We start from the raw sequence: 60,948 nt of genomic DNA on the forward strand, positions 1-60,948 counted from the left end.
ATTTGTCGAAATTTTGACACAAAACGGTCAAGGGCCGATACCACAGGAGTGTGGATACCAAATTTGGTTGCTCTGGCTCTTATAGGTTCTGAGATCCTTGAACTCATATTTTGCAATTGGCAAAAAAGACCATAAAACCTGTGTGTTAGAGAGAGACAGAGCGAGAAAGAATGAAATTGTTTTCTTGATTTTGGCTATAATAATTACACGATCTGGTTCAGATTTTGCACTCTGGAAGAAATAGTCAGCCTCTACGATTCTGCATTTTCTCGTATCTTTGAATTTGTGGATGCCACAGATTTTCGCCATTTGTGGGGGCGGAAGTGGGCGGGGCAAAGTTTTGAAATATACTTGTAGCAGTGACATATCACAGAAGTCCGGATATAAAACGTCGTTGCTCTAGCTCTTATAGTCTTTGAGCAATAGGCGCTGATAGGGACCGACAGACGGACGGACGGACGGATGGACAGACGGACAGACAGACAGACAGACAGGGCTCAATCGACTCGGCTATTGATGCTGATCAAGAATTTATATACTATGTGGGGTCGGAAACGATTCCTTCTGGACGTTACACACATCCATTTTCACCACAAATCTAATATACCCCAATACTCATTTTGAGTATCGGGTATAAAAATGTATATATGGATCAAAGTTAGGGGGCCAGAGCGAAGTTTGCATACGCTGCAATCGAACAAAACTTTCGCGATAAAAAGCAATCAAAGTGTTTAAAAGTTATTGGCTAGAGCGGGGCGGAGACAGGGTCGAGACATGGCCAAGAAGACCTCACAGGTGTCGCAAGGCAAACGATCAAAAGTCATCAACTTCAAAGAGGAATCGCGTGCCTTAGTGGCTCGAAGTAATTTCCCCCACGAAAGCACAGCACCCACATCCATATGGCAACACTTTGCCGCTGACTACGCTCCCTCTCGGCCCGTGCTCCTTGACTGTACCCCGCCGAGTTGCTGGTGGCAAACGTTTGTGCGTACGTAAATCTGTAAATCACAGTCTAATCGAAATATCCATCTTCGTACGTGCTTCTTTTTCTATACAAATTATTTGCTCGGGGAAGTCTTTATGACTTTGTTACCGAGATATTGTTTGCGAAGATATTTCAACCAATCTGTAAAAATAGCTACTCTAAAATTGATCACTCCTTACAGTGATCACTGTTGGCGATTATGGTGGCACAGTCGTGTCACGCTGCCATCACCAAGCCTTCCGCCTTGCGTGCCGCCTATCATAAATCCAAATCAGAGCGCTCCAATTGTAACCCACCGGTGATGGCGGTGGAGACGTGGGTGTCATCGCCACCAGCAACTCGGTGGGGTACAGTCAAGGAGCACGGGCCGAGAGGGAGCGTAGTCAGCGGCATATGGCATATGGATGTGGGTGCTGTGCTTTCGTGGGGGAAATTACTTCGAGCCACTAAGGCACGCGATTCCTCTTTGAAGTTGATGACTTTTGATCGTCTGCCTTGCGACACCTGTGAGGTCTTCTTGGCCATGTCTCGACCCTGTCTCCGCCCCGCTCTAGCCAATAACATTCAAACACTTTGATTGCTTTTTATCGCGAAAGTTTTGTTCGATTGCAGCGTATGCAAACTTCGCTCTGGCCCCCTAACTTTGATCCATATATACATTTTTATACCCGATACTCAAAATGAGTATTGGGGTATATTAGATTTGTGGTGAAAATGGATGTGTGTAACGTCCAGAAGGAATCGTTTCCGACCCCATATAGTATATATATTCTTGATCAGCATCAATAGCCGAGTCGATTGAGCCCTGTCTGTCTGTCTGTCTGTCCGTCTGTCCATCCGTCCGTCCGTCCGTCTGTCGGTCCCTATCAGCGCCTATTGCTTAAAGACTATAAGAGCTAGAGCAACGACGTTTTATATCCGGACTTCTGTGATATGTCACTGCTACAAGTATATTTAAAAACTTTGCCCCGCCCACTTCCGCCCCCACAAATGGCGAAAATCTGTGGCATCCACAATTTTGACGATACGAGAAAACGCAGAATCGTAGAGGATGACTATTTCTTCCAGAGTGCAAAATCTGAACCAGATCGTGTAATTATTATAGCCAAAATCAAGAAAACAATTTCATTCTTTCTCGCTCTGTCTCTCTCTAACACACAGGTTTTATGGTCTTTTTTGCCAATTGCAAAATATGAGTTCAAGGATCTCAGAACCTATAAGAGCCAGAGCAACCAAATTTGGTATCCACACTCCTGTGGTATCGGACCTTGACCGTTTTGTGTCAAAATTTCGACACACCTCTTCCGCCCCCGCAAAGGACGAACATCTGGGGCATCCACAAATCTCTGAGACTATGAACGCTAGAGTAACCAAATTTGGTATCCGCACTCTTGTTAGATCTCACTATAAAACATATATCTCAAAATTTCGCCCCACCCCCTTCCGCCACCACAAAGGACGAAAATCTGTTGCATCCACAATATTGCAGATTCGAGAAAACTAAAAACGCAGAATCATAGATAACGACCATATCTATCAGATTGTTGAATCTGGATCAGATCAGATAATTTTTATAGCCAAAACGAACAAATCAATTTGCAGTGGCTACGCAGCGCCCGACGTCACGCTCAGACTGATTTTCTGTCTCTCTCGCACGCACTCTTTGTCGTGTCGTTTAATATTAGCGGCGTATGCCGGAGGAGAGCCATACTGACTAAGTATCGGGTATAAATGTAGAGGGTGTAATAGTTTTGGTAAGCAACTGTTAAGACTCCAGAATTGTTGCTGGAAAGCTCATGTTAGTTGATAGCTTTCAACGGCACTATAAGCTTTTCATGTGAAAGCTTTGACGTAACATTATACAAGTGAGTGCTTTAACTGTAACAGTAGTTCCTTAAAGCTGTATAAAGCACCATCCTAATGTTATGCTAACATAAAGCTTCAAGAGACGGTTACTTTTTGCAAAGGACCTTCAACGGTACTTTAAACTTTCAGTATAGAGTACTTCCAAGTCGAATGATCCCAACCAAAAATAGTAAAAACCTCACTTTTTATACCCGATACTCAAAATGAGTATTGGGGTATATTAGATTTGTGGTAAAAGTGGATGTGTGTAACGTCCAGAAGGAATCGTTTCCGACCCCATAAAGTATATATATTCTTGATCAGCATCAATAGCCGAGTCGATTGAGCCCTGTCTGTCTGTCCGTCTGTCCGTCCGTCCGTCCGTCCGTCTGTCCGTCCGTCCGTCCGTCCGTCCGTCCGTCCGTCCGTCCGTCCGTCCGTCCGTCCGTCCCCTTCAGCGCCTAGTGCTCAAAGACTATAAGAGCTAGAGCAACGATGTTTTGGATCCAGACATCTGTGATATCTGTAATATGTCACTGCTACAAAAATATTTCAAAACTTTGCCCCGCCCACTTCCGCCCCCACAAAGGACGAAAATCTGTGGCATCCACATTTTTAAAGATACGATAAAACCAAAAATGCAGAATCGTAGAGGATGACTATATGTTGTATATATGGATGACTATAGAGTGTAAAATCTCAACCAGATCGTATAATTATTATAGCCAGAATCAAGAAAACAATTTCATTCTTTCTCGCTCTGTCTCTCTCTAACACACAGGTTTCATGGTCGGCTTTGCCAATTGCAAAATATGAGTTCAAGGATCTCAGAACCTATAAGAGCCAGAGCAACCAAATTAGGTATCCACACTCCTGTGATATCTGACCTTGACCGTTTCGTGTCCAAATTTCGCCACACCCCCTTCCGCCCCCGCAAAAGGACGAAAATCTGGGGCATCCACAAATCTCAGAGAATATTAAGGCTAGAGTAACCAAATTTGGTATCCGCACTTCTGTTAGATCTCACTATAAAACGTATATCTCAGAATTTCGCCCCACCCCCTTCCGCCCCCACAAAGAACGAAAATCTGTTGCATCCACAATATTGCAGATTCGAGAAAACTAAAAACGCAGAATCATAGATAACGACCATATCTATCAGATTGCTGAATCTGGATCAGATCGGATCATTTTTGTAGCCAAAAGCAAGAAATCAATTTGCAGTGGCCACGCAGCGCCCGACGTCACGCTCAGACTGATTTTCTGTCTCTCTCGGACGCACTCTTTGTCGTGTGGTTCAATATTAGCGGCGTCTGCCGCAGGAGAGCCATACTGACTTAGTATCGGGTATAACTGTAGAGTTGCGGTGTACGCAGCAACTCACAACGTTCCCCTCGTTCATTATCATGTCGACAATCATTTTATTTTCTAATCAGCCACTTCGTGATTTGAATGATTATTGAAACAATTATTGGGGCAATTGAAATATATCAATGGCTGGCAGAAGGCGTCAGTTGGCAAGCGCCATTAATAGGCACCATTAAACTGCCCCCAGGAAAGCAAATAACAGAAGTTTGGCTTCAGGGGAAGGAAAACACACAGAAACGAGGGGGAACGTTGTGAGTTGCTGCGGACACCGCAACTCTACATTTATACCCAATACTTAGTCAGTATGGCTCTCCTCCGGCAGACGCCGCTAATATTGAACGACACGACAGAGTGCGTGCGAGAGAGACAGAAAATCAGTCTGAGCGTGACGTCGGGCGCTGCGTAGCCAGTGCAAATTGATTTGTTCCTTTTGGCTATTCAAATTATCTGATCTGATCCAGATTCAGCAACCGTGTAGATATGGTCCTTATCTATGATTCTGCGTTTTTAGTTTTCTCGAACCTGCAATATTGTGGATGCAACAGATTTTCGTCCTTTGTGGGGGCGGAAGGGGGTGGGGCGAAATTTTGAGAAATACGTTTTATAGTGAAATCTAACAAGAGTGCGGATACCAAATTTGGTTACTCTAGCGTTCATAGTCTCAGAGATTTGTGGATGCCCCAGATGTTCGTCCTTTGCGGGGGCGGAAGAGGTGTGTCGAAATTTTGACACAAAACGGTCAAGGTCCGATACCACAGGAGTGTGGATACCAAATTTGGTTGCTCTGGCTCTTATAGGTTCTGAGATCCTTGAACTCATATTTTGCAATTGGCAAAAAAGACCATAAAACCTGTGTGTTAGAGAGAGACAGAGCGAGAAAAAATGAAATTGTTTTCTTGATTCTGGCTATAATATTTATGCGATCTGATTCAGATTTTGCACTCTAGAAGATATAGTTATCTTCTACGATTCTGCGTTTTTAGTTTTCTCGTATCGTCAAAATTGTGGATTCCACAGATTTTCGCCCTTTGTGGGGGCGGAAGTGGGCGGGGCAAAGTTTTGAAATATTCTTGTAGCAGTGACATATCACAGAAGTCTGGATCCAAAACACCGTTGCTCTAGCTCTTATAGTCTTTGAGCACTAGGCGCTGAAGGGGACGGACAGACGAACAGACGGACGGACAGACGGACGGACGGACAGACGGACAAGAATATATATACTTTATGGGGTCAGAAACGATTCCTTCTGGACGTTACACACATCCACTTTTTTCACAAATCTAATATACCCCAATACTCATTTTGAGTATCGTATAAAAAGTAGAACACCCCTAACATCGAATTTTTAAGGGATAGGCCCCGGCGAGATTCGAGCTCACGATCTCCTGTTTACTAGACAGGCGCTTTAACCAACTAAGCCACGGCGCCCTCGAAAGCTGCTCGGCCAGAAGAGTGCACAGAAGTTGCCCTGCCGAAAGCGACCGTGCTGAGTCAGAGAAGAAAATTCATAACTGTAAATACAGAATACCCTGTATGTGCGAGAGAGTCAGCATACACTTATCTTTCGAAGAGGCAAAAAGTTCTATTGTGGCAGAGAACTAGTTGTGTAATCTATGCCATATTTATCTACAACTTGTGCCGTATCGTTTGCCGAGACGACAAAGTATTTATAAGTAGACGACGACGTATCTGTTTGCTATTTAAATACTCGCTCGCTCGTTCGCTCACTAGTTGCCCTCTTTGTGCAGCTGGGAGGCATGTTTGCCTATTTGAGGCAGGCACTGGGATTGGGAATGGGAATGGGCTGGGTCTGGGTCGGGCTCTATGAAGAACTGAAGAAAAATGCAAATGTTGTCGCTTTGGCCAAATGGAAATTATTTGTACTTTTGCGGTTGATTCACACACACACACACACTCACGGAGAGAGAGAGAGAGAGAGAGAGAGAGAGAGAAGAGTAGAGCAAAGTTGGGCACTTGAAATGTATCTTTGAAATTGCTAGAAAACAGCCCAAGGCAGAAGGCTTCTTTCTCTACTGCTGCTACGTCTGTTGATTCCTTCTTTTGGTTGGACAGCGGCTTTTTAGCAAGTTGGGGAAGCGTTTTTGGTTTTCAATGGAGCAGGAAAGGCACGAACCGCCAAGCAATTGCTGGAACGCCGTTAGAACTGAATGCCATTTCATCAGGAGAACGGCCATGGGTCATTCGCCTGCCTGGGAATTGTGTGGCAGCAAAATGGGGAAAAATGGCCGATCAATCGGACGGCCCTTTCGGGGGCAGAGCAAACGTGTTACTTGGATCTGTATCTGAGCTTTGGATGGCCCCAATAAATCACACGATTCTCTACGCACAACTTGCTGAGCCCTGTTAGGCACATTACAGAACTGAACGGCATGCGGATGATGGCTCGGCTCTATTCCCCCCTCCCAGCAACAGTTTAGCTGGACGTGGACACGACTAACTTCCGAACGTTTACAAAACTAATTGCCCGAACTTAGTTGCTCATCAAATTGCCGCATCATTTTACGCAGATTTTTATCGAACTAACCCCTGTTCAGACCCAGTCTCAGTCTCAGTCCCAGACCCATTACACCAGACACAGTACAAGCTCTAGACCCGGCCCCGGGCCGCGTACTCTCTATGACTACCACTAGGGCCAGCCAGCGAATGAGCCAAAAAGTATCTAATGTGTTTCCTGTGTTTTAGCCATGTAACAGCCCGTTGATTGTCTGTGCCTGCCCCTGTGTCGGTGTCCGTAGCCGTGTATCTGCGTACCACCCTATTCCAAGGGGAGTATCGTCATCTGATGGAAAGGAAACCTCGGTTGCATATACTCGTTGCTCTCTTCTGTGGCATAGAGTATACGCTGTTCGTTTTGTCGTTAACCATTCCCCAGGGCCTCTCGCCGCTTGTTAGAGCATTGTAATTTGGCATTGGCATTGGTATTGGGAAGCTAGAGCCGCTTTTCAGCACATGACTCCAATAATTCGTATTCGCTCTTCTGTCCCCTTGCCAACGCACTCCCGCTCTCCTCCTCGCGTTATCTTGCATCTTACTCAATGCGAGACCCATGTCGATCCCTAGTCCAGGACCTCCTGCTTCACCGCACCCTCTCACCCCCTCGTCAAATGCGCAGCAATTGAGTTTTTACGCATTTCGACAACCTCCAAAAAGGATATGGGATGCTGGAGTCATGAGCTGGAGCTGGAACTGGAGCTGGGGCTCGGGCTAGAGAAGGACGATGAGGAGTGGAGCCAGAGCACGATAAGGATTTCAGCCATTCCTGCCGGCGCTAAGCTTCGGGCTGTCAGCTTAGCTTCCTCGCTATGTCTTTTTCTGTGGTGGGGATTTGCTTCGTTTTTTTTCGAATGGGAGGTAAAGGAAAAACAAATCTGCTTTTGTTTTATCTGATGCCGCTTCCTATTTAGCCGCTGGCCATCTTATTCTGGTGGGAATGCGTGCACATTTGGGTGGCGTCGAAAGTCGGATTAGGAAGCCTCGAGTGTCCATGATATCCCCACTTTAAGGCCATTTTCGAAGAGTTGAAATTTTGTAATTATAGTACGAGTATTATGGGGAAACAGACACGGGAATGGGCCTCAAAAGAGCCATTAACGCCGCAAACGTCTATAACCCTAATTGGGCGACAGTTCCAAAGCAATTACAAACAGACCCTACCCCTACAGCCCTCCGCCAGCACGGCGGAAAGTCCCTCAATAAAGTCGGAGAATAAAAATCAACATTAATTGCCAAAAGTTTAGAGTTCAGGGAGAGGGCGGAGAGCACTCCAGGAGCACTCAAAGCTCACTCGAATCGCGAAACTCAGAGCGGAGTGAGTTGGGTGGGGAGGACGGTGCGACGGAGGTAATTGACTTTTGGATGGCAGTCCATGTGCTGGTCCTGGAAAGATGCAAGCGAGATTACATAGCTGGCCGCAAGATCAGAAGCAGTCAGTCAGAAAACTCACCTGAGGCTGAACTGGCGGTTGAAGAAATGGAAGTAGCAGAGCATGCTGTCGAAAAGATTGTACAGGAAGAGGCGGGTTTGTATTATCTCCATCCGCACCTGCTGGAAAGTTTGGTGGTGGCAGTGCATCGGGACCATCTGCACCCGCCTGCCGTCGATGTGCTGGATGAGCTCCCGCATCCGCCGCTGGTACACATTGCTGTCCACCTTGCAGGCCTTGTGCTGCTCCCAGCGCTCGATGCACAACCCGAAGTGGTGGATGGCCTGCAACTTGAACTCCTCGAAGGTGTCCAGCTCCCGGCGCATCCGCTGGATGCAGGTGGCGACCAAGCAGCGCCACCCATCCATCTCCTTCAGCTCCTTGCGGCTACTGTTGAGGTGTCCGGCCATCGACTGGAGCTGACACCTTAGCACACAGTTCTGGCGCCGCAGGGCTACCAGCTGACGGCTCTGTGCTGTAAAAAACGACTCGTCCGTGTCCTCCATCGCTGCCTGCGCATGGCACTGGTCCTTGGGGCTGGTCACCAACTTGCTGCGCAGCAACAATAGACGCTGTTTCAGGGCCTCCATCTCGTCGTAGAGGGCGTCCAGGTCAAGCTGTTCCTCCTCCTCGCCGCCAGTGCACGCGGGCTCGGGTCCGCTGGTCAAAATCTCGCTCTCCTCCTGCTGCAGTCCCGGGGCCCTGCACTCTCCGTAGTTCCACATGCTGACTTGGGATTTATTCGAACTATTTTAGAGTGATTTGAGGGTGTGTGTGTGTGTGTCTGCTGGGGGTCTAATCAAAATGAAATTCAAATGAAAGTGGTTGACAACAACTGCACGGATCGTTAAATCAAAGTTAAACTGATTTTCCCTTTCAACGAGTGTCGGGCCCGTATGTCTCCCCAGTTGGCGCCTAATTTAATTGAGTTAGGAAAATCCTGGGTCTGCCGCGTTTCGGTTTCAATTAGATGAACAACTTTTCAGCGGATGCCCCTGCCCCTCCCCTAGACTGACGTTGATATGGCATTTTAACCCCTAATTTATTAATGACTGCCGGCATTCGTCAGAGCAAAAAGTTCATATTTCAAAAATTCTGCGAAGAAGGGTCGGAATTTATTGGGCGGCATTTGATTAATGACACTTGTGTCGGGTCTGTGGGGAGCTTGGGGGATGAAGACAGCCCCATTTTATTTCCTCTCCGCTTTCCACAGGGATAGATTATTTTGCCAAGTTTCACTTTTCGTCGAGTCCTGTCACGTGCAAGTTGGAGCAGCCTGGCAGAACTAGGACGGATGCCAAGCCAGAGCTTATCCATAAGGTTAGAGTGCTTGCCCGTCTCCAAAGACCATCCCTGGGATATTTCTGCATACCGTTGCGCATTGTGACATGGCAGATGAATTTGTCGGAACATGTGTTCAGCTCCTGCTGCAGCTGTTCAGCAAGAGGTCCTACCGCCGTGCCATCCATTCCATTGGGGTGCTGAAACTGATACAGATAAATTTAATTTCGTAGCCCTGCTTACAAGTCTGCCAGGATGGCGATGGCAGGAGCAGGAGCCGCTTGAACTTGCATGCCAGCACGAATTTTGATTTCTATTCCTGTTCCCTGTTTCCTGATCCCTCTCCCCATTCGTCCCATATTAGTTGTGGCCGCCTGACGTGCGGGCATCCGTCCTGTCAGAGGTTATTGGCATTATAAAGCATTATATCATTCCAAAAATGGTTTTATTTGTGGTCTTAATGGGGGTTTTAGTTTCTGGAAAGTCCGAAATAAAATTCTGATTCGAAATGGTGTTTTCGTTTACCAATTTTGTTGGGAAAAAGGTAATCATTTCCGATAAATGTATACGAGTTTTGAGTGTGTGGAAATTTCCACTTCCTGAATATTAATACTACAGGTAAAGTAGTAATTTGTAATTTGGAATGTAAAATGGAATGGAAAAAAGGATGTCAATTCCTATTCTTTCTCCGCTTCTGTAGCGTTTCCCATTCAATCTATTCCATTCGCAGTGGAGACTTTACTATGCATGCGAGTTTGTCATTTCCATGAATCAAACGATGCCAATTCCCAATAACTTTCCATCGGCGGCATAAATCTGAATATTTTCGGTACCCCACAACCAGTGCAGGGAACCAACCTAATCCCTAATCCTTATATGGCCAACAATCTCTCTGCCATCTCCCATCTCATGTGTGTATGGTCGGGCGACGGCGTCCTACTCAAATTTCATATGATGTTTTTTATACAATGCATAATTTGGGGAGAATTTTTGTGGAAAACAATAAAATTGAATCGTTTTCGCATTCAGCATTCAAAGGCGGCAGGCAGGCAGCACTGACTCTGGCTCTGACTGGCAGCTGCTGTTCGCATAATGAACTCATCTAGACTAGAATAATAAATTTACCAACGGAAGCAGAAAGAAATGGCCCTGGCAGAAGCAGCAGCAGCCATTTTAAGGCGTCCTCCTTATGCTTCATGCCCCATGCAGCAGCCCCTTGTTCCAGCCCCATCATCGTCATCCCCCGGCCACTGGAGCCTCGGTTCCTTCCTGGCAGTCGTGTGTGATTTTATTTCTGCTAGCAGCATCCCTCTCCAGGACAGGTCGTAAACCACAAGTGCCTCGACTCAACGCGACTCGACTTGGTTTGGTTTGGTTGGATTCGGCTTGGCTTCTGTGTGGCAGCGACTTTGTCACATTGGGGCTTCCGTTGCCTGGTGCATGGTGCCTCCTGCCTCCTGGCTCCTCGCTCGTGGCTCGTGCCTCGTCGAGTGTTTAACTCATGAACGCCCACTTTGATTTCAATTTGAATTGTGCGCACAGACGGCGACGCGAGCCACTTGTAAAGTTGCCATATGTGCCACCGATTTATGGACGTCGCAAGTGCCCAAATGTAACGGGGGTGTAAGAAACCTTTAAGGGATCTAGCAGGAAGCTTTAAACAGTGCCAGAAATATAGAGAAGTAATCAGGAAAAAGCGAATAAGCTTATCTGATAGTCTAACCATTAGTAGTGTTTGATGTGCCCCGCGCCAGCTCCTAGTCGATGAACTCTTTCCACAGATGCTATCAGCTCATCCAGAGCCCAGTGCTTGCCAGGACCTAGCACCAGATCGTCGAGAAGTTATATCAGACAACTGGGAACATATCCTGCATCCTGCAGCGACATGAAGCTGCCATTCGCCTATGCGCGATCGTTGCCCCTGTCTTTTGCCTCGTCTGAAGGTTGCTTTGAGGCGATTCGAAGACGGAAAGTGTTCTAGAAGGGGAAATGGAAATGGCAAACAACGAAATACTTTCACCTGCTGCTCCAGACGATTCAATTAAATGCAATTCGCACGCACACATGGGACTGCCTGGGGTTCGGGCGTTTGAAAAATAGATTTCTAAAACGTTTAAGCTGCTGCATGTGTCTTGAATTTTAAACTGCTGTACGGCACCCACACCCCCGCCCGCCCTCTACATAAACATATTAAAATTGCGCCAAGGTAGGATGCAAGCTAGACAGCCACCCCCAGGACTCGGGACCCAGGACGGACCCACCCTGATATGCTCCCGGAGCATATGTCTGGGCCGACAAATAGCACAAACGTCACCAAAGATTTTGTGACTCTTTATGCATTGTTGGCAGGCGATCAATTATCTTAAATGCCAGGCCATGGATACGGGGCCCCAGGCTGGAGCTGGGGAATGGAGTTGGGTGCTCCTTTGTGCGGTGCTAACGTCTTCTCTCTTATTTTTTTCCAACTCAAATATTTAAGTGAAGTATGGTAGGGAGGGAGGGCTTTTATACACTCGTTCTTCCAGAAAAGAAATCAAACTTATATTGAAGTTTTACTTCAATATACACATAGTTTCTCCCCTCCACATTTGCATCGCAGCTGAGGCTCGTAAAACTTTTTGACAAAACAATTACAACAAACAATGTATAGTCACTCCACTACAGACCTCTCTCTTTAGTTCTGTGAATCTTTAAACGAATATAACCCCCTTTTTCTTGCCTTTGTTTAAAAGAACTTTTTGAAATTTTTGTTTGTTTGCCCAGCGACTTTGTCTGGCGGAAGGTTCCGTTCCTGCTCCTTGGACGGATATTAAAATTGCAAAATTTGTTAATCTTTTTTGAGGGAAACGTTTTACATATTCTATAGATTCTGGCGCACGACATAATGTCCCTATTGGGTGTTCAGCAGCCTCGCAGGGCATCCCATCGCATGGCATCCCAACGCATTCAGGAGCAGGATCACATAAGGTTGAATTTATGTATGTATTCGGGCATCACAATTCCCCATGCCACTCGCATGGCAATAAAAGGAATATCCTGTATAAGGACGTTTCAACCAACACCCAATCGCAGCCAGTTTCAGCTCCAGCTCCATCTCCAGCTCCAGTACCAGCCCCAGCCAGGAGCTCCGTCTGCTCCTGTTTCTGGCTGGGAAAAGTTTTTTGTCCTTGCCGATGCCAGCAACTTAAAATTTTTATAGACACGTAGGTGAGTGAGGGAACCGTAACCCAGTCCTAGTCTGAATGTGTGTGCGTGTGTCCCTGTATGTGGGAGGATGCTTAAATCCCATTTTACTACTTTAGGTGTTTACCACACAAAAGGCCAGAATCAGAAGGCGGGAAGCGGGAATCCAATCCTCGAGCAATCGTCGAATTATGCAGAAGAAGTTGAGACCAAGTTGGGACTGAGATTGAGATTGTTTCTGGTGATGCCGCTTGATGAAAGATTTTTATCATGCAAATAGTTAAGGGGCCGCATGGAGTGGGTGTGGCTGTGGATGTGGCTGTGGATGTGGCTGTGTGGCATTAGTCCTACATTTTATTGGCTTTACTAAATTGGCAGCATCTGCTGCCACCCACCCGCTGAGAGCTTTAGGCCAGATACAGGGGCACAGGGCTGCAGAGAGACAAAAGCAAGTGCCAGACAAAAGTTTGTCGCATTTATCACTCGATGGCTTGGGAAATATGTTTTAATCATAGTTATAGCTTGGAAAAGTTGCTCAGCCTTGACCTGGTGCCGGGCGTGACCATGCCCCCTTAACTTATTGACATTTGACCTCTGTGAAATCGTTGCTGCCCCAATACAAAGGATGTACGAGAAGAGTGAGAGGGGCTGCTTGACTGGGGGTAATCCTGCGCGTGCTGCGGTGTGCTCTCGGCATTGTCCTGCTTCGAGTCCTGATCCGAGTCCTGCTGCTGGTCCCCCGCCACTTTTTAATTTATTTTCCTGCTGCGTATTTGCATTCGACTCCTGCTTGTTGTACATTTAAAGCATCTTCCATCATTTATTGCTCTCGGCTTTAACAATTTATCCCATTGTCGATACTTTCCCGGGCCATTCCCTTTCGATTTCCTGCCCATTCGTCTCATCCAAGGGCTGTTGTTGTTTGCCATTGACGATGATGATGGCATTATTATGTGTTGGCCCCCTGTTCGCTTTTCCACTGCTCGCCTTTTTCCTGCCTTTTCCCCCCATTTGGCATTGGCATTACTTCCGCTTCCGCTGGCAGTGGCGGGGCTTGTAAAACTTTTCCTTTTTATACCCGATACTCAAAATGAGTATTGGGGTATATTAGATTTGTGGTGAAAATGGATGTGTTTTTCCAGAAGGAATCGTTTTCGACCCCATAAAGTATATATATTCTTGATCAGTGCTCAAAGACTATAAGAGCTAGAGCAACGATGTTTTGGATCCAGACTTCTGTGATATGTCACTGCTACAAAAATATTTCAAAATTTCGCCCCACCCCCTTCCGCCCCCACAAAGGACGAAAATCTGTTGCATCCACAATATTGCAGATTCGAGAAAACTAAAAACGCAGAATCATAGATAACGACCATATCTATCAGATTGCTGAATGTGGATCAGATCAGATAATTTTTATAGCCAAAAGGAACAAATCAATTTGCACTTGCTACGCAGCGCCCGACGTCACGCTCAGACTGATTTTCTGTCTCTCTCGCACGCACTCTTTGTCGTGTAGTTTAATATTAGCGGCGTCTGCCGGAGGAGAGCCATACTGACTAAGTATCGGGTATAAATGTAGAGTTGCGGTGTACGCAGCAACTCACAACGTTCCCCCTCGTTCGGTTTTCCTTTTGACATTTTTCATTAAAATGAATTTTTTCTCTCGTTTTTTTGGTGTCCCAAGTGAATTATGTGTCACGATGTAGCAGCTTCCTGAAATTAGAATTCTTGATAATTATACCCGATACTCAAAATGAGTATTGGGGTATATTAGATTTGTGGTAAAAGTGGATGTGTGTAACATCCAGAAGGAATCGTTTCCGACCCCATTAAGTATATATATTCTTGATCAGCATCAATAGCCGAGTCGATTGAGCCATGTCTGTCTGTCCGTCTGTCCGTCTGTCCGTCCGTCCGTCTGTCCGTCTGTCCGTCTGTCCGTCCGTCCGTCTGTCCGTCCCCTTCAGCGCCTAGTGCTCAAAGACTATAAGAGCTAGAGCAACGATGTTTTGGATACAGTCTTCTGTGATATGTCACTGCAACAAAAATATTTCAAAACTTCGCCCCGCCCACTTCCGCCCCCACAAAGAACGAAAATCTGTGGCATCCACAATTTCGACGAAACGAGAAAGCTAAAAACGCAGAATCGTAGAAGATGACTATATCTTCTAGAGTGCAAAATCTCAACTAGATCGTATAACTATTATAGCCAGAATCAATAAAACAATTTCATTCTTTCTCGCTCTGTCTCTCTCTAACACACAGGTTTCATGGTCGGTTTTGCCAATTGTAAAATATGAGTTCAAGGATCTCAGAACCTATAAGAGCCAGAGCAACCAAATTTGGTATCCACACTCCTGTGATATCGGACCTTTACCGTTTTGTTTCCAAATTTCGCCACACCCCCTTCCGCCCCCGCAAAGGACAAAAATCTGGGGCATCCACAAATCTCAGAGACTATTAAGGCTAGAGTAACCAAATTTGGTATCCGCACTTCTGTTAGATCTCACTATAAAACGTATATCTCAGAATTTCGCCCAACCCTCTTCCGCCCCCACAAAGAACGAAAATCTGTTGCATCCACAATATTGCAGATTCGAGAAAACTAAAAACGAAGAATCATAGATAATGACCATATCTATCAGACTGCTGAATCTGGATCAGATCGGATCATTTTTTTACCCAAAATGAACAAATCAATTTGCACTGGCTACGCAGCGCCCGACGTCACGCTCAGACTGATATTCTGTCTCTCTCGCACGCACTCTTTGTCGTGTCGTTTAATATTAGCGGCGTCTGCCGGAGGAGAGTTATACTGACTAAGTATCGGGTATAACTGTAGAGTTGCGGTGTCCGCAGCAACTCACAACGTTCCCCCTCGTTTATGTTTGATTTTATTGAATTTTAATGATTTCGTAAGGTAATAGGATTTGCATTTCATTAATTGAGATTGGGTTTCATAATTTAAATTCATGAAAATTGCAATAATGAAATAGCGTGGCTATTGGGTAACAAAGCACTTAATATTTCGCATTATTTACCATAATATTTTTCCTTTATATTCAGTGAAAATATTTAGCGAAATATTTTTAGTGCAACAACAAAATCTGGTTTTGTGGCACAACAGATTTCAATGCGATTTTCTATGAAATTTAAATGAATTTTCTCTGTCAAAGCCTCGTACGGAACAGGGCTGCCAGAGTGCCGGAGCAGAGTTACGCGCCAAACGAAATTTGAAATTTCAAATTAAAATCGACCCCAGAATTAACTGGAACATCGAACAAGAGGAATGGAGGAGGACGAAAACCTGGCTTTCATGAAGGGCAGCAAGCTCGCCCGATCGCCGGCAGCTGCGTCAGCTCCAGGAGCAGAGTTACAGAGCATGGGCCCGGACGCCCGGGAGACCCCTAAGAGGGTACGGGACCCAGCCAGCCCAGAGAGTTTGCAAAGAAAAACGCCGCCTAAGAAAAGTAAGGCCTGTCAGGAGGCAACCTGCCTCGAAAACCTCCAAGAGCTGGGAAATATCTTGGATGAAGTCCATAGCAGAATGATGGAAAGGAATACGCGCCACATCAACATGGCGACGAGAAACATGTTCGTGCGAATGAAGGAGCTTCACACGAGAATCAATGAAGCAAGCCAAGCATCAGCAGCGGGCAGAAGCGTCAGGCAGGAAGGCCTCGACGCCGCAGTCCTGTGCTCAAAATGCTCGCAGAGCACTAAGAGCAGGAGCATGGACAACGAGCAGCAGACAACGACAGTCTGGAAGAAGGATGCCGCGGCGCAAACGGAGCCTTGGCGTAGGCTAAGCCAGCCACTGGTGGATCCGGGTCACCCCCCCCCCCCCCAATTTGCCATCGAAGCCAACTCGGTGAATGTGAGAAGCCTACGCCCATCATACCGGGACACCCAGACTGCCGTAATTGGACTGCCGAGCAAGGATGCTCAAGTGGTCCTCGGCAAGGGCAAGGTCAAGGTGGGATGGACGGTATGTAAGATCAAGGAGAAGGACTCGCAGCCTAGGTGCTACAAGTGCTTGGAGATTGGGCACATTGCGCCAAACTGCCATAGTGCAGTGGACCGAACTGGGTGCTGCATTCGCTGCGGCGTCAATGGGCACAAGATAGCAGACTGTCCAAACAAGGCAACCTGCTTCGTCTGCGCCGGGAGAGGCCGAGAGGACAGAGGCCATCAATCGGGAAGCCAGCAGTGTCCCTTTTCGAAGCTAGGAGAGGTAGCCGGAACAAGAGGATGGAAGTGATCCAGCTCAATCTGAATCACTGTAGGGCCGCACAGGACCTGCTCCTGCAGACGGTGAGAGAGCTCAAATCGGACCTGGCCATACTCAGCGAGCCGTACAAATCAGGTGACAACGAATCCTGGGCGACCGACAGAACAGAGAAGGCATCCCTGTGGGCATGTGGAGGCGATCCCTGCAAACTCAGCAATGTGCTGGCAGGAGACGGATTTGTGCGCGCGAGAGCTGGCAACCTATGGGTATACAGCTGCTACCTAGCGCCCAGTTTACCCCTCGAGTCATTCGCCCGAATCATTGAGGATCTAGCTGAAGACGCAAGAAACCGCGGGGCAGTCCTAATCGCCGGGGACTTCAACGCGTGGGCACACGAGTGGGGCTGCCAAGTCACCAACGCAAGAGGCCGAATCCTGCTAGAAACTTTAGCATCGCTAGACCTAGCGCTGCTGAACGAGGGCTCCCAGCAAACCTTCTGCAGGGGTGGCGCTTCGCAGCTGCGCAATGCAAGGTGGCGAATAGGAGACGTGTACACCGGAAGCGACCACGAAGCCATAGTATGCACCATTGGCGAACGCCCCAGACCCAGCATGTCAAGCGCGAGGAGAAAAGCCTACATCGTGGACACGCTCAACACCAGCGCTCTGGCCAGAAGCCTCGAGACGTGGGAGGCCCTCGGCGACACAAGCGCCAACGAATCGGCCAACCAGCTCGCCTTGCGAATGGAGGAGACCTGTGACAGGAGCATGAGACAGCGGAAGCCATTCATGCGGCACCACGAGCCAATCGTGTGGTAGAACGCCGACATCGACTGGCTCCGGACAACGTGTCTAAGGGCCAGACGAGCTATGCAGAGAGCGCGACGCACGACTCGGTTCGACACATCGCATGAGGAGTATAGGACCGCCAGGAAGGCACTGAAGCATGCAATTCGGAGCAGCAAGCGGGAATGCTTTCTCCAGCTCTGCGGAACAAGACCCCTGGGGCAGGGCTTACAAAATCTTTATGAAGAGGCTAAGTGCCGGGAGCAAGGCTCCAACGGACCCCAGCACACTCGAGGACGTAGTGAACACCCTGTTCCCAAGCGAGCAACAGAGGCGTCCAAGCCCCTTAGAAAGCGACGCTCCGATCACGGGCATCAAAATGATCACGGAAGCGGAGATCCTGGAAGCCGGTAGCTTTAAAGCTGGCATTGGCACTACAGCTATCCGCCTTCGCCGAGGTTTTCAATAAGTGTCTGCTAGAAGGTACCTTCCCCGATAGGTGGAAGATTCAAAAGCTACTGCTGCTCAACAAGCCAGGGAAACCACCAGGTGAGCCTTCCTCGTACAGACCAATTTGTCTCCTAGACAACGCGGGGAAGGTATGCGAAAAGCTCATTGCACGTAGGCTCAGCCGTGCCATTGATGATGCCGGCGGCTTGTCGCCCAACCAGTATGGCTTCCGGAAAGGCAGATCAACCCTGGATGCCATTGGCATAGTCACCAACATAGCGGAGAATGGCATAAGTGGGACTCGCTGGAGAGCGGGTCAAAAGCAGTACTGCCTGTTGGTTACCCTAGATATAAACGAGGGGGAACGTTGTGAGTTGCTGCGGACACCGCAACTCTACGGTTATACCCGATACTAAGTCAGTATGGCTCTCCTCCGGCAGACGCCGCTAATATTAAACGACACGACAAAGAGTGCGTGCGAGAGAGACAGAAAATCAGTCTGAGCGTGACGTCGGGCGCTGCGGTGCCACTGCAAATTGATTTGTTCCTATTGGCTATAAAAATGATCTGATCTGATCCAGATTCAACAATCTGATAGATATGGTCATTATCTATGATTCTTTTTAGTTTTCTCGAATGTGCAATATTGTGGATGCAACAGATTTTCGTCCTTTGTGTAGGCGGAAGGGGGTGGGGCGAAATTTTGAGATACACGTTTTATAGTGAGATCTAACAGGAGTGCGGATACCAAATTTGGTTACTCTAGCCTTAATAGTCTCTGAGATTTGTGAATATCCCCAGATTTTCATCCTTTGCGGGGGCGGAAGGGGGTGTGGCGAAATTTTGAAACAAACTCGTCTCGGTCCGATATATTGGGAGTGTGGATACCAAATTTGGTTGCTCTAGCTTTTGTAGTCACTGAGATCTTGGCGCTAATGTTTTACTCTAAGCAAAGCCGCCTATGCTACGTGTGTGTTAGAGAGAGACAGGGCGAGAAAAATGAAATTGTTTTCTTGATGCTGGCTTTAATAATAACACGATCCCATTCAGATTCCGCAGTCTTAAAGATATGGTCATTCTCTATAACTCTACGTTTTTGGTTTTCTCATATCTTTAAAATTGTGGATGCCACAGATTTTCGTCCTTTGTGGGGGCGGAAGTGGGCGAGGCGAAGTTTTGAAATATTTTTGTAGCAGTGACATATCACAGAAGTCTGGATCCAAAACATCGTTGCTTTAGCTCCTATAGTCTTTGAGCACTAGGCGCTGAAGGGGACGATCAAGAATATATATATATTCTTTATGGGGTCGGAAACGATTCCTTCTGGACGTTACACACATCCACTTTTACCACAAATCTAATATACCCCAATACTCATTTTGAGTATCGGGTATAACAATGGGAGAGTCCGTGTGGAGTGTGTAGGGTGCAGGGGGCAAGGGGGGCTGAAACAGCGAAGAGTTAACAACTTAATTGGATTTGCATGTAATTTTACTGTCCAGATTGAAAAAATCGACAGTTGTTGGCAGTTTGTTTGCAGTACAGCATCGGAGATAAGCGCAAAGGGCCCAAAGGATGCCAGGCAGGGGCGAAAAAAGTCGCACACAAAACGCACTCAAAACGCTGGCGAAACGCTTGCAAAACGCAGCCAATTTGGCTTAGCTTTTTTTCTTTTATTCATTGACAAATTAAGCAACTTTCCATACAGTTTGCTTAAGTTAGTTGTAGACCAATCAAGTGGGGCAGTGGGGGTAGCCGGTGGGCGGCAGTTAACAGGCTTTTCCACCAAGTGGAAATCCAGTCTTGCCGGTTTGTCACCTTTGGTGTCCACTGTGCTACCGAGTAATGCCATTTGGCGTAAATTATGTCTCTGGCGCTTAGCCAAATGGACAGTTTTTGACCAGAAGTGATACTAAAGCTGTTCAAAGTGACCGCCACGATAATTAGATATTGATCTCTAACAACACTGCTCATGTTCCCTGCTGCATATCGATGTTCTCATATCGATGTTCTCATATCGATATTTTTCTTTCGGCGTCTGTCTCTTGCGTCTCGGAAGCACATATAATTCTGTATACTAATCTTCTGCTGTCTTACAAATAAAATAACTTTAACAGGTTATGGGCCCAGACACCAATTCACCCAGAAACAGTATAAAATAGAAACAGTGAGAAACAATAAACATTGTTTGGTGCTTAGTGAAAAGCAGTGCTAAAAAAATGGCATAGACTCATTAGTGTATGTGTGTACATAGAAAGGCAAAAGAACAAGTTGAACAAATTCGCATTGTGTTTTTTTGATTCGAATTTTGCAGCGAATCGGACCGTTGCCGTGGTTTAAAGTCCAAAATAAAGCAGTCCCAACGGATCAAGAAACACAAAAGCGAACGGAGACTCAAGTGTGTATACCAAAAAGTGCGAATGCCAAGCCGCACAAAACCGCGAGTGTGTATACCCAAAAGTGTGTATACCAAGCCATAGAAAATCGCGAGTGTGTGTGTGTAAATAGCAACTCGGAGGGATACTTAAAAGAAAACGAAAAAACAAAAGAAAGACACGGACAACAGTATTGTCGTCGTAGTTGCTTTGTGCATGAGACGATCGACAGTTACAAATTTTGCACTGTGGGACAATAAGTATCAAAAATGAGTGGAAATATGAATTTCAATATTGAGAAACTGGACGAAAACAATTATAGCACATGGGAAGTTTTAATGAGAAGTGTTCTCATACAAAATGATTTGTGGCCAATCGTCAGTGGTAAAATTGAGCTTAGTGAAAGTGCAACAAATGAGCAACGTGCAGCTTTTGAACTAAAGGATCAAAAGGCGTTGGCGTCAATTTTACTTTGTGTTAAATCGACCCAACTAAACAATATTAAAAATTGTGTATCGTCGTCACAGGCATGGCAAAAGCTAAATAAAATTCACAGGCCAAGCGGACCAGCAAGGGTAGTGCTTTTAATTAAACAATTGTTGACGTTAAAAATGTCGGATGGTATAAGTGCACAGGAATATTTGCGGAAATTCCAGGTGGTACACGAGGCTTTAGCAGAGGTCAACATAAAGGTTGATGAAAAGATCTTATCAGTTGTGTTGCTAAATGGTTTGCCTAAATCGTATGAAAGTTTTGTTGTTGCGATTGAGACGCGAGATGATTTGCCGAGCTTGAGCATGCTAAAAATAAAAATTTCTGAAGAAGCGAATAGGCAGGAAGATAGCATTAGCAAGGAAATTACAAGGGCATGGAACTGTTCAAGTAAAGTTCGGTGATAGATCCGTTACGCTGGAAAAGGTTATCTTGTTACCAGATTTGCAGTACAATTTTATATCGGTCACAAAACTATTAAAACATGGAAAAAAAGTTGTGTTTGAGACAAATCAAGCGATGATTTTTGAAAACGGAAAAATAGTTATAAAGGCACATCTGGAAAATGGATTGTTTATGGTTCAGGACAATCAGGAAAAGTGTATGAACATTGTAAATGTTGAGGCAGATGCATTCAAATGGCACAATAGGTTCGGCCATGTACATTTTGACGCATTAAAGGAAATGGTTAGCAAGGAGATGGTAATAGGTCTCAAGGGCATATACAAGCCAAAACAAGTGTGTGCAACATGCGCAAAAAGTAAAATTTGCGTGCAACCATTTCAATCGAGCACAAACAGGTCAAAGGGCGTTCTAGACTTAATACATACTGATGTATGCGGTCCAATGCAAAAGCAGTCAATGGGAGGCAATCGATATTTCGCCACATTTATTGATGATTGTTCAAGATGTGTATCAGTAAGTTTCCTAAAAACCAAAGATCAGGTTTTCGAGGCTTTTAAAGAATTTAAAAGTCAAGTTGAGTGCCAAACTGGGAGAAAAGTCAAGGTTTTACGAAGCGACAATGGCCGAGAATACATATCAAACGTTTTTGATAATTACCTAAACCAAAATGGAATAAAACGAAACTTAACAGTGCCATATACACCTCAACAAAACGGAGTTGCAGAAAGGGCCAACAGAACATTGGTAGAAATGGCAAGAAGTATGCTGCTGCATGCTGGGTTAAGTGAATGCTATTGGGCAGAAGCGATTCGAACTGCCACGTATTTGCGAAATAGAGTGGCAAGCAGCTGCTTGAGCGGGGTGACACCTTTTGAAATATGGACAGGTAGAAAGCCAGTGGTATCGCATTTAAGAGTTTTTGGCTCAGTAGCGATAGCTCTAGATAAAACAAAGAAATCAAAGTTCGCACAGAAAGGCTTAGAGTATATAATGGTGGGCTACTCGGATACGGCCAAAGCATACCGTTTGGTCAGTAAAGAAACCAGGAAACTCGTAGAGAGTAGGGATGTCATTTTTGTAGAACCTGAAGGGGGCAAAATAGATGCATCATGTTCCAATGACATGGCATCAATTGAGGTTCAACAAAAGCAGGACTCTGAACCCGAAATGGATAGCGAGCAATTTAAAGATCCAGAAAATGAGCCAGAAAATCAGGCGGAGATTATGTCTAGTAATGACATTCTTGTAATTCCAGAACCAATAAGAGGACCAGGACGCCCAAACATAGTGCGGATGGGAAAACCAGGACGACCAAGGAAGCAGTATCATATGCTCAATGCGATACTGGCAGCAGACGTACAAGTTCCACAAAACTACGCACAAGCTGAACGGTCTACTGAAGGCGAGATATGGAAAGCATCAATGAAGGACGAGTACGAATCTCTCGTGAAGAACGGCACGTGGTCGCTTACTAAATTGCATAGCGGGAAAAAGTCCATTGGATGCAGATGGGCTTATGCAGTTAAGTCCAATCCGGATGGAAGCGTGAACAGGCTCAAATCACGTCTGGTGGCGAAAGGTTGTAGCCAACGCTACGGGATCGACTACAAGGAAACATTTGCACCAGTTGTACGCCACGCAACTATCAGGTTGATAATTGCACTTGCAGTCGAACATGGTCTCCACCTACATCAAATGGATTTTGTCACGGCGTATCTCAACGGCGAATTGGAAGTTGAGGTTTTTATGAGATAACCTGAGGGCTTCATCAGCGAAGTTCACCCAAATCACGTTTTGAGGCTTCACAAAAGTATATATGGCCTAAAACAATCAGGAACAGTGTGGAACTCTACGTTGGATGCAACGCTGAGACGCATTGGTTTTATACCGACTGTCAACGAACCCTGTCTGTATTGTAAGCCAGGTAAAAATATGTGTCTAATAGCTGTCTACGTAGATGACATTATTTTGGCGTGTAAGGACCTAGATGATATATCTGATATCAAGATAAAGATCGCAGCAGAATTTGATGTGGTTGACATCGGGCCTATGCAATACTTTTTAGGTATTGAGGTGAAACGTGAAGGCAGTACGGGTGCGATTTCAATCAGCCAACGGAAGTATATTAGAGAGTTGCTCGAACAGTACAATTTGAAAGATTGTCGACAGACGTCCACGCCTCTTGAAGCTGGTTACCAGGTGGCATGCAACAAAGAGGACTGCCGCAGGGTCGACATCACATCGTTCCAAAAGCTAATTGGAGAGTTATCTTATCTTGCTGTTATGACTCGTCCGGACATTGCGCATTCGGTGAATAAATTAGCACAACGTAACAAGGATCCTCATTCCGAGCATGAAGCGGCAGCCAAGCACATCCTTCGATATTTGGCAAAAACTATCGACTGGGAGATATGCTACACAAAGCAAGGAAAGGCAATTGAGTGTTTTGTTGATGCAGATTGGGCAAGTGATATGACGAACCGAAAGTCATTCACTGGCTATGTATGCATGTTGGCAGGAGGAGCGGTTTCTTGGGAGTCAAGAAAGCAATCGACGGTTGCCCTCAGTTCCACGGAGGCAGAGTACATAGCCTTATCATCTGCAGCAAAAGAGGCGATATACTTTCGCAGCCTACTGATTGACTTGAAGCTGATGTCCAAGGAGTCAGCTATTCAGATGTACGGCGACAACATTGAAGCACAGCAGCTTGCTAGAAACCCCATGTTTCATGCACGTACAAAGCACATCGACGTCAAGATATATCATATTCGAGAGGTTCTCAAGAGAGGTGAAGTCAACATTGCGTATCTGCCAACCGATGAGATGATAGCAGATGTCCTCACAAAGAACTTAGCCAAGGTTAAGCACCATAAATTCGCATTTGGTTTAAAAGATCGTTTATAAGTGCTTGACATGTTATTGGATATTATTTATTTATTTATTTATTAAATTAACAAATTATCTGTTAATAATGGTACTTAGATTAAAGGCGGAAAAAGATAAGTTAAAAGTTAGCTAAATTTAAATGATTATAAATATTGCGTGCAATTAGTTTAAGAGACAGTTCAGGGGATAGGGTTTGACAGAGGGAGTTATAATTATGGCATAAAACCCTAAAAGGTTCATGATCAGCATAATTAGACCTAAATATGGGTAGACGGATAGGCCTAAAAGTACGGGTAGGTCTGGATGGAACGGCCAAGTCAATCTGACCCAAGAGAGTTTGGGAGTCAACAGTCCCAAGAAGGAGCTTGTGCACGAACATTACGCCATTGCATATTCTGCGATGGTGCAACGACGCAGGTCGATAAGATTTAGCCTAGACCGGTAGGGTGGCAAGATTCTACCCGAGTCCCAGTTAAAGTTCCGAAGGGCAAAAATTAAAAATAGCTTTTGCACGGATTCAATAACAGCCTGCTGCTCTTTATACTGCGGGCTCCACACACAAGAACAATACTCCAATATAGGACGTACTAACGAGATGTACAGTTGTTTCGTAACGTACGGGTCGTCAAACTCCTTGGACCAACGCTTGATGAACGCTAAAACACCCTTAGCTTTATTTACAGTTGCAGCTATATGGGTGTTGAAACACATCTTATGATCAAAAAGGACTCCGAGGTCATTTGAACTCGAAATTCGCTCAAGGACATCATTTCCTAGAACATATGAAACAAAATGAGGAGCGCGACGGTAAAATGTCATAAGTTTGCATTTGGAAAGGTTCAGAAAAAGAAGATTAGTTGAACACCACAATAGTAGTTCACTTAGATCAAGTTGAAGGCGTGTGTGCAAATACCAATCAGAGTAAGAAAGACAGATTTTGACATCATCAGCATACATTAGTGTAGTAGAGTATGTTATAACTTGAGGAAGGTCGTTCACAAATAAAATAAACAGAAGCGGGCCCAGATGACTTCCCTGTGGCACACCTGAAGTAACATTAACAGTATTTGACAACACGTTAGAAAACAAAACACGTTGAGTACGGTTAGAGAGATAGGACAAAATCCAATCCAACCCTAATAAAGAGAGCTTTTGAATAAGCAGAGCATGGTTCACAGAATCGAATGCCTTGCTGAAGTCCGTAAAAACTACATCCGTCTGCAAACCAATTTGAAAACCACGGTGGATTAGGTTAGAAAACTCAAGAAGGTTAGTCGATGTTGAACGATGTCTGAAAAAACCGTGTTGCGACGGAGATATCAAGCTGCAACAAAGATGTTGCAGTTGCCGGGTGACCAGGAACTCAAGAAGCTTCGGGATGGCGGAAAGCTTTGCGATACCACGATAGTTTTCAATGTTTGATCTTGAACCTGTTTTGTGAAGCGGAATGATGTAGGACTCATTCCAAATTACTGGGAGACAAGACTGTTCCAAGGAGAGGTTGAAGAGAAAGGTCAAGGGCTTGCAAAGGGACTGGGCACAGTGTTTTAAGATGCAACTTGGTACCTTATCTGGACCCGCAGAAAACGATATGTCCATAGATGACAAACCTTCCAGAACAACGCTTTCCTCGAAAAAGGACAGAAAAATTAGCTTGAGGTAGCTGGTACGGATACGGAGTGGATGCGTTGTAAATATGAGACGAGTACGTTGTTTGGAAAAAGTTAGCGAATAAATTTGCAATACCAACAGCAGAAGCTTCTGTTTTGTTCTGGTAATGAAGGGACGGAGGAAAAACGTTTGACTTGCGCTTAGAATTAACGAACGAATAGAATTTTTTAGGATCACTACGAAAGTTACTACTACATTGTGAAAGGTAATGATTATAACACTGACTATTGACGGCAAGGAAAAGAGAGCGAGCGGAGGAGTATAGAGCTAAGGCCAACGTGGAGCCCGACTTCTGGTACTTTTTATAGAGCCGGGATTTATTATTTTTTAAGTATGACAAATACTTGGAGAACCAGGGAGGCTTGGACGATACAGGTACAGTGATATCTGGAACAAACGTATTAAGGGCGGAGTAAATAGAACTATAAAACGAGTTAACAGTTGCATCTATGTTCGGTAAGGAATAAAAAAACGACCAATCAACACGCGAGAGATGTAGATCTAAATCAATAAAGTTTGTTTTGCGAAAACACTTTATGTGACAAGGAGCCATGGAACTGTCAGCACCTCCAGATTGTGTACACTCCAGTGATATCAACAAAGTTGGATGGTAAGGATCTGCAGGGAGAGATATTGGGCTTGCTCTAGATACAGTAGCACGAGAACCATCGTTAACAAAAACGAGGTCAAGAAGTCTGTCCCTAATGTTTTTAACGGCATTAATTTGGAGAAGGGAAATATCCGTTAGCCCATTGATAAAGTCATTATGGCAATTGGGAAACAACAGGTTAGCGTCATCACAAGGCAGCCAAGAAAGAAATGGGAGGTTAAAGTCCCCCATGACAATAATTCGATCATTGCACCCTAATGTAGAAACAACATTATTAATTGCTGAAAGGTGGTGTAAGTAAAGCTCATCATCAGACCTGGGAGGAATGTAAGAGCAGGTTAAATAGAAAAATGCGGAGCCAACACGAACTTTGACTGCAACAAATTCAATTCCATGAATGTTATTGAATGGGAATAACTCAGATGAGAAAACAGATTTAACTGCAATCAGAACCCCACCTGCAAAAGATGGGCGGTCCATTCTATAAATAGTGTAACTATCAATGAAAATTTCGTGATCATTGACAGAGGAGTTAAGCCAGGTTTCGGTAAACGCGATGGCATCGAAATCAAAGGACGCGCTATTAGTATGAATTTGACGCAATTTTCCCAGCAAACTGCGAACGTTCTGATAGTGCATGGAAAAATAGTACATCAGTTTTTTGGAGCATGTTCGGTAATTCTTGGATTCGAGTTCGAATCTTTGAGAAGGAACTCATGCACAATTGTATGCTCAGGCCATATTGACGGTTCTAGAGAACAGGATAGTAAAGAATCAGGGAGAAGAATTTTAAAGGATGATATGTTGCGCTTATGTTTAAATGTAAATTTAGTCACAACTATATCAACAGGCGAAGTGTTAAGTTTAGCGGCAAGATGTTGTTTAACATCCTCCGTTGTAGCCTCAGGAATAAGAAGAGAAACAAATATTGCTTTCCGAGGGACCACTGCTTTAAGTTGAAGTCCCGAGCGAGATCGAGATGGTGGAGCCACTCCTAAAAGAGATCTCGGTACAAGGGCAGAGGAATTGGCAGCAATGGCTGTAGCAGGAATTGGAGTAGGAATTGGAGCAGGAATTGGAGCAGGAATTGGCAAGACGTCGTCAGCAACCAGCGCACCCGCACTAGGAGCACTCACCGCGTCAGAAGTGACGGCCACAGAAACTACAGGGATGGGATTGATGCTGTTGGGGAGTTGGGTGCTCGAAGGAAGCACATTGCTCGGTGTAAAGAACTCCGGAGCCACCGTTGGCGGATTTACAGACAACGGCGTGGCATGACTACACGGAAATGCTTCCGATGGATGAAGGTGGGAGGCAGGCGTACCAATCGGATTAGGTTGCAAGAGATTGGTATCATTATGCGGAATTTTCCGTCTAGGCGATTCGCTCAAGAGTTTGAGCCCAAGAAACTGTGATTCAAGGGCAAGAAATTTCTCGGTGAGAGCCACAAATTGTTTCAGGACATCCAGAAACCCAGTTCGAGTCTGTCTCATAAATGTGCGCATTTCGGCCTCAATCTCCTGACAAACCAGACATGACCAAGACAGGCCCATGCGTTTCGGGATCAGATCATTCAGCCGGCCAAAATTTCCACCACCAGCACATTTTATGTGGGCAAAATTGTCGCACAGCCAGCAGCTAAGAAATGAATCACCAATGATAACACCACCGAATTCACATTTCTTTGCACTGCAAACAATTGCCATTATGGACAGTAGAAGAATCACTGTGCACGAGTAAAAGAAGAACGGAGTGAGATAGCAGGTAAAGTAGGAGAGCAGACAGCAGAGCGAGCCAGACAATCAGCTGCAGCGGCAATAATTCGATTAGTTAAGTATATTTAAAGTTTGTAAACATGCGTTGTGTTGAGGAGGAGTGTTCAAAGTGACCGCCACAATAATTATATATTGATCTCTAACAACACTGCGCATGTGCCCTGCTGCATATCGATGTTCTCATATCGATGCTCCCATATCGATATTTTTCTTTCGGCGTCTGTCTCTTGCGTATGTTACTCGGAAGCACATATAATTCTGTATACTAATCTTCTGCTGTCTTACAAATAAAATAACTTTAACAAAAGCCAATGTCCACTGTAGTCTGGCTTGAACAACAGCCTGGTCATACCCAACGCCGGCTCGTATCCACGACCACACGTCAAGCGGCACTCAAAGCTCCTTCGATTTCAATTAACTCTTCGCTTAATATTTTCCTGGCCAAATATTTAAGCAACCGATAAGTGTTATTTTCGCGTCTTCGGTTCCCTGATAATTACCATTTCTGGGCCGCTGACAGGCCATACAATTTTGTGCTGCAGAAGCTACCATCATTTGTCGCTGTAAATGCGACTTTTCGGATGGAAAGTGGATTTTTCGGGCGATTTTCGACTGTCGCTTACCGTGTGGCTTAGCAGGTAAAAACTTCGCGAGGGCTGTTCTCAAAGTTCACCTTACACCTTAAGCGTATTCAGGAGGAAACCTCTAGAAATTGGTAGATGTAGATTCTCTCTGCCCTTGTCCAGACGATCCCAAAAATACCTGTGGTCTTTCTCAAACTCTCAAATCAACTCTCTCTCTCCTTTAAAGCCTTTTGCTTTGACAGTGACCAAACTTCTTATCGTCGGTGCTCGAAAATTAAACATGTCAGCGCTTTAGGAGAGGCCTGATAAGCCTCGCATCCACTCTCGATTGAGGACAGTCCTGTTGCGTCTCGAGGTCTCCTGGACCTGTCTCGACTCAGGGGATCAGGGATTACGCAATCGGAGCCTCGCCGCGCCTTATATGGCATGTCCATTGATGTGGTCCATAAATTTGACTGCCTTTTTGATTATTTCTATAAAAATAAATACTCATAAGCAGTTCATAAGTCGCTGGGGCCTTTTGTTTCTGCTTCAAGCTGGCTTTCCGTTGCGGCCCATGTTAGGCCCCGAGTTTTTTTGAGTTGAGTTGAGTCGAGTCGAGTGTGCATGTGCCATAAATTAACGTCAATTGGTGGCAGGGCATATACAGATACAGATAGAGGCTCGGGAGCAGACACAGATACAGACACAGACGCAGATGCGGACGCAGTTGCAGTAGTGGAAAAGTGCAGCCAAGACAGGCCGGGCAGGCAGGCAGGGCCGCCAGTAAGCGGCGGCGCATGCGCCCATAAATCTCTTTTTTTTTTGGCTATGGAACGGCGGCGGCGGTCAGCAGAGTTAATGTATTTATTTCTGACAAGCCTACATTCGAGTGGAGAAGTACGTGTATGTGTACGTGTATGTGTGCATTCAAATTGTTAAATTAAAGTGAATATTGGCAACAGAAAACATAAAGCAGAGAAGCCACAGGCCAGGGGCCAATTTATCGGCATTGTTTCCACATCTCTGGCTCATTTTGATTGAATTCAAATCGCAATTGGCCAAAACAAAGGAATGCTTCGCAGCTCTCAGCCTGCCCGGTGGAATGTCACAGTCATTTCGGGTCTGGCTCTGAGCTCACTGGCTCTCAGCTGCAAGACGAACAAGTGGGCCCAGCTGTGTCGGGTACCCTGTAAAATGTTCATCAAATGAACGCTTAAGCGGTCCGGCCCCGTCCAAGTCCCCACTCACGCGCACAATACAACATTTAAACAAACAGAGGGATCCACCAACAGCAGAAAAGAAAAGGAAAGAAAAAACCCAGAGACCCAACCAACTGCAGCGTTAGCATAAGAGAACCCAATTTAAAATGTTGTTCTGGAGCCGAGGCTGTCGGTTCTGGTTTTTGTTCATCCGCAATTTTTCACATGCCTCGTCAGATACGTCATTGTCAAGTGCGCAAGCGGCGGGCCTAATGAAAGTAACGACTGGCAAAGGCAACAGCAGCGGCAGCGACAGCGGCTGGTTGCAGTCTTGGGTTCTTAGATCCCTCCATGGTATGCGCCGGACCTGGCGGAGACGCGCTCATGGCGGCCCATGAAGTAGATGACATCCTCCGATCTAACTAGGAACAGGAACGGGCTCGTGGCGCAATCGAATGTGTGGCTTGTGTTGAAGAAGTGCAATGGATTGACAGGCTCTGTTGGCGGGAAGGCAGGACGGGTTGAGCTAACATCATTATGGTAATCGCTGGACCAAAGGGCAGGCGATCGTGGCACGAACCTGCGAATGGGGACTGGGAATAGCCACCTTGAGCGTGGATACGCATGCTGATCCGCTGCACGAACCGTTTGATTCGAGTGGTTTGGTTGTTGAGCACGCCGTGGTACGGCAGCTTCGTGTCGAACAGCCAGCTCATCTAAGGGACGCGACCCAGGTTTCAAGCTTATTCCAGCTACAGGAGCTACAGCCACTCACCTCCTTCATTAAACGTTCCATGGTAACCTTGCCGGAAAACTGCAGGTTGGGCAGGCGCACAGAAACGAATGTGATGCTCAACTGCTTGGACAGATCCCGATAGTTGCGCTGATCCGGACCCAGCAGCAGCGCCTCCAGATTTTTCAGCGACATTCTGGGTCCAGGCATCAGCAGCAGCAGCGTGAGGAGACCACGGCTGCTCTCAGTTTCGAGCGGCAGCTCCAGGCCCATGCACGGAAAACGCTTCCGTCCCACCAGCAACCTTTCCGCGAAGCGGAATCGGCCTTGGGCAAAGCTGAACTTCCCAACTGAACGGAACTGCTCGTCCAGATAGGCATGGAACTTGATACCGTTGTAGAGCTGCAGGTCGGACACTGCGATCCCCGTCTCTCGCAGCACAGCATTGTGCCTGGACAGGACCTCAATGTTGAAATACTCCCACACAGTCTTGTGGAAGCTGCTGGCAATCTCGTCGCCGTCGTAGATGAAGAAGTTGCGGACCAATATGTCTGCGCCTAGCTCGGCGAAGTCCTTCGCAAAGAAGCTCAGTACGTTTCTGGGTGCAATGTAGCCGGTTATCAGTTCGACAGTCACTTGGCGAAAGCGGACCGGCAATGGGCCCGCTAGGAGCTCCGCAACTGAACTTTTCATAAAAAAGTTGCCGTCGATCAGACACAGGTCCTCGGCCAGCATACGCAGGTGGTCCTGGCAGGTGAAGTTGTAAAACGCGACCAGAAACTTTTGCAGCGAAGCCGGCGAGAAGAGCACCACAGGCTGCGCCGGTGATTCCGGTGGCACCGGTCGAAGCAGAGTAAGAAACAAATTATTCGCAAAGACATCCCGGGCTTGCGGACTGGGCTTGATGACGATGACCGCCCCGGCTCCACCGTAGAAGGCACTCAAGAGCAGGACAATGGTTATGTCTGAATAGGAGGTGATCGGAGGAATCAAGGCAGAGGCAAAGGTTATCAATTTGTGAAAACTCACCCAACTTCATGCTGAAACTATTTTGGCACCCTTTCATCTTGGAAAATTGATGTGAAATTACTTGAATGAAACATACATATGTATGTACGTCAGAATGAGTGATATAATGTATGCCAAGACAACAACAAACAATTTAAATCAGGTTGGCTGTGGCCATATGCTAACTGACTAACAGCAAAAACAGAGACAGCCCTATGGGAAAGGCATGCAGTTATGGCGAGAAAGATACATGTGTCATTTTGTTCTTCCAGTTGAGCTGGGTGTGAGTGTTGGAAAACGTAATTTGTCATAAACAGTGCCTCGGTTCTTCGACTGACAGCCGGTGGACGTCTGCAAACACTATTTTTCCTTGCTGCCTCTCACGGCTTTTATCATAAAACGATTACAAAGCTGTTGAGAAAACAAAGCCTAAATTAAAGCTTAGAAATGTATCCAAAAATCTACAATCTACAAAATAAAACAAACCTTCCAACACTTTATAAATTCGGATTATTTTATACATTTAAGTCGGTATACACAAAAGATACCAATTCATAAATACTATAATTTATCTGCTGGAACAGCTCAAAAATTTTCGAAATTTCTTTAATAACTTTGCTTATTTTAATACCCGAACAACGAAATCTGTGAAATTTTTGATGCATGTTAATGCCCCCGAGCAACGCTTCCAATGCTTATGCAACAACACATGCCACCAAAGAGGATTATCTATCCCACATGCGATACGCAAAAAAGTGTGGGGGAGAGTTGGAAAGCCGGGCAGGGAAAACTTTTTGGCTTTTGTGGAAAATTTCCGAATTTATATGCAAGTTCATAAACAAAGCACTAAAAAGGATTTAAGTTTGGCAAGCAACAATGGGCCACAATGATGCCATAAGCAATAAACAGCCAAGTTTCGGGGGAAGCCGGAAAATTGTTTTTGCCAAACAGGGGCAGCCTAATCGGTGGCACCAGTCCCTCTGCTGCCTCCGCAAGTCGCAAAGCTGCACACAAAACTATGCCGCACACACTCGACTCCATTCCACTCCACTCGACTCAAACTCAACTCGATTCGAGTTGGGGGGAAAGTTGGAAAGTGCCGGGGATTTGTTGCAGCCAAAAAGTTTCACTATCTGTGTGTGAAATTAATTGTTGGCTGCCTCCGACTCGACTCGACTCGGCTCGACTCGAATCTCTTCTCTGCAGCCATTTTTAAGCCAAAACAAAGCTATCACTTACACGCCGGGCAGGGATTAGTCCAAGGATCCATGGAGACGAGGACGAGCCAGCCGAAATTCAATTAGGCGCCATGACGCGCTACATTCGCAGGGGCAGGATGGTGGAGCGAGGAAGCTTGCTGTGGCAATAAAACACAATGCAGATAATTTGGCGCTTTTTCAATTCTTTCTTGGAAGCCAAAGGCGCTGTAATTTGCCACATAAGTCACAGAGTCAACAAAAGTCGCTGGAACGGAGAAGGAGCAGGCAGAAGACGACCAGGTCCAAGCCAAACTCGAATTCCAAGTCCAAGTCCAGACGGCCAAATCTAACAACTCAATCCTTTCTCTTTTCGCCAGCCAAGACCACATCAGACACTGACCCTGACCTCTTTGCTCTCTGTCCCCTCCCGCGTGCCATTCGTACCGCATGAAGGGGGATAGAGGCGTGGCTGCTGCATGTTCCACACCCCAGTGGAAGACCCAGAACACGCAAGGCACTCCGATCTACTCTCCACTTCACTTTCAGCTGCTAGTCGTCGCATTCGACTAACAAGATTAAAGTTGAAATTGATAATTGCTTCTTAGTCTAATTACGATATGTTGTTACTGTTGCTGATCACCGTGATCATCAAGAAGCAGCCACGGACGCATGGAGCGGGAGATCGAGAGCTCCATTCTTCACCCTCCTCTGGGGGGCCGGGACCTAATCGACCATCTTGTTCTGGCTGCTCTGGCTACTAGCTGTTGGTTGTTGGTTGTGGCTGCTGTTGTTACCCGTTCATTTTCGTACTTTAATTAGAAACAACTATACGGAGTACAAGACTCCGTGGAGGCAATTACCCACGCCGACAAGTCGCGGTGCAAGAAGCTCACATCTGTGGCAGTTTGCTTTATTAAAACATTCTAATCATTTCTGCAGATTTACATGGAGATAAGGAATTTCGATTGTTGGAATGCCCTGCTCATAGAGGGATGGGCGGCGTATCAAGAAGGGAGCCTGAGTATGGCATCTGTCGAGCAAAGTGAAAGGCGGGAGAGTCGCTAAGGTAATCCAGGAATAAAGGAAATATCCAGAGATATAGGAACATTTTGTCAAGCGATTCAGAGAAGCCTCCTGCCCTGTAAATCTCTGAATTGTGTGCCGCCACATTTCTCAAATGTCAAACGGGGCTTTCTGCACTTTTCACATTCAAGTTATGAGTCTCTGCCACCGAACCGAACCCTAATCGAGCCCATACAACGGTAATTGCACTCGCAGATAAATATCACTGTTAGAAGCCCACACGACGACGGACTCTGTGGCTGCCTCTGTACTCGGAATCGGCCTGGGACTCGGTCTCGGAGTCTGTGGCAACATTGAAGTTGTTTGCTTAGTTGCAAGAGGAGAACACACATACAAACGAGGGGGAACGTTGTGAGTTGCTGCGTACACCGCAACTCTACATTTATACCCGATACTTAGTCAGTATGGCTCTCCTCCGGCAGACGCCGCTAATATTAAACTACACGACAAAGAGTGCGTGCGAGAGAGACAGAAAATCAGTCTGAGCGTGACGTCGGGCGCTGCGTAGCCAGTGCAAATTGATTTGTTCCTTTTAGCTATAAAAATGATCTGATCTGATCCACATTCAGCAATCTGATAGATATGGTCGTTATCTATGATTCTGCGTTTTTAGTTTTCTCGAATCTGCAATATTGTGGATGCAACAGATTTTCGTCCTTTGTCTGGGAGAAAAGGGGTGGGGCGAAATTTTGAGATATACGTTTTATAGTGAGATTTAACAGGAGTGCGGATACCAAATTTGGTAACTCTAGCCTTAATAGTCTCTGAGATTCGTGAATATCCCCAGATTTTCGTCCTTTGCGGGGGCGGAAGGGGTTGTGGCGAAATTTTGAAACAAACTCGTCTCGGTCCGATATGTTAGGAGTGTGGATACCAAATTTGGTTGCTCTAGCTTTTATAGTCTCTGAGATCTAGGCGCTAATGTTTTACTCTACGTGTGTGTTAGAGAGAGACAGGGCGAGAAAAAATGAAATTGTTTTCTTGATGCTGGCTATAATATTAATACGATCCAATTCAGATTCTGCAAATATGTTAATTCTCTACGATTCTGCGTTTTTGGTTTTCTCATATCTTTAAAATTGTGGATGCCACAGATTTTCGTCCTTTGTGTGGCGGAAGTGGGTGGGGCGAAATTTTGAAATATTTTTGTAGCAGTGACATATCACAGAAGTCTGGATCCAAAACATCGTTGCTCTAGCTCTTATAGTCTTTGAGCACTAGGCGCTAATAGGGACGGACAGACGGACAGACGGACGGACGGACGGACGGACAGACGGACAGACAGACAGGGCTCAATCGACTCGGCTATTGATGCTGATCAAGAATATATATACTTTATGGGGTCGAAAATGATTCCTTCTGGACGTTACACACATCCATTTTCACCACAAATCTAATATACCCCAATACTTATTTTGAGTATCGGGTATAAAAAGTGGTCAGTGGTCGAATGGAAATGGTTAAACGAGTCCCAGATAGACTGGTCGCCAAGTCTCTCTCTCTCTCTGTCTCTGTCTCTCTCACTCTCACTCTATCTTCCCTGCCTCTGTCTAGCTGTGTTGGCGAAAGCCAGAGCAGAGGAGGAAACAGCCAAGGCAAAGATGCTTTATTAATTTTAACCGTTTGCTGCGTGCCAGGCAGCCTTCTCCGCTGCTCCCATCCCAACCCATCCCATCACTACCCATCGATGGGGAAGGAGGACTTCGTTGCCAGGGGTACCGTACCGAGAACCGACTGTTGTCTCGAGACAAGTTTATTTGGCTCAGTGCCGTGTTGACGTTTAATAAATTTACGAATTGTGGCCGTGCGTGGCATGTGGCCAAGACATTGGCATTGGCATTGGCATTGGCCATGGGATGGCGATTGGCATTGGGATTGGGATTGGACGACTGGACGATGGGAGGATGGGAATGCCGCATTGGCAGTTAGACAAAGTACGTGCTCCGTGCAACTGCAACAGCCACTGAGACAGCAGCCCCAGTACCAGCCGCAGCTCCCCGGCAGCTCTTGTGACTTACAGTGGCTTCATCAATCTTGGCCAGAGACCCAGCACCAGGGCTCGCCGGGCATCCAGTTGCTGGCGTTTTTAATGTGGCACATCAATCCCGGCATTAAGAGCAACAGCGAAATCCAAATCCTGCCGTCCGGTTAGAACTTTTAATTTCTCTTAAATAGAGACACACTCAACACACTCAAGTGACAGAAAGAAAGGGGGCGGCGGAGGAGCAGCATTCTGCTGTAATTAAAATCTTGAGTTCACTAAAAAAGGCGACGTCGTTTCGCTTTTAAGAACCCTTCGAGTGCTTCCAATGCTGAAGCTGTAAGAGAGGAGCTGCAACAATCAAAAGATAAACTGCCGCCGCCAGTGGAGTCGCAGTGGCAGAGGTAGTGACGGTGGTGGTGGTGGTGGTGGTGGTGGTGGAGGTGGTGGTGGCAGGGACTCCAAGCACCAAGCAACGTGCAATGAGCACCGAACACTGAGCTCTGAGGCCAGCTATGGAGCGCCACTGCTCCGTCCTGTTCCGTTCCTCCTGCTGTTGCATTCATTGAAGTCAATTTAGACTGCAATTAAACGAGGGGGAACGTTGTGAGTTGCAGCGGACACCGCAACTCTACAGTCGCCACTGCTCCGTCCTGTTCCGTTCCTCCTGCTGTTGCATTCATTGAAGTTCATTTAGACTGCAATTAAACGAGGGGGAACGTTGTAAGTTGCAGCAGACACCGCAACTCTACAGTTATACCCGATACTAAGTCAGTATGGCTCTCCTCCGGCAGACGCCGCTAATATTAAACGACACGACAAAGAGTGCGTGCGAGAGAGACAGAAAATCAGTCTGAGCGTCACGTCGGGCGCTGCGTAGCCACTGCAAATTGTTTTGTTCCTATTAGCTATAAAAATGATCTGATCTGTTCCACATTCAGCAATCTTAAAGATATGGTCATTATCTATGATTCTGCGTTTTTAGTTTTCTCGAATGTGCAATATTGTGGATGCAACAGATTTTCGTCCTTTGTGTAGGCGGAAGGGGGTGGGGCGAAATTTTGAGATACACGTTTTATAGTAAGATCTAACAGGAGTGCGGATACCAAATTTGGTTACTCTAGCCTTAATAGTATATGAGATTCGTGAATATCCCCAGATTTTCATCCTTTGCGGGGGCGGAAGGGGGTGTGGCAAAATTTTGAAACAAACTCGTCTCGGTCCGATATATTAGGAGTGTGAATACCAAATTTGGTTGCTCTAGCTTTTATAGTCTCTGAGATCTAGGCGCTAATGTTTTACTCTACGTGTGTGTTAGAGAGAGACAGGGCGAGAAAAAATGAAATTGATTTCTTGATGCTGGCTATAATAATAATACGATCTTATTTAAATTCTGCAGTCTAAAAGATATGGTCATTCTCTACGATTCTGCGTCTTTGCTTTTCTCGTATCTTTAAAATTGTGGATGCCACAGATTTTCGTCCTTTGTGTGGCGGAAGTGGGTGGGGCGAAATTTTGAAATATTTTTGTAGCAGTGACATATCACAGAAGTCTGGATCCAAAACATCGTTGCTCTAGCTCTTATAGTCTTTGAGCACTAGGCGCTAATAGGGACGGACAGACGGACAGACGGACGGACGGACGGACGGACAGACGGACAGACAGACAGGGCTCAATCGACTCGGCTATTGATGCTGATCAAGAATATATATACTTTATGGGGTCGAAAATGATTCCTTCTGGACGTTACACACATCCATTTTCACCACAAATCTAATATACCCCAATACTCATTTTGAGTATCGGGTATAAAAAGTGGTCAGTGGTCGAATGGAAATGGTTAAACGAGTCCCAGATAGACTGGTCGCCAAGTCTCTCTCTCTCTCTGTCTCTGTCTCTCTCACTCTCACTCTATCTGCCCTGCCTCTGTCTAGCTGTGTTGGCGAAAGCCAGAGCAGAGGAGGAAACAGCCAAGGCAAAGATGCTTTATTAATTTTAACCGTTTGCTGCGTGCCAGGCAGCCTTCTCCGCTGCTCCCATCCCAACCCATCCCATCACTACCCATCGATGGGGAAGGAGGACTTCGTTGCCAGGGGTACCGTACCGAGAACCGACTGTTGTCTTGAGACAAGTTTATTTGGCTCAGTGCCGTGTTGACGTTTAATAAATTTACGAATTGTGGCCGTGCGTGGCATGTGGCCAAGACATTGGCATTGGCATTGGCATTGGCCATGGGATGGCGATTGGCATTGGGATTGGGATTGGACGACTGGACGATGGGAGGATGGGAATGCCGCATTGGCAGTTAGACAAAGTACGTGCTCCTTGCAACTGCAACAGCCACTGAGACAGCAGCCCCAGTACCAGCCGCAGCTCCCCGGCAGCTCTTGTGGCTTACAGTGGCTTCATCAATCTTGGCCAGAGACCCAGCACCAGGGCTCGCCGGGCATCCAGTTGCTGGCGTTTTTAATGTGGCACATCAATCCCGGCATTAAGAGCAACAGCGAAATCCAAATCCTGCCGTCCGGTTAGAACTTTTAATTTCTCTTAAATAGAGACACACTCAACACACTCAAGTGACAGAAAGAAAGGGGGCGGCGGAGGAGCAGCATTCTGCTGTAATTAAAATCTTGAGTTCACTAAAAAAGGCGACGTCGTTTCGCTTTTAAGAACCCTTCGAGTGCTTCCAATGCTGAAGCTGTAAGAGAGGAGCTGCAACAATCAAAAGATAAACTGCCGCCGCCAGTGGAGTCGCAGTGGCAGAGGTAGTGACGGTGGTGGTGGTGGTGGTGGTGGTGGTGGAGGTGGTGGTGGCAGGGACTCCAAGCACCAAGCAACGTGCAATGAGCACCGAGCACTGAGCTCTGAGGCCAGCTATGGAGCGCCACTGCTCCGTCCTGTTCCGTTCCTCCTGCTGTTGCATTCATTGAAGTCCATTTAGACTGCAATTAAACGAGGGGGAACGTTGTGAGTTGCAGCGGACACCGCAACTCTACAGTCGCCACTGCTCCGTCCTGTTCCGTTCCTCCTGCTGTTGCATTCATTGAAGTTCATTTAGACTGCAATTAAACGAAGGGGAACGTTGTAAGTTGCAGCAGACACCGCAACTCTACAGTTATACCCGATACTAAGTCAGTATGGCTCTCCTCCGGCAGACGCCGCTAATATTAAACGACACGACAAAGAGTGCGTGCGAGAGAGACAGAAAATCAGTCTGAGCGTCACGTCGGGCGCTGCGTAGCCACTGCAAATTGTTTTGTTCCTATTAGCTATAAAAATTATCTGATCTGATCCACATTCAGCAATCTTAAAGATATGGTCATTATCTATGATTCTGCGTTTTTAGTTTTCTCGAATGTGCAATATTGTGGATGCAACAGATTTTCGTCCTTTGTGTAGGCGGAAGGGGGTGGGGCGAAATTTTGAGATACACGTTTTATAGTAAGATCTAACAGGAGTGCGGATACCAAATTTGGTTACTCTAGCCTTAATAGTATCTGAGATTCGTGGATATCCCCAGATTTTCATCCTTTGCGGGGGCGGAAGGGGGTGTGGCAAAATTTTGAAACAAACTCGTCTCGGTCCGATATATTAGGAGTGTGAATACCAAATTTGGTTGCTCTAGCTTTTATAGTCTCTGAGATCTAGGCGCTAATGTTTTACTCTACGTGTGTGTTAGAGAGAGACAGGGCGAGAAAAAATGAAATTGATTTCTTGATGCTGGCTATAATAATAATACGATCTTATTTAAATTCTGCAGTCTAAAAGATATGGTCATTCTCTACGATTCTGCGTTTTTGCTTTTCTCGTATCTTTAAAATTGTGGATGCCACAGATTTTCGTCCTTTGTGGGGCGGAAGTGGGTGGGGCGAAATTTTGAAATATTTTTGTAGCTGTGACATATCACAGAAGTCTGGATCCAAAACATCGTTGCTCTAGCTCTTATAGTCTTTGAGCACTAGGCGCTAATAGGGACGGACAGACGGACAGACGGACGGACGGACGGACGGACAGACAGACAGGGCTCAATCGACTCGGCTATTGATGCTGATTAAGAATATATATACTTTATGGGGTCGGAAACGATTCCTTCTGGACGTTACACACATCCACTTTTACCACAAATCTAATATACCCCAATACTCATTTTGATTATCGGGTATAAAAATTCACAACTTATACGCGGGTTGCAGATAAAGGTACGGCAAAAGGCTTCAAGTTCACTTAGCTTTGGCATAAATGTGAGGCTTCCAGCTAAGGAATGCTCCAGCCGAACCCAGCTATCTATCTCTGCGTCCATGTAAATGCCCCTCTACCAGTATCACCAGTGAGTATCTGAATGCGTCTCGGGCTTTGTGTGTGTGCATTGGGTGTACTAAGTATCTTGGCAACCTGTTCCTGAACTTCAGATACTTCGTCTGTCAGTGCGGCTAAGAAAAAAAAGTGCATTAAGTAAATAAGAAAAACATGTTTAAGAAAAATTGTGCGAATGCTTTAAATAATTAAGTAGGTGGACAGACAGAGACCGAGAAAGAGACGGAGACAGAACGAAACAGAGGCACTCGTGGAAAGTACAGACAATGTCATGAGCTAAGCGTTGACATAGCTCTGGGTTTAAGGCATACGATACGTAATTCCTGCTAATGAGAAGTCCACGAAAGAAGTTCACTCGCAGAGAGAATCTTGCATAAGTAAGTAATGTTAATGAGAAGCGAATAGCTCGAATTAGAATGTATAGGAGAAGAAGTAGATTGTTTTGAGGGAATGCCAAATGAGTAGATAGTCTTAAGGAACTAACCTTGGTCTCCTATCTATAAAGTAAGCACCACCGATATTTAGATCAAATATACTTTTATTTGATTTCCTGTTTCTGCTTGAGTTTTCTTCTCAGTCCCATTCTCTCCCATTGTTCTTCTCTGAGAAGCGCATCGGGAATTCGACGTGAACTTCCCACACATTTAGCATAACACATGCGGCTCAATCGATCACTGACTGACGATCTGTATCTGTTCCATCTGGCTGGCCCCTGACGCCTCTCCCCCGCCGAACACTCAACACGTTCTGCGGTTCACAGCGGACTCGGACTCGAAGAAGACAAATGGCAGAAGCTTCTGTGGCTGACAAGAATCTTTGAGGCAGCTCGGCACATCCTGTCCCAGGCCCCGCTTGGGCCAGTTCGCAGCCAGTTCTTAGCTCTCAGCTCTCAGTTCAATCCTTTCGCCTCTCTCCAGTCTCTACTCTCCACTCAATTTCCAATAAACCAAAAATTGTGCAAAGAGAAAAGTATTTTTATTTAACAGCTTATGGGGGGAAAAGTTTCTGGCTTCATAAGGTCGTTTGTCGCACATGTTTACTTGCACTTGCAGTGGCCATAAATTAGATTGAAAACGGAATCAGAACCGTGTGCGGTCCCTGTCCCTGGCCCTGTCCTGGCCCTGGCTCTGGACCTCTATCGAAACCGACAACAAATCAATTTTTTTGCCATTGCAGCAGAAAATGCCACCCCTCACATGTTTTGGGCGGCATAGTCTTTCATAGTTTTCAATTTTCCCATCATTGACGAACAGGCAAAAAGCGAGCTCGATTCGGCATCCCAACCCGAACAGCTGGACATGGACGAGGTCGAGGACGAGGACGAGGACACGGACATGTGCATGGACACAATCTGTGCGGCATTTCTGTGGGGTTTACGATGGGGGCCTGAGGAGACGGTTGTAACTGTTTAGATGGCCAGTAAAAATGCCATTTCCGCTTGTTGCCGTAAAAACTTTTGCCGAAAGTATTCCGCTCGTAAAATTGCGCCTGACACATGCGAACAAAGTGTGAGAGGAGGGTCGACAGCTAGGACTGAGAGTACATCCCAGCTTCGAACTCCGGCAATCGTTATTACTGTTTAATAGAAGACGGCTTTTATGACGGGTTGGATGGGAGCATTTGCCCTGAACGTTTTTCACACATTCATTAATTTACTGTACCGGCGGGGGAGGGCACTGAACTGAATGGAGCTGGGAACTGGGAGCTGGGAACTGGGAGCTGGGAACTGGGAACTGGGAGCTGGGCTGGAAATAAAAGCCATCGGCCATCGCAATTAAAGTCGCCAATCTGCAGGGGCAATTTCAATTTCAAATTCGTCAGACTGTCGCAAATTCCACCCTCTCTAGTCACCCCATAATGGAATAAGGTACAGGGCTATCCAGAGGAGGGCCAAAGGAGAACGAAAGAAAAAATCATTCAAGTCCATTGGGGTAAGGGCACCTTTAGCTTCGGCTTGAGGGTAAGTCCGCCCGGCAGGCTTCACCTTCATCAGCCAGCGCCTGTGCCGCTAAGTATGTTCGTCTTCTATTCATAGCCGGCGCCCTGCTCCAAGGATATATCCACACGTAATTGGGCAACGGTGCGTAACGCATGCACATTTATAAGAATTGCATATAACTTTAAGCAAAGTTGTCAAGCGTCTCCCTCACACCAGTGCTCCGCAGTCCGCGGAACTGTGCCCTGGCCACAAGATATCCTGGGTCCTGGGCTCGGGCCCCTTCCGCTCTTCAGGTTGGCCGTGGGCGGTTTTCTGGGGGCTGGGGCAGCCGCAAGGACGACACTTGCCGAGGACACTAGCCATCGTAAATGGCCAAGTCTCTGAGGTGGCATAAATGTCGTCCTTCAGGCTCTGTCCTTCTTTCACTCTCGCTTCTGCTTCTCCCCCACTGACTGGCACTTTCCCTGGCTGGTCTCGGTCTCAGTTTCGGTATCGGGGCCTAAGTGGCTGCATTACGAGTATTGCCGGCTCTTTACTAACACTAAAACTGATTGATTTTAATTTCCATTTATTTACATTCATTGCGATCTTTTTATTGATGGATTTCCCATTGATAGCCAATTTAATTGATGCCAAGGCTAATTTTGACGAAGGAAATGAAATGGAAATTTATGGGGAAGCTGGAGCTACACGAAAGACGCCTTTTTAGGGTTTGAGTTGGATGTTGGATATTATGGGAGGTGCTTTCAAATTATAAAATATTTGTATATCCTGATAATTACTTGTCAGTTCGGGTGGATTTTTTTTGCACTGTGATGCAGTATCCCACAGAACAGTAATGCAGCCTTCTTTGGGGTAATTATTCTGCAAGATTACGGTTTACAGGTAACACATACTTAAAGACTTGTACATATTTGTTAAAATTTTAACAAAAATGTACAAGTTGAGTTTCATGATATCTAATGGAAGATTAGTAACATATTTACAGAGGCTGTGAACATTTTTCATTTTTATACCCGATACTCAAAATGAGTATTGGGGTATATTAGATTTGTGGTGAAAATGGATAACGTCCAGAAGGAATCGTTTCCGACCCCATAAAGTATATATATTCTTGATCAGCATCAATAGCCGAGTCGATTGAGCCCTGTCTGTCTGTCCGTCCGTCCGTCTGTCCGTCCCTATTAGCGCCTAGTGTTCAAAGACTATAAGAGCTAGAGCAACGATGTTTTGGATCCAGACTTCTGTAATATGTCACTGCTACAAAAATATTTCAAAATTTCGCCCCACCCACTTCCGCCACACAAAGGACGAAAATCTGTGGCATCCACAATTTTAAAGATATGAGAAAAGCAAAAACGCAGAATCGTAGAGAATGACCATATCTTTTAGACTGCAGAATCTGAATTGGATCGTATTATTATTATAGCTAGCATCAAGAAAACGATTTCATTTTTTCTCGCCCTGTCGCTCTCTAACACACACGTAGCATAGGTGGCTTTGCTTAGAGTAAGACATTAGCGCCTAGATCTCAGAGACTATAAAAGCTAGAGCAACCAAATTTGATATCCACACTCCTAACGTATCGGACCGAGACGAGCTTGTTTCAAAATTTCGCCACAACCCCTTCCGCCCCCGCAAAGGACGAAAATCTGGGGATATTCACAAATCTCAGAGACTATTTAGGCTAGAGTAACCAAATTTGGTATCCGCACTCCTGTTAGATCTCACTGTAAAACGTATATCTCAAAATTTCGCCCCACCCCCTTCCGCCCACACAAAGGACGAAAATCTGTTCCATCCACAATATTGCAGATTCGAGAAAACTAAAAACGCAGAATCATAGATAACGACCATATCTATCAGATTGCTGAATGTGGATCAGATGAGATAATTTTATAGCCAAAAGGAACAAATCAATTTGCAGTGGCTACGCAGCGCCCGACGTCACGCTCAGACTGATTTTCTGTCTCTCTCGCACGCACTCTTTGTCGTGTCGTTTAATATTAGCTGCGTCTGCCGGAGGAGAGCCATACTGACTAAGTATCGGGTATAAATGTAGAGTTGCGGTGTACGCAGCAACTCACAACGTTCCCCCTCGTTTCTATTTCAAATTAACCTTTTCCGCAGTAACTCTCGAAAAAGCACGTGCAAATGGCACAGTGCAAATGGCAGTGACTCTAAAAAAAACTTTAAAATATATGTAGATATTTTATTATATTTTTAAATAGCATAAATAATATTTTAAATAAATATTAGATTTATTGCATAGTTCGACAAGATTACCATTTGTTTCAGTTCTCCCATTTTTAGCCATTTAATATTTCTGTTAGTAATTCATACACATTTAATTGACCTAATGGGTTGTTGCCATAGCTCGCAAATAACTGTGGACACTTTCGGCGTGTCTGATAAAAACCTCTCATTGACGGACACATTGAGAAAATGGACTGAAAAGACCCGATCAAATCTGTTTTTGCTCAACTCGCTCTTCGCTCAAGCAAAGACCGATTTTTTCACTTCTCTTTTGTTTCTGTGTAACACTTCCACGATATATTTCTATCCGTGAGTAGGGGATGGATTGGAGGGGATGTCGAGGTCACGGCCGGGGGGGATTCTTTGGTTCCGTGCTCATTCGGTAACTTGGGGGGGTTCGTTTGACCGCGTCTCGACTCCTACTACATAAACTTTAAATTTTTTAGAATCGCGTGACTCTACCGGGAGCGAGCTCCGAAAACAACACTATGCCTATTCCGAGCATAACGGACATTACATGGCACAATCATAGGGCGTACCCGAAAAGTACTAGGGGCTTTCGTCGGCGTGTTCCAAACTCTCGCGGGCGTGAGGTCTTGCGATGGAAGTCGACCCCCACGATTCTATACCCACCCTTCCATGATTTCCAGTGGTGCGAAGGTTCTGGAAATCCCTAAAATTCTTACCCTACCCCATTACGTCACCCTGTCCCTTGGAAATTATAAGTCTACTCCATGTTCATTTCTAATCGTTGTACTTCATCATAGACATGTTGCTTCAATCAAAAACTAGCAAACCAAGTTTCACTTCCAAAAAAAGAACACAAGTATTAAACTACAATCAGCAGGCAACTCAAAAAAAAATTTTAGTGGAATGAAAGAAAATTAGGAGACTTAATCCCTAAGGAGAAAAAAAAAATTTATAGATATAGGTATATATAAACGGTGGAGTATAAATAGAAAAGATAGGAATATAATATAGGATATTCGAAATAAGTAAATTAGTTATGTATAAAGGAAAAAAAATAAAAATCAAAAAAATTTTCAAAAGCAGCGGGGGTCATACCAGCAATGGTGAGCCAAATCGAAATTTAATTAAACATTATAAATTTATTTATTTTTTTTTTTCTGGGTTGAGGAGATTTTTTTTTTTCTTTGTTGGTTAGTGTATGGCTTGGCTACGTTTCCATGCATTAAAAGAATGCAGGTAATGCGAGCAAGGCAAGCTTAGCAGAATGGGCACCGAAAAGACCGAAAAGCTTCGAGCGTGTGGAACGCAAGCGTTGCGCTCTCTTATCAGCAGCGGCTGGCCGCTGCGCATGCGTTTTAGATTTTGACGAAGACAGGCGCAAAGGAGAAAATTGAAATTGGGTCACTTACGGCTTTAATACAGTGGTCCCTCGCTGAAAGGCGCCTTTCGTTGTGGAGCTGTGGAAACCATGTTAATGTGTGCCCAGGTCGGAGGGGGATTGGTAAATAGGGGGGGTATGAAAAAGGTTTTTTTTTTTTTTTGTTTTTTTTTTTCTAGTCTGTTACTTTATGATTAAGTTTTTCGGTCTCCAACCCGCAAAAATAAATTCCGTTTTGGGAACTTTCACATTCCCGCCTATCGAGGTAGGACTGTGACGCAGAGTTAAGGAAAGTTACATCTCTATGCCCTCTATGCGCGTACGTTAGATATGGCGCAAGGGTTATGGCCGGTGGAGGTTATGTCGCCGGGCAGGTGGATGCTTCAACGACTCCAAAAGGGACAACAAAATCTCGGTGTGGGTGGGGCAGAACTTTTGGAGAGCCGGGTGGCTACCGCTCGGGGCCAGGGCCCTATGGGCGAAACAGAACCAAAACCACGAGGGCTAAGAAAAAAATCTAAATTTTCCCTACAGGGCACTGTAACATACCAGTTTTTCGGACTTTTCCACGGAGACACGAGCGTTGGGTTCTCCTGGCAGAGCTGCGGGACGCACGGGTTTGCAACAAGAACAACACTTGCTGGCGCGGCGAGGCAAATATGCACTTTTCGCCAGGGTAGTTTCTTGCCAGTTTTCTCGGCGCACGGTTATTAATTTTCGCCCGAATTTTGCGGCGCGCCCACCGTGTGGGATTTTCCCCGTTCCGTTTTATTTCTTTTCGGTTTGTCTTTGTGGCACTTATTTGGGTTACTTTTCTATTCTTTTGGGCTTACACGTGGTCGATTGAGTTATATATTTGCTACCGACGCGGAGATAGCCACCGGCTGCACAGATTCAAATTTTTGAAAGAGAACGTTCTGGTGCTTTTGCACTACTTAAATAAGAGCTTACCGATCTTAAAGCTCGGCTTCGAAAGCTCCGTTGCGATGCGCTGCACAGCACTTACGGCAGCTCAGCTCAGCTGTTCCCTACCTCGAGCTTGCTTGCACCCACCCATGCGATATCCGAGCACCATAGCGATAACCTATTTTGAATCGGTATTGTCCAACCGCAACCGTTACACCACCCGATAATATGCCACCGTTAGACGGAATATTAGCGGGAATCAGGATCGAATGTCTTTCGCATGAAAGGTTCCTATTTCTCGGCCCTGCAGATTTTCCAGGAGGTAGAAACAATTACCCAGTTTTTTCCGCACGCGACATTTCAGAAATTTAGGAGCCAATTTGGCATTAAAATTTTGCGTGAATTTGCTCAAGGAAAAATTTCGGTGAAATACTTCCTGACCTTCTCGGAACGACACAGGCTTGGCTCGTAAATTGTATTGAGCAACGTTGCTCTCATACGCTTTCTTAATATTGCCCTGTATATCTTTTCGAATTAGAGCTAAATTGTCTGACCTAGCTAACGGGACAACGGGTTCTTCCAGCAAGTCTAAATCCTTCAGAAGCTTATAATCCGTCCCATGAGTGAGCATATCTAAGCCAAACAGGGCTCGATATGGTGAACAACCTAAGGACTAATGTAGTGACGATCTCAGCGAACAAGATATACTTGAGAGATGCTGATCCCAGTATGTCTGATCCTGCTGAAGATATGCTCGCACGGCAGCTAACAATGAACGATTTACTCGTTCCGCCGCATTACTTTGGGGAGAGTATAGTGCCGTGTACATATGTTTAATTCCCAGCTGTGTCAAGAATGCGTTGAATTCTGTAGCTTTGAATTGTTTTCCATTGTCGCTAACAATAGTTTCAGGCACCCCATATGCAAGAAAGATATGCTTTAGCAGAAATTCTTGGATTACTACGTGTAGTGTATTGACACTCAGACTTAAGCACGCGTTGTCTTCAAGATTCTCTTTTATTCTATATCCCTTGGATGGTGTGACCGTATATAGATATTAATATAATACCTAACACGCCTCTCCTTAGATGTTTAATATACATGTCATTTACAAATCTATTTTCTTATAACAATTTGATTTGTGTACTTAATCTAATTAGCGTATATAAAATTTATGTGATTTCGTATTTTTCTTTCTTCTTAATCTGTTTAGTATTTATTTCAGTGTTTAATTTGTACATAATTTGATTTCATAATTCCTTTCTTTATATTATTTTATTGTTAAATACGCTTTACTACCTTCCCTGCCTCACGTGGTCTCAACTCTCTCCTGGTGGGTGTTGGTTGAGAAACTATTTGTTCATTGTTGGTTTTGGAATTGTCATCTACTGAACAATTGCTTTCGACATCAGGTGTTTTCGCATTAGGCGATGTATGATTGTTAGTGCTTTGGTTTCTAATTTGATCCAGGTGACGTTTTATTTCTCTGTTATTGTTCGCCAAAATACAACAATACGAACGCGGGCCCAGTTGTTGTTTTACAGTTGCCTGAGTCCAGCTTGCTTTGTTAGGATTTTTGTAGTCCCTAACCATAACTTTTTGACCCTTTAAAAATTCTGTGCTTCGTCTACCTTTGTGATTTACAACACACTCAGTCTGTTTTTTATTTATTATGCTTTCGACCGTAGGTGGTTTTAACAACGAAAATCTTGTTTTTAGTGTACGACCAAAAAATAATTTAGCAGGAGATTCGCCCGTAGTACAATGAATCGTATTTCGGTAATCGATCAAAAATCTATTTAAAATTGTATTAAAATCTTGTCTTTCATTAGCCTTTATGTTTGCATATAGTGATTTCTTAACAGTCTTTACAAAATTTTCTGCTTGACCATTAGTCGCTGGATGTCCTGGAGCAGTAAAAATGTGATTAACACCATTGTTTTTCATAAACGTTTTAAAATCATCAGAAGTAAACTGTCGTCCATTGTCACTAACTAACACGTCTGGTAAACCATATCGACAAAATACTTCTCTAAGCTTGTTGATAGTAAACAATGAAGTTATTTCCTTCGTTTTGAATACTTCTGCCCATTTTGTATAAGAATCTATAATAACCAATAAATGAAAACCTCTAATTGGTCCTGCAAAGTCTATGTGTACTCGACTCCAAGCCTTTCCTGTGGATTTCCACGGTATTAACAGACTCTTTTCTGGACTTGATTGTAGTTCCTGACAAGGAATACAATCTCGAATTAATTTCTCAATTTCAGAATCCATGCAAGGCCACCACACATAAGAACGTGCTAACATTTTGGTTTTTACTATTCCCAAATGCGATGCATGAAATTCTGCTAAAATAGCTTGTCTCAGTTTGGTTGGAATAACTACTCTGTGTCCCCATAAGATACAATCATATTCCACTGAAAGTTCATTTGTTTTAGAGATGTAGGCAGAAAACTCGCTGCCTTTTAATCTTGTCTTCGAACCAGTGTTAATTGCCTCACAAATTTTTGATAATATTGGGTCACGTCGTGTTTCACGAGCTATTTCTTTGAAGCTAATTTTGAACACCTTTTCGGACTGTATAAAATGTATGTAATTATAGTCTTCGTTTGGTACAGCCGTTTCCCATTGAGGCATTCTTGAGAGTCCATCTGCTATATTTAAGGTCCCCTTTATGTGTTCAACTGTATATTGAAAACCTGACAAAGTCAGTGCCCATCTTTGCATTCGTGCAGAGGCCATCAATGGAAGTCCTTTCAGGTCTCCAAATATGCTTAGTAATGGTTTGTGATCTGTTCGAAGGATGAACTTGTTTCCTAAAAGATACTGTCTTAATTTACTCACACAGAACACTATAGCCAGGGCCTCTTTCTCGATTGTACTGTAATTATGCTCACTTTTGGATAATGCTCTTGATACAAATGCTATTGGTTTGATATCTTCATTGCATTTATGTGATAAAACACCTGAAACTGCATGACTGCTAGCATCAGTCGTTAATACTAACGGTTGATCTGGGTTGTAGTGAACTAAAACTTGTTCAGAAGTTACTTCTTTCTTTACCTCTTCATATGCACTCTGACATTCGCGTGTCCAATTAAATTTTGTATTTTTCTTTAATAATGCATATAAAGGACTCATTATCTGAGCGAAATTATTGATAAACTTTGAATAATAATTTACCATGCCTATGAAAGCTCTAAGCTGTGATACGTTTTCCGGAGCCGGTGCAAACAATACACTCGCAACTCTATCATTGTTTTTGCTCAGTCCTATCCTGTCAATTGAAAATCCTAGGTAACAAATTTTGGATTTAAAGAACTCACATTTCTTGTCATTTAATTTAAGTCCAACTGATTTCAGTTTTCTAAGTACAGCTTTTAGGTTTGAAATATGTTCTTGAAGATCTCGTCCTGTAACTGTTATGTCATCTTGATAAACCACAACTCCTCGCATACCCTGAAACAACCCTTCCATTGTTTTTTGAAAAATAGCTGCTGCAGTTTTTATACCAAATGGTAAGCGTTTAACTTTCAATAGTCCAATATGTGTGCTCCAAGTACACAAATTTTGAGATTGCTCATCTAAATTTAGCTGATTGTAAGCATTTGACAGGTCAAGTTTTGAATACAGTGTACCCCCTTCAAGCGCTGCAAAAATGTCGTCTATTCGAGGTAGTGGATACTTTACGTCGACTAAAGACCGGTTTAATGTAACCTTATAGTCACCACAAATTCGTATGTCACCGTTTGGTTTTAAAATCGGTACCAAAGGTGTTGCCCATTCAGAACTAACAACTTGCTCTAAAATTCCATCATCTATGAATTTTCGTAACTGCACTTCAATCTTTTCTTTCCATGCTAATGGTACTGACCTAGGCTTGAAAAATATTGGTTTTGCATCTTCTTTTAATAGTAACGATATCGTATTCGTAGTATATGAACCTAAACGAGGCTCAAAAACTTCAGCAAACTCCGATTTAATCTGTTCTGTAATTACAGAATTTGGTTCATTTACGTACACATTGTTCACCTGCATTAACTCAAAATTAAAAGCTCTCAAAAATGTTCTACCTAGCAAAGGTGGACTCACTGCATTGGTTACAACAACAACAATTTGTTTTTTTAGACCTCGATATTCGATCGTTGCATCGTACTCACCAATAACTTTGATTGAATCTCCATTGTAATCTAAATATGGAACTAGACATTTTCTAAGTGGTCTGCTGGTATTTAAGCTTTCGTAAAATGTTTTTGAAACCAATGTGCACGGTGCACCAGTGTCGCAAGCAATTTTCGTTATGTTTCCATCAATTTTTACAGGTAAATAATATACTCCATTAGTTGAGGTTGTATCAACGCTATAGATAGAAAAGTTATAATTATCATTATCAAAATTATTATCAGAATAGGTGTCATGTTTTGTTTGAGATACATAATTTACGGATTTTTTTGATTTATTTTTACAAATGCTCGCCAAGTGACCTGTTTTTCCACAGCTGTGACATTTGCATGCCTTATACTTGCAATTGTTTGAGTTATGATTTCGCCAGCCACAGTGTGTGCATGGCTGCTGCTTCTTTTCTCTGCCAGCGTCGCAGTCGTTTTCGCCGTCGCCGTCACCGTCGCTTCTGCCGCCTCTGTAACTCACGTTTCGGTTGCCCTTGAAATGACTTCTGCCGTTGCTCTTTGCTTGATCTCTGTTCTCGCCTCTTTGCCTCTGCCATTGACTAGTCCCGTTCTTTTGATGCATGTAGTTGACGTTGTGTTCTGTCTTCCTTGTGCTGATCTTCGTCTCCATGATCATCGCCTTCTTGAGTGCATCAGCCAGAGTTAGATTTTCGTCTTCTTCACATATTCTTTCATATATAGGGTTGGGAAGGCTCATCACAAATTGGTTTAATACAAACGCTTCCAGATTTGAGCCAAATTTGCATTCCAATGCCAATTGTTTAACTCGAGCATACCACTCCGCTACAGTCTCATCTTCACTTTTTGTGGACATGTGAAATTTTTTTCTTTCTCTGAATATGAGTGTAGGTGGTGTGTAGTGAGTTTTTAAAATTTCACGTAATTCTTTGTATGCTTTTGATACGGGTGATACCGGATGGCACTTACTATGTAGTACAGTGTAAGCCGCTGTACCGATCGACTTCAACAAAACTGCCTTTTTTGTGTTTTCCTCTTTCACATTCAATTCGCACAAATGTATGTCGAATTTTTCCTTCCAAATGCAGAACGTTTCTTGGTGTGGCGAAAACTCAGCAATTGTTGCCATTTGATAGAATGTTGGTGCTTCATTTTTCGTCATGTTGCTGTTCATGTATGTATATTAATACGTTTTATTTTATGCTCGTCGCCAATTATGTAGTGTATTAACACTCAGACTTAAGCACGCGTTGTCTTCAAGATTCTCTTTTATTCTATATCCCTTGGATGGTGTGACCGTATATAGATATTAATATAATACCTAACACTACGGAAGTAAATTTCTTCAGGGGGTGTAGCCAATGGTATTTACTGAAGTGATCTTAAACAATTAGCAAACCAACATGTCCATTTTTGCTGCGTGGATAAGGTCCAAGCAGATCTATGTATAATCGTTGAAATGGTCGACAAGTGGGTATGTGGTTTCCCATGGGTGGCCGCAGAGTATAATTAGGAGCTTTGCATGCTTTGCACACCTCACAACTACGAATATACTCTCGAACATCTTTAGCTAAGCCGGGCCAAAACAGACTTCTTCGAATTTTTTCTATGGTCTTTTGCATGCCGGCATGCGCTGAAGTAGGATTGTCATGAGCTTGTTTAAGAACGTCGGTCTTCAATCGCTCGGGAACCCATAACTTCCAAGTTCGACTGTCTTGCTCCGCCTTTCCATCTGCGTGTACGGTTCGAATGTACAGAAATTGGTCGATAATCTTCAGATCGGGCAGTTGAGAGGAATTGTTCTGATACTGTTCTTTTAACTGTTGGTAGCTCGCATCCTGAAAGGCATCGGATTCGAGATCTATCACAGGACTCATTACTACTGCGGATACTTCAGGTTCATGTAATCGGGAAAGAGCATCGGGGACAATGTGATCTTTTCCTTTTCGGTGCGATATCGAGAATTTAAATTGCTGCAATCTAAAAATCCATCGAGCTAACCTCCCCGACACGTTTTGCTGGCGCATTAGCCACAACAAACTGGAATGATCAGTAACCACTTCGAATTCCTGCAGTTCCAGATTGCAGCGGAATTTTTCGATGGCCAGAATTACGGCCAAGCACTCGCGCTCCGTAACGCTATAGTTACGTTGCGCACGACTTAGTTTTTTCGACATAAACGCTATTGGCTTTTCCTGCAGATCCACCAATTGCACGAGCACGGCTCCTATACCAAAATCACTAGCATCACAGTGGAGGAAAAATTTCTGTTCGAAGTCTGGGTTTTCGAGGACTGGAGCAGAAGTCAACACGGTTTTTAAAGAGTCCATTGCGACTTGTGCTTCCGGGGTCCAAATAAATTTCTTTTTGTTGGAAAGAAGCTCGGTGATAGGACAGGATAGCTCAGAGAAATTCTGAATGAATCTCCGGTACCAGCCACAGACCCCAAGAAAGCCGCGAACCTGTTTTAGATTCCTTGGCGGTGGCCAGTTCACTATACAAGCTACTTTGGAGGGATCAGTGCAAATACCTCCATTACTGATGACGTATCCAAGATAATTTACGCTGGTGACACAGAACTGACTCTTCTTAATATTCAGAGTCAGGTTGGCTTTTCTGAACTGTTCAGCGAGTCGTACCAGCACGGCTAGATGGGAAGAGAAATCTGCTGATACGATGCAGAGATCGTCCAAGTATCCAAAGACGCAGTAACGCAAATCCGGGGGAATGATTTCATCCATCAAACGACACATAGTGGATGGAGCGTTACACAGGCCAAAAGGCATAACCTTAAACTGATATAAAGGCCTTCCCGGGACCGTAAAAGCAGTTAGTGACTTGGAATCCTCAGAGAGTTCGATCTGCCAATATGCATCTTTTAGGTCCAGCTTGGTTGTGATATTTGCCTTGGGCAACTGGGCAAAAATACCATCGATACTTGGTAATGGGTAGGCATCCTTACGGGTGACTTCATTCAGTCTTCGAGCATCGAGACACAGACGGACTTTGTTGGGCTTGAGAACCAGTCGCATTGGCGAGCTCCAAGCACTGGATGACGGTTCGATAACGCCTAGTTGGAGCATGCGATCTACCTCAGCATAAAGCAACTTTTCCACCGCTGGGCTAACCGGGTAAAAGCGTTGTTTTACGGGGGCGGCCTGACCTACATCGATATGATGCTTAAGCAAGGCCGTACGCCCTAGTCCCTCCGTCGCGTTGGGAAATAACTGTTTAACTACCTCGAGTGGTTGGTTTTGCTGCCTAGTTAAAGGATACCGTAAGGGATCTGGTTCGGCTGCCTCATCGTCTTTCGAGCTTATCTCGACAGCTGCAATGATGTCTGGGGCCAGCGAAAAGGATCTCCAAAAATCGTGACCTAGGATTAGATTTTGTGTCATGGATGGAATTATATATAACTTCATGGGTTTCTCGATAGTTCGATAACGCATGATCACATTTAATACCCCCAGTATCTGTTGACTTTGGCCATCTGCAGTTTTTGCAGTGGCTTTTATTAGTTTATATTCAGAAAAGGATGAAAAATCAGTCTGAGCTACTTCAGCACCTATACAGCTGATACTTGCGCCGGTGTCTAACAGCCCCTGTTCTGTTCGACCCAGAAAGGATACTTCGGCATAACTGCGCATATCCTTGGGACTATTAATAATAGCGGAAACTAACAGTCTACGGTTATTTTTGACATTATCATAATATTTTCTTAAACGCTGGATTCGTTTTGGGGCTTCATGTGGTTTTTCATTAAAAATTCTGTTTCGAACCTCTAAATATTTATGAATCCGTTCGGGATAGGGTAAAAACCGACAACCTCTCTTTACGATCGTATTCGTTTCCTTTCTTTTCTCACAACAAGAAGCCAAACTCTTCTTGTCTCGCTCTAAGTCAACGGGCAAGATTAATGGTGGTTTTTTGGGGGCATCCGGCTGTTGTTGGATGCACCCTTCTGACGGTTTTCCTAAGCTCTACGAATGCATGTTTGGCACTGCGGCTTATAGACATTCGGAGCTCCACAGCCGTAGCAAAATATCCGCCTATCTGCCATACAATTTTCCCACACATGTCCAAGCTCCTCACAATTCCAACAAGAACGCTTAGCCGTCGAACTTTGAATGGCCTCTACGCTGATATCCTCATACTCTTCTTGATCGCTTTCAGGGCGCGATTCCTCCAGACTATGTATCGAACGGCGGCCGACCGGTGGCCGAGACTTGTCAGATTTCTGTAACTCCTGCACTAGATTTTCATGCATCTGTACTAATCTTCTCAATTGACCAACTGAGCTAATGGACTGATATAAGATTTTGTGACGGGTTTCGGGAAGCAAATTTGCTTTTAATATTTCTATTAATTCCTCTTCCGCAATTTTAATGCCAAATTTATCTATAAGACCAGCCACGGCGTCGTGAAAAGCGACGAAGGGTTCTCCGACGTGTTGCTTTCGAGCTCGAATCAATTCCTTGCTCATAAACTCCGAACGATAGTCTTTATATTGTTGTCTAAGAGCTGCACAAAATTCTGTCCAAACGATGCGATCTACCTGCTTGTGGTATCTCCAATACCAATCGCGCGCTTTGCCAACCAGCAAGATGTGCAAATGTTTGCAAAGGCCGAGAAAATCGATATCCAAGGTTTCATCGGTTAATGTTTTGACTCGGTAAATGAATTCTTCTACCCCTAAACCTTCGGTAGAACCATCAAAAGAAACATTCCACTTTTGCATAATGTTGGCCGTCTTGGCCGTTCGCAGGCTAGTCATGCTGTTTATACATGAAACTGGTGTTGGGATATTTGGCCTCGCATACCCTTCCTGCGGACTCGCTGGCGGCTAAATCTGCAAAGTGGATATGGCTCTGGCCACAGTGCGCTCAATTATCTGTTGGAGGACATCCAAGTCCAACCCCTGGCTTAGAGGGGCTGTCCGTGCATTGGGTGCTTCCCAAGGGCTAGAGTGAGTGGCGACATTAGCTGACGGAGCTTCAGTCTGGTTGGAGCTACGGCTAGCATCCAATCCCGACAAACACACTACTTCCGGACCGGAAGATCGACCTGGCGGGAACTTCGGGACCTGCTTTTTGGCTGGTGCTCGAGTTCTTTTGGAACGAGTTGGCCTAGTGGTTCGTTCTACCGGGACTGAACCTACAGTTGGAATTTAGCTCAATTGGGTATTCTTGCCATTTCCCTCGGATATCTTTCCCGTCTCTGGCTGAAAATGTCCATTTGCCAGGGTCTGTACGACCTCCAAAGCTTTGGCAAGACTTCGAGTAGTAATTCCCGAGGGACCGGGTAATTCTGTTGGTTCCGGCTGCGGCTTGTTTGGAGAACAATTGCCAACAACTAGTTTTGCTTGCGATAACGTACATACTCTGCTACAGTTCGGACAAGCATCGTGATGAGGGAACCATTCTTCCAGACATGCTTTATGGAAAACGTGATTGCACGGAGTACAAAAACACGGCTGAGTATTGGACATTTCGGAGCAACAAATGCCGCAAAAGTTTTCCGAACTCAGCGGATTGTTTTGCTGAGGACTATGTCGCAGCGGCATCTTTATTAAGATTTTTTTATTTTTTATTTTTTTTTTGCTATATTCTACCAAATTTTTCCTAGGGTGAAATTTAATGGGTGACATAATAAGATAGGGATAGGAGTTGCGAATCTTTGGAACAGCGACAAAAGAATTGATTTGGTTTGGGCTATGGTTTCTAATTTGCATTGTCTTAGTATCAGTGCACTGGTTTAAGTGTCCACATATGATTCGGCAAGGATACGCAAGCAGCATACGCGCTAGTTCCAGACAACCATATGCACCCACCGCTGCCGCTGGAATAATCCCCGCCAATGGTAAGGGTATGAGTGAAGACCAAATCTGGGACCGCCATCTCTGTGCTTCCATTACCCGTACAGGGACAATCAGTACTGATATCCGGCCGAAACCAAATATGCAATATTCTGCAATTGTATGCAACCGTATGCTATGCGCAAAGAGTAACAATACCAAATCCGAATCAACCTCACAATTCAATCTATTGAAACTAATATCCGCTGAATTAACTGTAGCTTGGAGGACGCGACCTAAACCAATCTCGCTTGTTCGGTATGAATACGCAAGCAGCATATATACACACTCCAGACAACAAGTTTGACTAGCCCGACAGGATGCGTCAACATGGGAACTACTTTCTCAATTCCGGATGATCACTTAAGCTTGCCTTCGTCGTAGACTCGACAACTTCCCCATAAAACTCAGAGGAACAACCAGTATTAGGATCCAAGCAGAATCCGCAATATTCTGAAATTGTATCGGAGCAATGACCAGATCGTTTAGAGGAAACTAAAGTCAGCATTAAGCATATGAATACAAACGAGCAATAGGTGGGACGAGCCAATAGCTGATTTTGTTGCTAAAGTTACCAATACTTTTTACTGTCACTATAACTTTGGCTAGGGACCCACGTTGGGCGCCAAAAATTTATGTAACAACGTTACACCCTCGCGTCCAACTGGGTATAGACAGTAGCTAACATTGAAAAAAAACCGGCCCCACGTTGGGCGCCAAAAATGTATGTAACAACGTTACACCCTCGCGTCCAACTGGGTATAGACAGTAGCTAGCATTAAAAAAAAACCGGCCCCACGTTGGGCGCCAAAAATTTATGTAACACTTCCACGATATATTTCTATCCGTGAGTAGGGGATGGATTGGAGGGTTCCGTGCTCATTCGGTAACTTGGGGGGGTTCGTTTGACCGCGTCTCGACTCCTACTACATAAACTTTAAATTTTTTAGAATCGCGTGACTCTACCGGGAGCGAGCTCCGAAAACAACACTATGCCTATTCCGAGCATAACGGACATTACATGGCACAATCATAGGGCGTACCCGAAAAGTACTAGGGGCTTTCGTCGGCGTGTTCCAAACTCTCGCGGGCGTGAGGTCTTGCGATGGAAGTCGACCCACACGATTCTATACCCACCCTTCCATGATTTCCAGTGGTGCGAAGGTTCTGGAAATCCCTAAAATTCTTACCCCATTACGTCACCCTGTCCCTTGGAAATTATAAGTCTACTCCATGTTCATTTCTAATAACATTCAATATATTTCGTTGTACTTCATCATAGACATGTTGCTTCAATCAAAAACTAGCAAACCAAGTTTCACTTCCAAAAAAAGAACACAAGTATTGAACTACAATCAGCAGGCAACTCAAAAAAAAATTTTAGTGGAATGAAAAAAAATTAGGAGACTTAATCCCTAAGGAGAAAAAAAAAATGTATAGATTTAGGTATATATAAACGGTGGAGTATAAATAGAAAAGATAGGAATATAATATAGGATATTCGAAATAAGTAAATTAGTTATGTATAAAGGAAAAAAAATAAAAATCAAAAAAATTTTCAAAAGCAGCGGGGGTCATACCAGCGATCAGCAATGGTGAGCCAAAACGAAATTTAATTAAACATTATAAATTTATTTATTTTTTTTTTCTGGGTTGAGGAGATTTTTTTTTTCTTTGTTGGTTAGTGTATGGCTTGGCTACGTTTCCATGCATTAAAAGAATGCAGGGAATGCGAGCAAGGCAAGCTTAGCAGAATGGGCACCGAAAAGACCGAAAAGCTTCGAGCGTGTGGAACGCAAGCGTTGCGCTCTCTTATCAGCAGCGGCTGGCCGCTGCGCCTGCGTTTTAGATTTTGACGAAGACAGGCGCAAAGGAGAAAATTGAAATTGGGTCACTTACGGCTTTAATACAGTGGTCCCTCGCTGAAAGGCGACTTTCGTTGTGGAGCTGTGGAAACCATGTTAATGTGTGCCCAGGTCGGAGGGGGATTGGTAAATAGGGTATGAAAAAGGTGGGGGGGGGGGGGGTGATCTCTATGCCCTCTATGCCCTCTATGCGCGTACGTTAGATATGGCGCAAGGGTTATGGCCGGTGGAGGTTAGGTCGCCGGGCAGGTGGATGCTTCAACGACTCCAAAAGGGAAAAAAAATCTCGGCCCCACACCAAGGTCGACTCCGAAGAGTACTCCCGTCAAGGGTGGGAGTTTGGTGTGGGTGGGGCAGAACTTTGGGAGAGCCGGGTGGCTACCGCTCGGGGCCAGGGCCCTATGGGCGAAACAGAACCAAAACCACGAGGGCTAAGAAAAAAATCTAAATTTTCCCTACAGGGCACTGTAACATACCAGGTTTTCGGACTTGTCCACGGAGACACGAGCGTTGGGTTCTCCTGGCAGAGCTGCGGGACGCACGGGTTTGCAACAAGAACAACACTTGCTGGCGCGGCGAGGCAAATATGCACTTTTCGCCAGGGTAGTTTCTTGCCAGTTTTCTCGGCACACGGTTATTAATTTTCGCCCGATTTTTGCGGCGCGCCCACCGTGTGGGATTTTCCCCGTTCCCGTTCTTTTCGGTTTGTCTTTGTGGCACTTATTTGGGTTACTTTTCTTTTCTTTTGGGCTTACACGTGGTCGATTGAGTTATATATTTGCTACCGACGCGGAGATAGCCACCGGCTGCACAGATTCAAATTTTTGAAAGAGAACGTTCTGGTGCTTTTGCACTACTTAAATAAGAGCTTACCGATCTTAAAGCTCGGCTTCGAAAGCTCCGTTGCGATGCGCTGCACAGCACTTACGGCAGCTCAGCTCAGCTGTTCCCTACCTCGAGCTTGCTTGCACCCACCCCAACTATACTATGCCCTGCAGCGATAATTGGCCCAAGGTTATTGCATGCGATATCCGAGCACCATAGCGATAACCTATTTTGAATCGGTATTGTCCAACCGCAACCGTTACACCTGTTTTTCACTGAGCATCTTGTCGCGAGTGAACGAACAAAGTGTCTTTTGCGTATGTATGCGTGCTTGTACGTGTGATGCTTATGGCAACTATCAATTTTTGTGAATTCTATACGGTTTGACTATTGGAGCTTAAAATGATTCGTGAAAAGCAAAACGAAAATGTTCGTTTGCCAATTTTGCAAATAAATATACATATTACAATACAATAGCCCAAAAGATGCGGAAAACATGAATAAATAAACATATACACGAAAAAAAAACTAAAAACACTTTACTCAGACACTTTTTTGGTTCTGCTCATCTAAAGACACTTTTGCTGTGAGCGCTTGACCAAAGTGTCTTTCTAAGTTGTTATTGTGAGACACGATCGTGTGTCGGGCTCACCCGAAAACCCGAAAAACATAACACAAGCGAAGAGACAAAAAGTGTTCTGCTCAGTGAGAGACCGTGTCTTCGTGCTCTTTTTCGGTTTTGTCAGTGACGAGACAGCAAAGGGAAAAAGTGTCGACCGTCGTTTGCGAGCTATGGTTGTTGCTCCCTTGCCCCAAGGACTCCCCAATGCAATGGTCGGATCAGCTCTGATTGCTTTCGATAACGAACTGAATAATTCGTTTGGCAATTCCCGCCACCAATCAAAACAACAAATCCGAACAACCAAAATAAAAAGCGAAGAGAAAGCGGCGGAGAAATCTCTTGCGGCTCTCTTTTGCGTAGCAGAAGAGCGATTTTCGCAGTGCGCCTGTGCGTATGCAACACGGTTCGTAGCCGGCTATGGGGCAAACCAAAACAATGTGCCACATCCACACGCACCCACTCGTCGCGGGTGGTGATGGCACTTGTTCGACGCCAGACTTGGCGTCACCACCAAGCAGCGTGCAGTGTGTCCTTGCCAGACAGCCGGGCTCCGAACGGAGTCCGTAGTTCAGTTGCGGTTTACAAGCGCGCCACTACACCACGTGCAGGCGGAGTGTAGCTATCCCAGACATCCTTTCCGTTTCCGCTTGGATTGATTCTCGAGTTCGCCTTTGTGTGATGACTGACAGTCCATGAACTCTGGGCCAGAAAGGGGATTGAGAACGGTGGTGTCCTAATGAATATTCACGTGTCCTCCGCCAGGAGTGTGAGCGCGAGTGCCAGTGCCAGTGCGAGACTGTCGCGTGTGCGT

At 45.0% G+C, this 60,948-nt stretch overlaps 2 protein-coding genes, 1 long non-coding RNA gene and 1 other non-coding gene across 6 annotated transcripts; all 4 read right to left on the reverse strand.

Moving 5' to 3' along the window:
- Positions 1–5,552: 5,552 nt before the first annotated feature.
- Trnat-agu lies at positions 5,553–5,626 on the reverse strand. Its single transcript has one exon. It is a non-coding gene; the product is annotated as a tRNA-Thr (tRNA).
- Positions 5,627–7,732: 2,106 nt separating this feature from the next.
- On the reverse strand, positions 7,733–8,964 carry LOC108158222. Its single transcript, XM_017290453.2, has 2 exons — positions 8,163–8,964; positions 7,733–8,095 (listed from the first exon to the last, which is right to left on the reverse strand). The coding sequence occupies exons 1-2, from the start codon at positions 8,864–8,866 to the stop codon at positions 7,993–7,995; spliced, it is 807 nt and encodes a 268-aa protein (XP_017145942.2). The 5' UTR covers positions 8,867–8,964; the 3' UTR covers positions 7,733–7,992.
- A 21,305-nt stretch (positions 8,965–30,269) lies between these two features.
- Positions 30,270–32,163, reverse strand: LOC108160387. 2 transcript variants are annotated; one of them, XM_017294370.2, is made up of 4 exons: positions 31,816–32,163; positions 30,829–31,751; positions 30,634–30,769; positions 30,270–30,579 (listed from the first exon to the last, which is right to left on the reverse strand). In XM_017294370.2, the coding sequence occupies exons 1-4, from the start codon at positions 31,850–31,852 to the stop codon at positions 30,476–30,478; spliced, it is 1,200 nt and encodes a 399-aa protein (XP_017149859.2). In that variant the 5' UTR covers positions 31,853–32,163; the 3' UTR covers positions 30,270–30,475. The 2 variants fall into 2 exon arrangements, with proteins under 2 accessions (XP_017149859.2, XP_017149858.2); XM_017294369.2 differs by having other exon boundaries at positions 30,270–30,550; positions 31,816–32,157.
- A 14,056-nt stretch (positions 32,164–46,219) lies between these two features.
- LOC117190991 lies at positions 46,220–59,705 on the reverse strand. 2 transcript variants are annotated; one of them, XR_004473909.1, is made up of 4 exons: positions 59,645–59,705; positions 46,866–46,946; positions 46,464–46,798; positions 46,220–46,386 (listed from the first exon to the last, which is right to left on the reverse strand). It is a non-coding gene; the product is annotated as an uncharacterized LOC117190991 (long non-coding RNA). The 2 variants fall into 2 exon arrangements; XR_004473908.1 differs by lacking the exon at positions 59,645–59,705 and having other exon boundaries at positions 46,866–46,963.
- Between the last annotated feature and the right edge of the window lie 1,243 nt (positions 59,706–60,948).

Source organism: Drosophila miranda, assembly GCF_003369915.1.
Source record: "Drosophila miranda strain MSH22 chromosome Y unlocalized genomic scaffold, D.miranda_PacBio2.1 Contig_Y1_pilon, whole genome shotgun sequence".
NCBI lineage: Eukaryota > Metazoa > Arthropoda > Insecta > Diptera > Drosophilidae > Drosophila > Drosophila miranda.

Coding starts and splice junctions, on each gene's coding strand:
- LOC108160387 (XM_017294369.2), bottom strand. CDS start 31,852: ATGAAAGGGTGCCAAAATAGTTTCAGCATGAAGTTGG. Junction 30,770..30,828: donor TGGAACGTTTAATGAAGGAG/GTGAGTGGCTGT, acceptor CGCGTCCCTTAG/ATGAGCTGGCTGTTCGACAC. Junction 30,551..30,633: donor TTCCCAGTCCCCATTCGCAG/GTTCGTGCCACG, acceptor TCCCGCCAACAG/AGCCTGTCAATCCATTGCAC.
- LOC108158222 (XM_017290453.2), bottom strand. CDS start 8,866: ATGTGGAACTACGGAGAGTGCAGGGCCCCGGGACTGCAGCAGGAGGAG. Junction 8,096..8,162: donor AACCGCCAGTTCAGCCTCAG/GTGAGTTTTCTG, acceptor GCATCTTTCCAG/GACCAGCACATGGACTGCCA.